This window comes from Gossypium raimondii, chromosome 3, assembly GCF_025698545.1.
Source record: "Gossypium raimondii isolate GPD5lz chromosome 3, ASM2569854v1, whole genome shotgun sequence".
Classification (NCBI taxonomy): domain Eukaryota; kingdom Viridiplantae; phylum Streptophyta; class Magnoliopsida; order Malvales; family Malvaceae; genus Gossypium; species Gossypium raimondii.
In genome coordinates, this window is record NC_068567.1 from 32,325,720 (window position 1) to 32,397,808 (window position 72,089).

Genomic DNA, 72,089 nt, shown 5'->3' on the forward strand with positions numbered 1-72,089 from the left:
ACGGCATCCACCAAGAAATGCAACCAAAACCAATGTACAACCTACTACATTAAAACAGAAACTGTGTCATTTGCTTAACCCACAATCTTTCCACAACCATATCATGAAGCAGTTTTACACTCAAAGTGTTTGCACAACTATTTAAAACCATCCACATGCTATGAATTTGTTCTTGTTAGCTCTACCCCATTCTCTTTTAGCATCATTGGAATAATATCTCATAATTGGGATAATATCAACAATGCAATAGCCGCCATATCTGGCTGAAACCTTGATAAATGAAATGAAATATTGAACTAAAATTGCATTATGCTCAATTATGACTATTTTCTATATAAGAGCGTGTTAAAAGCTATGCCTCCGAATGAGGCTCTACGGCACAAATGCAAGTTTCATTTACCACTTTTCTTTCACTTCTCACAACCAGTCAAAGATCCTCACCTTAACTCGCTTTGGGAGGAAGGCTTGAAAGATATGAAATGGCGAGAAGGTAAGATGATACTTAAAAGCAGATACTTAAAAACATGAACCACAAATTCCTATATATGTAGTGTGAAACAAATATTCAACTACTCGGAGAACAAAGGTAAAGCGGATACTTAAAAACATGAACCACAAACCACCTTACGTAATGCTAGACTTAAAGCATAACAAGAATCATTTACCGACTTTTCTTTCACTTTTCACAACCAGGTCAAAGATCCTCACCTTGGCACGCTTTGAGAGGGAAGGCTTGAAAGATATGAAATGGCTGCAGAAGGTAAAACATATACTTAAAACAGAATCACTTAAACCAAAAAAAAAAAAAAGAAAACGAAGAAGCTAATTTCTTGTTCTTCAACATCAAATGCTGTAATTCTTTGAACATATTATTATCAGATGCATATACATATATACAAATCTGAGTACGAATAACATAATATGGATACGATGAAGCATTGTACGAAATAGAACGTGCAAAACAGAATAATAAAACAAAATCAAAGTAGAAATCATTTTCTGAACGAGACTTAAATTTGCATTTCTTTTTTCATATAATTCTAGAATTTTCCTATCAACCAAACAGAGACTTAAAAAGAATCCATTATGATATAACACTCTTTAAGAATTGCATGAACAGTTAGTAAACGAGATAGTGACAAACAAACAGAAAAACACAGAATTTCGATCAAAAACCGAAAATCAAAAGAAAAATAAAAAAAACACTTTGATCAAAAACAGCAAAACAAGCTTCGATCTGCTAAAAAATACACTTAAAATCAAACAAAAAAAGCACACACAGATCAGTGAGAGCAGAGGTGACATTTATCATAAACAGGGGCCAAAATCTTTCTAACTATGGACAAGAAACCGATTCACAAAACTATGGAGAAGAAAATATACCTTTCTAAAGCAAGTCTGTAAAGAAAGTTTGCCCAAGACAAGCCAAACAGCACAGCCAAACTAGCAGAAAATCCCCAAATCAATTTATAAAAAGAAGAAGAAATCAAGGGGGGAAAACGAGCTCGAAACCAAATCAACGGAGAACGAAAGGGAGAACGAAAGGGAGAAGGGAGAACGAACGGGAGAACGAAACCAGATCGGTGTAGAGAGGAGAAGGGAGAACGAGAGTGTAGAGAAGAGAGAACACTGGAAAAATCAGAAAATGTCTTACTGATTCCAAATCGGTAAGACATTTTCCAAAATTAAAGGCTTCTTTTTCCCGTGTTTGTAATTGATTTTACGTGAGGAAAATATTTTCCTCCAATCAAACACTGGAAAATGGGGAAAACCAATTCCGGAAAATATTTTCCCTATCAACCAGACCCTTAGTTTGAGAACAGACAAAAGCATGTCCACGTCAACTCGTTTTTGCTGACACAGGGTAAAGTGCGTCCCCTGTCAGTGTGCTTTTATGAAATTTCCCTTTAAAACGTTTTCACGTAGGCGCGTTTTGGGTTTTTTAGCCCATTCCGGTAAATAAAATTTAAAGTGACCTATTTTCGTAAATAAAGTAGGAAATAGGCCCTTTTTAGTATAATGGTCCCAAATTAGTGACAACTCGACTGTAAAAGAGCTTGAGTCCACACACTCATAGCAACACATATGGTGCATTCGATGGTTCAACATCTTGAAATCTCTAATAGTTGCCTAAGCCAATATCATTGGTTAAGTTGACTTCCAATATTACATGGGTTATGAAGCCCCCAAATTTCAAATAACTATCCCATTTTCCTATTCCCCTAACTTTATAAGTGTCTCCATTCATTTTGGATCTCTTTCGTTTGCATCACTTAATTTAAGGTTATTCCTTAAACCTTAGGTTTCCCAAGGTTTGAACATTCAACCCTAACTCGAATTAGAGCCTTAAATCATATCCTTCAAACCCTAAAAATTACTATGATTGAGTAACTGAGGAACAGGAAAAAATGATAGGCTTTGATGCTTGGAAATGAACATGAGATGTAGGAGGAGAAAATGCCACAAATCATATTTATATATCTCTCAAGCCTAAAAGTCGACAACCTTGGGTGTTAATTATGTAATCTACACTAACTCAACACCTTTTAGTGTTGAGGTTATTATTGTTAGATCGCTACCTATGATTGGGAACTTTTTCAATTTTTTCACTATAAGTATCTCTCGTGGCTCATTCGTTATGCAATCATCTTAGAGGTTAGGGTTTACAGGTTTGAGTGTAAGAAAATTGTTTTGTTGCTTCAAAATGGCATCCAAGTAGGAAGAATTACATTTTTTTCAATTTATCGTTGCTTAAAAACACTGACTCACTCTTTCTAAGAGATAAGAAAAATGGATAAGACATTAACTGTTGAAAAAAATCCAATCTAAAAACAGATTTCTATCACAACAAAAAATTAAAATTTTGAAAATCGAGCTTGTTTGTGATATTTATAGCAATAATTTTTTTCTCGAAAAGTACCTATGCTTTGTGATAGACGGATCTTAAACGTTCCTGGCTTTCAACTAAATGATTCTCTACACTATTCTCGTACCCTATAAATAACATCGAGTATGGGCTTGAACAATCACGAATCAAACACAAAACCAAAAAAAACTCTTACTTTCAGTAAGAAAGTAATTATCTCTCAATAGAAACCGGTAGAATTGTTATTTTAAAAAAATAGAATTTATACTTAGAAAATAAATTTCTCACTATTTTCGGGCAAAATAACAATATCTTTAAGTTGTGTGTTTTTTTAGCTCTACTAGTGCCATATATTTATAAGGAGAGATAGAAGAATCCGGGTTGAATTAATAGAACACAAATAATATTTATTTGATACAAAAACTAGTCTCCTAGTTTAACTATGAGAAGGAGGCAGCTCACCCTAGTTAAATATACTAGGGTTGCCACCCTTCATATGTATTATGCGGGGGTTTGGGGCCTCTCATGTATTAGGTCCAATTATATGTGCTTCCTAGACTTTTAATCCTGCACTTTATAATTTAATTCAACCTAATACATGTTTTTCTATTTCCTAAAATAAATATTATTTATTAATTTAATTTAATTAGATAAAATAATTTTCCAATTAAATAATTTTCTCAACCCAATTCTAATTCACAAAGTCATAACAACTTTACAAAGAAAAGAATCTATGATAAAATATATTTAATTTCCATATTCAATGATTCAAAATGACCAATTAATTTTATTTTCTAAATTTAATTATTTGATTAAATAATAATTGAAAAACTTAAATTAATTCTCAAGTCATTTCCATACTTAGTGAGAAAAACACATTCATTTCCAAATGACCTATTTCTCTAACTTTATCATTTTCATCCAAATTTGTTCATTTGATTCTTTATGCAATTCATTTATGGTTTCAACAAGCTAGAAGAGGGACTGGTTGGACATATATAATTAGGCTCAAATGATTTATAATTAATATCCAACTTTTAGCCTATTAATTATAAACTCATTCAGTTACGAAAGTCATCCCACTATAGTATTGTGTCTAAGCTCTTCCTAATTACATGCTATTACGAAAGCTATTCAATTAATGATCGTCCAATAACCTTGTCATAAACGTGTTACACTTATAAGATATCATTAATCTCTTTGGGATAAATTCGTTCTCCCAATATGATCATGTTTTATCTCATGGTAATTTCATCTTCCTTCATGAAAAGTCAATTACTATCAAATAGTAATTAGGTCATTTATCACAAAGAGAAATGACTCATATCCATGTTTACTTTTCATCTATCATGTAATACCAATGAAATGATATCATTTACCCATTTCTTAGGTTATGAATTCCACTATTTTGAATGAAGATACATATTGCATAATTCTTATACTAAACGCACTAGCTTTCGGTTCCTTATCTATTTGAACTCGAATTTTACTTACATCAACGTATATGATAACTCTAGAATATATTTTTATCCTTGGTACTTTTAGACTAATAATTCACGTAAATTTTTAGCGATTGATAACAAATTTCATATTTTTATTAATAATTTTGTCCTATTGGATAATGTTGAGAAAATTTTGTTATCTTGATTAATTTATATGCTAAATGCATAATTTTTACAATTTTGAAGGTAGTTGGTGCACTAGAAGAAAAGACGGTCTTAAAGCTCACCTATTGATGCTCAATGCTGTAGCATTTCTATAGCAAAAGCCATGCAAGATTGGGCTAATGTAGTGCTATCCTTGGATGCCCCAAAGATGCTTATTTGACCTTGGAAACACTCTTGACCCAACCCTAAAGTTGGGTTAACAAAACTGGACAAACCATTAAGGAGGATGGAGACCAAACCATCCACTAGGGAGGAAGAGGCCCAACTGTCCATTAGAGGTGCCCAAAACCGTCCATAAGGGCTTGGTAAACACTTGAAAATCAGCACAGATTTCCTCTCCAAAATCCAAAGTGACAGTCCACCTTCCCTCCATAATTCAAACAACCTTCTTCCATAATCCAAGCAAGTTTCATTCACATTTCAAGCTCTATCTCCATCTTGTCAACTCCTCTTCCACAAAGCAAGGGTCGACCACCTACTTAGAGAAAATAAAGAGATGAATTTACGAAATATAGAGGGCTTCAACAAGTATAAATAGGGGCTAGCTATTAGGGTCATTCACTCATCATTCTTTCTCTCATTTTTCCCTTTATTCACTTCCCATTTGAGAGAGCAACACATGATTTCAAGAGAGCAATTTAGAGGTCCTTTTGAGCAGCCAATTTTGACACTTTGAAGAGTAATCTTGTATAGGAGCAAAGGTGAAAAAAGGAGGAAAAGAAACACAAGTAATACCACAGAAAATAACTGGAACCAACTTCTAGTTTCTTTCCCTTTAATCTTTTAATTTTGTCCAAAGTTGATAAACATGATTGCCAATTATTTTTATGAATTCAATTTAATTATAATGGCTTAATTATGTTGGTACTAGATTGATTACGTATCCTTAGCTTTTATTATTAATACTTTGTTAATGTTGTTATGTGCTTTGATTGTTTATTCATTCAAATAAAATCATGATCATGTTACTCATGCATAATTAATATAGGAAGCGTAAGAACTAATTATTTAATCCAAACAAGATGATAATTAGTAGACACAATATTTGAATGGTGCATGTTTGATCTCGCTAATGATTAAATTAGTAATGTTATTAAGCAATAATGTTACCTTGCATAACTCTTTTACGATGTCTTTTAATAAAATTTTAAAGTTAATTGATCATAGAGGTATGCTAAAGAAACTTAAAAGTTTAATAAGTATGAATTCATAACTTATAAGATATGGGTTAGTAAATATCCGAATTGCCATGGTTTTTTTGTAACACCATTGACATTGTTTTTAATAATTTTAAGTAAAGGAAACAATTAATCTAACAACTTCATGTCATAGTAATTTAATATTGTGAAATGTTATTGTTTATTCGTGTTACACTTTCATTTGTTCTAAGCATACTTAGTAATTTTATTTAGGGTAATTAGTTAACTCAACTTTTCATTAATTATTTTTATCACCAATTTACCATTTGATAAATTTTACAATATTTGTCTTGCTTAAACAATCCATGTGGAGACAATGCACATTACTCATTACTTGTTGACATTTGTGTACACTTGCACATTATTTGATAATTTTGCGACAGCATACGAGTCACGCATACATAGTCCATCATCCACTCAAGATTAAGGTATTCAACACTATGAACGTCACAAGTGAATAAATTCATAAATGAATTCAAAATCTATTCTACTTGGGTCTTGATGTACTATCAGTCCATTCAATCAAATCTATGTCTCTATCTTTTAGGAGTCATTCGCTCCAAGACTCAAGACAAAACATCCCCCTAATTGGACTTGATAGACGACATATTAGTCTTTCAATCACTTTGCTCTTTTTTTATTAGACTAAGGACATATTTAGGTTTATCTACTAATACAACTTGTCTTTCCATATTATGATCCAACCACATAATACCGCTTAGTATTAGTTAAACATTAGATAACTAGTAAGCCAATATTTGCTTCTATTTTGCTTTGCGTGCAAAAATCATTGAGGAAAATATACAAAAGGTATTAATGTAATTGATGGATATTTTTATTAAACCAAATTGTTCGAAAAAAATAAAAGTATACAAAATAAATATACTACACTTAGGGCACCAGATCCAACATTTGCACTAAGCAAAACCATTCGAGTGGGTTTGTTCCAATACAGGAGTACTATTATAAAAGTCGCTTTATTTTTCTAAAAAAATGAAACGTGGTAGCTTAACCAAATTAATCATGAGCCATAAGTGTTACTGAGTTTATAAGGTTGCTACCACCAACAATAGACATTGAGAAGGCATTTTCTCATACTACATTTGATGGGTTCATATAGTTTCCTGGACCAACAATTTTCACCAATCAATCATACTTTGAGAGTCAGGAAAAAGAGATAATGTTTATGCCCACCTACACTACAACCTTTTAATTGTGGCGGTATAGACAACACATTGACCAATCATAAATGGTTGCCTTAGCTGTAACAATCTGGTTTTCAATGGTGTCAAAAATGGTGATTTTGATACCCAATTTCAAAGAGTGAGTACATAAATATTATTATTTAATATTTACGAGTCAATATTACAACACGTTTGGTTTATTGTAATGGAATAGGGCTGTAATTCAATAGAGCTGTAATGGAATAGAGTTGTAATGTAATGCCCTGAATAAATTATTTCTATTTCTGTAAATATCTGACACAAGCGTGTATTTGCTTCAGTGGTTAAGTGTTCTAAGGGTGTGTATGAGGTCTTGGGTTCAAGTCTCAGATTTTTTAATTTTGTTATTTTTATCCAAGCCTTACCCTTGTTGAGTGGGCTTATATAGAATTTTCTGTTAACCTATATTAGAATGAGCTTGCTGGTTTGAGTGGTAAGGAGTTAGTGTGCCAGGGGTCCTATGTTCGAATCCATGCATTAGCAAGGGTGTTAATTTTTGCTTCTAGGGTCGGTTTGAGGTTAGAAGTAACTGGGATTCTGAGGTAGTTGTGAGTTGTGGGTTAGTGGGAGAAAAATAGGGGATATGTTAGATATCTCTTATTCTTTCTTTTTTCTCAAAATTTGAATTAGTTTCTTTTTTTACAAAAAAAAATTGACATCAGTTCTATTGCTTCTATTTTCTGTCAATTTCTCTTTTTTTTGTTTTCCTATCCAAGTCTCTTGGTTTAATTTTAGTACTTTTGGCTCTTTTTTTTTCGTGTATTTCGGTAAGTGGTGGTAAGACTTTGCTCGGGGTTTTGGGGTAAGTGATGAACACTTATTTTAAACTATTTTTGATTTCGTGGGTTCAAATAATTGTGATTTAAAACTGATTCTGGAAGGTTTGTGGTATTAATTTTAGGTGTTGGGCGGCTTAATAGTGTTTTTACGTCAAAATCGTACCAAGTGTGTATCCGAAACGTAGAAAATAAAACTTTGACAAAAGCTAAAAAACTATTCTGTCGACGTCACATGGGCGTGTGGTCGCCCGTGTGGTTGGCAGTGTACGAGACATGGCCTTGTGGTGGCGTGAGCGTAGCTGTGTGAACCACACGGGCTAGTTCAAGTTGGACGTGTTGGTTTTGGGCCAGGCTGTGTGGGCCACACGGGCATGTGGGCCTATAATTTTGAAATTTTCCCCAGGGTCGCACGAGTCGGTCCGATCAACTATGGGCCTACCGTAGGGTTGGTAAGGGCTAATCGAACCCTAAAACTATATGATTTGATAGTCTAAAATTTTGCTTTGAGTATGACACTGATATGCATAACTGATTATTCTGTGAAGTATATATATATAGGACATCCATATGTGAGCATGATATGCATGATATTACTGAATCTCTTATTTCTATATCTGTGATTGGGGTAGATTTTATATATGTGGAGGAAGTAATCTGTACGGCGATAGTTCACCTTTATTCTAGCAGTTTGGCTGCACATTATCTGTAGCATGTCGCATCGACATTATTTGGTGTGTAGGGATAGGTGAGTGTTTTTAACCCCACATGGTATGATGGGATGGTCGGAGATGGTGTATAGAGGATGGGGGTAGTATTTTGCATATCTGTACTGCTGATCTGATTTTTTTATCTGTATCTAAAATGGATGTAAGTCCGAATCTGTATCTGACTGTATATGTGTTTTATTGTATGTATTGCATGTCTATTTTTGTTGGGTTACACACTGAGTTTGCGAAAACTCACATCTATTTGTCTATTCTGTTCAGGTAATTCACAGACTTAGACGGGTCGGTACGACGAAGGCTCAGCGGTGACCACTTGACCGAGAACCATTTCATTTAGTAATTATGTTTTTATTTATAATTATGGTTTCATTCGAGAGTTTGTAATTTTTGGGACTCTCCGAATTGCTGGCTAAAATTTTGGTTGGGATCTGTTTTGACTCTTTCATTGCGATGCATAACGAGAAACACAGATTTACAAAAAATAAAGGTTTTTCTAAAAATACGAACTGGATTTCTAAAATATAACGGTTTTAAGACTTCCGCTCAAAATTATGTTTTGGTAAACAAATAAATTAAACAACTTTTCGAAAGTAGAGATAAACGAATATGAATTATGAAAGTTGGGTGTTTTGACGAAATGACTCTATTTTCAAACCTTACCTTGTGACATTTCTGGATTCAACCATAAAGTCTAGGCGGAGTTTGGGGTGTTACATTTAGTGGTATTAGAGCCAGGTTACAAAACTCGAGTTGTGAAATTTTGGGTTCCAAAATTATGTTTCAAAAAAAACTGATTTTTCAAATAATTTGGGTAACTTGAGGAAGTATGTGGTACACCGAGTCTCTGACGCCGATCCTATAAGTACTTCTGAACTTAGATAGAATATTTTGAAACACTGTATATAGTATCTTTTGAAACTGTACTGAAATAGTTAGAGACTGAAACCTCTAAAAACATTTCTGAGCTTCTGATAACTTTTACATAAAATATCTGCTAATAAATACTGGAACTGATTTATAAAATTTTATGATGTTGATAAAATTTGAAAATTTACGATGAGCTCTTGTGGAACTCGCGGACGTGGTCTTCGTGGCTATAGTAGAGGTCGTAGAGGGGCTCAAGCTGAGTCTTCCTCTCTGGGAAATATGCCAAATTTAGACACGAGCGAGACACCGGTTTTGCCTGCTCTGAGACTGGGTCTCAATGTCGTTCGGATAGGGACGATGCATTGTCCCAAGCTATGTTAAGGATATTAGAGAGGGTCGTTGGACCCAATTCTAGAGCTGGGGGCCGTGGGTTGGAAACTGAATGATTCTGGTCTAATGGTGCTGGGCTATTTAGGGGTGTCACTAGAGTCGCCCCTACTGTGACCGAGTATTGGTTGGAGGCCACCAAGAGGATCATGAATGATATAGACTGTACTCCTGAGCATAAACTTAAGGGTGCAGTCTCTTTACTTCATGATAAGACATATCAGTGGTGGTTATCGGTTGAGGAGGGTACTCAGCCTGATCGTTTGAGCTGAGATTTCTTCAAGATTACCTTTCGGGGGAAATATGTAGGCGCAAGCTACGTTGATTCCCGTAGAAGTGAGTTCATGAATCTCACGTAAGGTGATAGATCTGTGGCCGAATATGAAGCCGAGTTTCTGAAGTTGAGCTGCTACGCTCGAGGCATAGTGGGGTCTGAGTATGAAAACTATGTCCGTTTTGAGGACAATTTGAGGGACAGTTTAAGGTTACTAATTGCTCCACAAATAGAGTGAGAGTTCGCGGTTCTAGTTGATAAGGCAAAAATCACCGAAGAGGTCAAGCGCGTGGAGCGCCAGAATAGAGACCGTGAGAGAGGCAAGAATAAGAGGGATTCAGAGCCCTGTACTTCTGTTCAGAGGCCTAAAAAAGATCAGACCTAAAAGGCCAGTTAGAGTGAGGGTTCCTGTTGCTGCTACTAGGATTCAGCCTTGTGGAGATGGTGGTAGGTGCCATCCGGGCGAGTGTTGGAGGAGGATAGGGGATTGTTTGAGGTGTGCGTCTTTGGAGTACTATACTAGAAAGTGCCCACAGCAGACAGGTAAAATGCAAGCTTCAGGATCGGGTTCTGTACTACCTCAGAGGGTAGTTCAACAGCCACCTAGGGGCCGTGGACCGGCTAGGGGTGGGAACAATATGGGTCAAGGATAGAGAGCACCGGGTAGAGGTGCTAGTCAGACTAAGGTGAGGCAGCTTATGTTGGTTTATGCCACTCGACGCGAAGATAGAGACGCTCCTAACATTATTAACGGTATGTTCCTTATTTTTGATGTACATTATACTGCTCTAATAGACATAGGTTCTACACACTGTTATGTAGCTAGTTCCATTTCTGAAAACTTGGGGATTTCTGTTGAGAGCACTTCTAGTGAGGTTACTGCACTGAGTCCATTGGGACAGTCTGTTCGGGTTAGTAAACTTTATAGGGATGTTCCGTTAGAGGTGCAAGGGACTGTATTTCTGGCAAATCTGATGGAGTTACCGTTTGAGGAGTTAAACTTGATTCTTGGTATGAATTGGTTGGTTGAGCACTGAGTTAGTTTAGATTATGTGACTAAGAGAGTTGTTCTGAGAACCGATGATGAGGGAAGTGGTTGTGATCGATAAGTGTCGAGATTATCTGTCCAATGTTATCTCCGCTCTTGTGGCTGAAAAACTAGTTCGGAAAAGGTGTGAGGCATATTTAGCTTACGTCAGTGTTTCTATTTCTAGGGACTCTTCTATCGGGGGTATTAGAACCGTGAGAGATTTTTTGGATGTCTTTCTTGAGGAGTTACTAGGTTTACCCCCAAATCGAGAAGTTGAGTTTGGCATTGAGCTTCTACCAGGTACAACTCCGGTGTATATCACACCATACTGTATGGCACCGAAGGAGATTACAGAGCTTAAGGCTCAACTTCAAAGGCTTCTGAATCATGGTTTCATCCGTCCTAGTGTGTCTCTATGGAGGGTACCTATTCTGTTTGTGAAGAAGAATGATGGGACCATAAGGATATGTATTGATAATCGACAGCTGAACAAACTGACGGTGAAGAATAAATATCCACTTCCGAGGATCGACAATCTGTTTGATCAGTTCTGAGGGGATTCAGTGTTTTCAAAGATTGATCTTCATTTTGGGTATCATCATCTTAGAGTTAAGGAAGTTGATGTTCATAAGACTTCATTTAGGACTCGTTATGGAATTACGAGTTCGTAGTTATGCCTTTTGGTCTGATGAATGCTCCTGCCACATTCATGACTATGATGAACCGAGTCTTTCAGCCATATCTGGATCAGTTCGTCATAGTCATTGATGATATATTGGTTTACTCTTAGACCGAGGATGAACATGATGAACATCTTAGAGTAGTGCTTCAGATACTTCGAGAGAAACAACTCTACGCTAAGTTGAGCAAGTGTGAGTTCTAGTTGTGATAGGTGACTTTTCTGGGGTACGTAGTTTCTGCTGAGGTGATTTGAGTTTATCCTAAGACCGAGGATGAGCATGATGAACATATTAGAGTAGTGCTTCAGATATTTCGAGAGAAACAACTTTACGCTAAGTTGAGCAAGTGTGAGTTCTGGTTGCGAGAGGTGACTTTTCTAGGGCACGTGGTTTTTGTTGAGGTAATTTGAATTTATCCTAGAAAGATTAAAGCGGTGTTGGATTGGAAACAGCCCAATAACATATCTGGGATTCGTAGTTTTCTGGGTCTTGTGGGTTATTATCAGCAGTTTGTTGAGGGGTTCTCTCTGATTGCAGCTCCTTTGACTAAGCTTCTGCGCAAGGATGTTCCTTTTGTCTAGACTGATATGCAGCAATCGAGTTTTGAGAATCTCAAATCTATTCTGACTCAGGCTCCTATTCTAATACAGTCTGAATCTGGGAAAGAATTTGTGCTTTACAGTGATGCGTCGCACGTCAGTTTAGGATATGTATTGATGCAAGATGGAAAATTTTTGGCTTATGTGTTCTGTCAGCTTAGGACACACGAAGGAAATTATTTGACGCATGATCTTGAGTTGGCTGCTGTGTTTTTTTCTTTGAAGATCTGGAGGCACTATCTGTATGGTGAGAGGTGTATTATCTACACTGATCACAAGAGCCTCAAGTATCTCCTTACTCAGAATGAGTTGAATCTTAGATAGCGTTGATGGATAGAGTTGCTTAAAGACTATGATTGTGTGATAGAGTATCATCCTGATAAGGCCAATGTAGTGGCCGATGCTCTAAGTCGTAGAGAGATGACTAATTTGAGGGTGATGTTCGCTCATCTTAGTCTGTTTGAGGGTGGGAGTCTGTTAGCTGAGTTTTAAGTTAAGTCTACTTGGATTGATCAAATTCGGGATAAGCAGTTAGGAATGAGTCTTTGGGTTTGCAATTTCATCAGTTGGAGAGTGGCAATACTTCAGTTTTTAGGCTGAATAAATATGGTGTGCTATGTTTCTGAGGTCAGATTTGTGTACCGAATGATTCTGATTTGAGGTAGTCGATTCTGAGGGAGGTGCATAGTAGCCCTTATGCTATGCATCATGGAGGTAATAAGATGTACCGGGACCTCCATGAACTGTATTGGTGGTCGGGTTTGAAACGTGAGGTTACAAATTTTTATGCTCGTTGTCTAATATGCCAGCAAGTTAAGGCTGAGCACCAGTTGCCTTCGGGTTTTCTCCAGCCAGTTAAGATTCCCTTGTGGAAATGGAAATGAGTGACGATAGACTTCATTAGTGGGTTGCCCTTGACACCCACTAAGAAGGATTCTGTTCGGGTCATCGTGTATCAATTGACCAAGTCTGCTCATTTTTTTCTGGTTCGGATAGACTACTCTTTGCAAAAACTAGCGAAGCTCTACATCTCTGAGATTGTAAGACTGCATGGGGTTCCTATTTCGATAATTTCTAATGGAAATCTTCGTTTCACTTCTCGATTTTGGAAGAAATTACACGAGGCTCTGGGTTCGAGATTGGACTTCAGTACTGCGTTTCATCCTCAGACCGATGGTCAATCTGATAGAGTGATTCAGTTACTGGAAGATATGCTTTGGAGTTGTGTGATTGATCTCTGAGGTAGTTGGGAGGATTATCTGCCACTAGTTGAGTTCGTCTATAATAATAGTTTCCAGGTTATCATCCAGATGGCACCATACGAGGCTTTGTATGGTCGTAAGTTTCATACTCCGCTATATTAGACTGAGTTGGTTTCTAAGACCGAAAATAAGGTTAGACTAATTTGGGATCGTCTAAAGGTGGCTTCTGATAGACAGAAGTCCTATGTGGATCTGAAGAGAAGAGATATTGAGTACTCTATGGGTGATTTCGTGTTTCTTAAGGTTTCTCCGTGGAAAAAAGTTTTGAGATTCGGTCGTAAGGGCAAGTTGAGCCCAAGGTTTATTGGGTCGTATCAGATTCTGAAACGTATGGGACCGATCGCTTATCAGTTGGAGTTGCCTCCAAAGTTGGACCGTATCTATGATGTGTTCTACGTCTTGATGTTGAGGCGGTATCGATCTAATCCATCTCACGTTGTCTCTGTTGAAGAGATCGAGGTTAGACCAGACTTGACTTTTGAGGAGAAGCTAGTTTAAATCTTGGATCATGATGTTAAGGTTCTGATGAGGAAATCCATTTCGTTGGTGAAGGTTCTGTGGCAGAATCATGGCACCGAGAAAGCCATGTGGGAACCTGAGGGCTCGATGCGTCAGCAGTATCCTCATCTGTTCGGATCAGGTAAATTTCGAGGTCAAAATTTCTTTTAGGGGGTAGAGTTGTAACGCCCTGAATAAATTATTTCTAATTTTGTAAATATTTGATACAGACGTGTGTCTGTTTTAGTGGTTAAGTGTTCTGAGGGTGTGTATGAAATTTTGGGTTCAAGTCCCAAATTTGCTAATTTTGTTATTTTTGATCCAAGTCTTACCTTTGTTGAGTGAGCTTATATAGAATTATCTGTTAACCTATATCAGAATGAGTCTGCTGCTTCGAATGGTAAGGACTTAGTATGCTAAGGGTTCTATGTTCGAATCCATGCGTTAGCAAGGATGTTAATTTTTGCTTCTGGCGTCGGTTAGAGGTTAAAAGTAACCGAGATTCTAAGGTGGTTGTGAGTTAGTGAGTTAGTAGGAGAAAAATAGAGGATATGTTAGATATCTCTTATTCTTTCTTTTTTTTCTCAAAGTTTGAATTATTTTCTTCTTTTACCAAAAAAATTAACGACAGTTCTATTGGTTTTCTTTTCTGTCAATTTCTCTTTTTTTTGTTTTCCTATCTAAGTCTCTCGGTTAATTTCGATGCTTTTGGCTCTTTGTTTTTGTGTATTTCGGTAAGTGGTGGTAAGACTTTGCTCGAGGTTTTGGGGTAAGTGATGAATGCTTGTTTTGAACTGTTTTTGGTTTCACGGGTTTGGAAAATTGTGATTTAAAACTAATTCTGGAAGGTTTATGGTATCAATTTTAGGTACTGGGTGGCTCAGGAGTGTTGTTGCTTCAAAACCGTACCAGATGTGTACCCGAAATGTAAAAAGTCAAACGTTAGAAAAAGCCAAAAAACTATTTTGTCGACGCCACACAGGATTCAGTCATAAGGGCAAGTTGAGCCCTAGCTTTATTGGGTTGTATCGAGTTCTGAAGCATGTGGGACTGGTCGCTTATCAGTTGGAGTTACCTCCAGAGTTGGACCTTATCCACGATATGTTCCACGTCTTGATGTTGAGGTGGTATCGGTCTAATCCATCTCACGTTGTCTCTGTTGAAGTGATCGAGGTTAGACCGGACTTGACTTTTGAAGAGGAGCTGGTTCAAATCTTAGATCATAATGTTAAGGTTCTGAGGAGGAAATTCATTCCGTTGGTAAAGGTTCTGTGGCGGAATCATGGCACTGAGGAAGCCACGTGGGAATCTGAGGGATTGATGTGTCAGCAAATATCCTCATTTGTTTCGATCAGGTAAATTTCGAGGTCAAAATTTCTTTTAAGGGCTTAGAGTTGTAACGCCCTGAATAAATTATTTTTGTTTCTGTAAATATTGTTTTGTGCCACACCCGGTGCTAAGTTTGGAGTGTATGGATGGGTGTATGATAGTATCCCCACATAGAGTGTTAGGCTGGACAGAGTGGAGTGTAGAGGCTGGTTGGGTAAGATTTTTAATTGCATGTCTGAACTGTTACTGTCACTGTAATGGGTTAAAGCCCACACTGATACTGATACTGTAATGGGCTAAGCCCAACTGAACTAAATTGCTATTGAATTGGGCTTAAGCCTAGACTGTAAATGCATTGGCTATTTGCTTATATGGGGTTACACATTGAGTTTTCGTAAACTCACCCCTCTGTTTATCTTACAAGTAATCCCCAATCTTAGGGACCAGTGTTGCGAGAGACTCGGAGGTGGCCACACAATTGCACCTACTTTTATATTTGACTTTTTTCTTATAAGAAATTTAGGGTATTTGTTCTGTAATAAGGCCTATTTAAATTTTTATTTAAAACTTTTAATTTAGGGATTTTACTTATTTTAATTTATATCTGATAGAAGTAGGATGCGGATTTTCAAAAGATGTATGCTTTTCAAAACACCACGTTTTCGTAAAATACCGTGAAAGCTTCCGCATAAAACAATGTTTTAAATATGGTAACAAACTAATATGATCAACAAACTACTAAAGATAACTTGAGTTTTCAATAAACGAGAATTAATATAGAACGAGTTTTTCATTAAAACTATGTTTTCATAAAACACTTCAATATGATATTGCCAGATTCGGCCATAATGTCTAGGCCGGGTTTGGGGTGTTTCATTTAGTGGTATTAGAGCTAGGTTCAAAACTTGGCTATGGTTTTTTGGGTTTCTTCTAAAACTTAAAATTTTGAAAAAAAATTGTTCTAAACGATTTGGAAGTATTTTGAAATATTTATACTGATGTGTGGTACACCGAGTCTTCGGCGTCGATTCTGTAAGTTCTCTAAAATTGTTAGTTGTTTAAAACTGAAACTATTATAGATAGACCATACTAAAACACTTAGGTTAGTGTATACTGATACTGTATTAAAATCGATAAACACTGGAAGATACTGCATCGTACAAAAACAAACTCTGAACTACTCAAACTGTTTCCATATCATCTGCTAATAACTATTGAAATGTAAACAGATTCATAAATCTTTTAATTCAGATAAGCGCGACTATATGATGAGTGCATGAGGTACTCACGGACAGGGTACTAGAGGCTAAGGTAGAGGCCGTAAAGGGGCTCGAGCTGAGTCGTCTCACTAGGCAGTATGCTAAATCTAGACACTAGCAAGATGCCGATGTCGCCTATCACTGAGACTGGGTCACAAGACTGAGTGGCTGGGGACGACGCATTGTCTCAGGCCATGTTAAGGATTTTAGAGAGGGTTGCTAGGCACAATACTAGAGTTGGATGCCGCGGGTCGGTTACGGAGCGACTCCGGTCTAACGGAGCTGAGATTTTTAGGGGTATTGCTGGAGTTGCCCCTAATGTGGCTGAATATTGGATTGAGACCAGAGAGAGGATCATGGATGACCTCGACTACACCCCTAAACAGAAACTAAAAGGAGTTGTGTCATTGTTACGAGATGAAGCCTATCAGTGGTGGCTTACAGTTAAAGAGGGTACTCAGGCTGACCGATTGACATGAGAATTCTTCAAAATTACTTTCGAAGGGAAGTATGTGGGCGCTAGTTATGTGGATACCCAGATGAGGGAGTTTCTGAATTTGACTTAGGGGGACAAATCAGTGGCTGTGTATGAAGCTAAATTTTTACGATTAAGCTGCTATGCACGTGGGATGGTGGCAACTGATTATGAGCGGTGTGTTCAGTTCGAGGACGGCATCAGGGATAGTCCGAGAGTTTTGATAGCTCCACAGAGGGAGTGAGATTTTGCCACACTGGTGGACAAGGTAAAGAACGCCGAAAAGGTGAAGTGTACTGAGCGTCTAAACAGAGAAAAGGGTAGGAATAAGAGGGATTCGAAGCCCTCGAGTTTCGCTCAGAGGATGAAGAAAAAGGCCAGAGTGGATGGTCCAGTCAGAGTTGGGGCCCCTATTGCTGCTACTGGATCGCAGACATGTGTTGACTGTGGTAGATGCCATCAGGGCGAGTGCTGGAAAAAGATTGCGGCATGTTTGAGGGGAAAATTATTAGAGCACCGTATCAAAGACTGTCCACGGAGGCCCGAGCAGATGTAAGTTACAGGTCGGGGTACTGTTCAACTGTCGATAGTTGTTTAGCAGCCACAGAGAGGTCGTGGTTAGGCCAGAGATGGAAATGGTATGGGCCGTGGTCGTGGAGCACCGGACAGAGATGCTGGTCATACTGAAGCGAGGTAGCTATCTCTGATTTATGCTGCATGCCGCCGAGAGGACGGAAAGGCCCCAGATGTTATTACTGGTACATTATTTATCTATAATGTACCTTATACGACACTGATTGATGTTGGGTCTACGCATTTATATATAGCATGCTTGGTGTCTGAGACTTTGGGTATAATGGTTGAAACCACTACTAGTGAATTACTGTGTTGAGTCCTTTAGGGCTGTCAGTTAAGGTGAACAGATTGTTAAAGATATACCGTTGGAGGTTCAAGGAACCATCTTTTTGGCGGACTTAATGAAACTTCCTTTTGGAGAATTTGACTTAATCTGGGCATTGACTGGCTGGTTAAGCATTAGGTGAATTTGGACTATGCTACTAAATGGGTGGTACTAAAAGTTGTGGAGGGGGATGAGGTGGTGCTAATAGGAGAGCGTCAGAATTATCTGTCAAATGTGATTTCTGCTCTGAGGGCCGAGAAGTTGGTTCGTAAGGGTTGTGAGGCGTTTGTAACCTACATCAATGGTGTTGATTCTGAGGCTTCGTCTGTTAAAGATATCAGACCAGTCAAGGATTTTCTGGATGTTTTCCTCGATGAACTACTTGGACTACATCCAAACCGTGAAGTTGAATTTGGGATTGAGCTCCTACCGGGTACAGCTCCGGTGTCCATCGCTCCCTATAGAATGGCACCGAAGGAGCTAGTAGAGCTTAATGCTCAGATTCAAGAGCTACTAGATCGTGTGTTCATCCGCCTAGTGTGTCTCTTTGGGGAGCAGCGGTTCTGTTTGTGAAAAAGAAGGATGGATCCATGCGTATGTGCATTGACTACTGGCAACTGAATAAATTGACTATTAAGAATAAGTACCTCCTACCGAGGATTGATGATCTTTTCAATCAGTTTTGAGGAGCTTCGGTCTTCTCTAAGATTGATCTCTGATCGGGGTACCATCAACTGAGAGTCAAAGAGGCTAATGTACACAAGACAGAGTCAAAGATGCCGTTTGGACTGACGAATGGACCAGCGGCTTTTATGGATCTGATGAACTAAGTATTCCTACCTTATTTGGATCGGTTCGTAGTGGTTTTTATAGATGACATCTTGGTGTATTCGAGAACTACACATCTCCGTGTTGTTCTGTAGATTCTGAGGGAGAAACAATTATGTGCCAAGTTCAGCAAGCGTGAATTCTGGGTACGAGAGGTAACATTTCTAGGCCATGTGGTATCTATTGAAGGGATTAGAGTTGATCCTCGAAAAATTAAAGTTGTTTTGGATTGGAAGTCGCCTAAGACGGTATTTGATATTCGAAGTTTCTAGGCCTGGCAGGGTATTATAGACTTTTGTTGAGGGGTTTTCGTTGATTACTGCACCTCTGACTAAACTTTTGCGTAAAGGGGTACCGTTTGTCTGGACTGGTAAACAGCAAGAGATTTTTGAGAAACTTAAGAAGGTTCTGGCGGAGGCCTCTGTCCTAATACAACCAGAGTCTGAGAAAGAATTCACTGTCTACAGCGATGCATCACATGTCGGTTTGGATTGTATATTGATGCAAGAGGGCAGGGTGGTAGCGTATGCATCTCGTCAGCTTAAGACTCATGAGGTGAATTATCCGACGCATGACTTGGAGTTAGCTGCAGTGGTGTTTGCACTAACAATCTGGAGGCATTACTTATATGGTGAGAAGTGTATCATTTACATTGATCACAAGAGCCTCAAGTACATCATCACTCAGAATGAGCTGAATCTTAGGCGGCGTATATGGATTGAGCTGCTTAAGGACTACGATTGTACTATTGAATACCACCCTGGTAAGGTTAATGTTGTGGCTAACGCACTGAGCAGTAGGGCTTTGTCGGATTTGAGGGAGATGTTTGCTCGTCTCAACTTGTTTGATGATGGTAGTTTGTTGGTCGAATTACCAGTGAAACCGTCATGGATTGAAAAGATTAAGGGTAAACAGTTAGAAGATGGGTCTTTGGGTCCTCGATTCTGACAAGTTGAGAGTGGGGAAACTTTAGATTTTGAACTGAATAGCGAAGGGGTACTGTGTTTCCGTGGGAAAGTCTGTGTACCAAGGGATACTGAACCGAGGCAGTCTATACTGTGAGAGCGCATAGTAGCCCTTATGCTATGCATCTCGGTGGGAATAAAATATACGGAGACCTTCGTGAGTTATATTGGTGGCCAGGTCTTAAGCGTGATGTTACCGACTTTGTGGGTAAGTGTCTAACTTGCCAACAAGTGAAAGTTGAACATCAATTACTTTCAGGGTTGCTACAGCCAGTTAAAATTCCACTTTGGAAGTGGAAGATGATAACTATGGACTTTGTTATTGGGCTGCCCCTAACGCCTACTAAGAAGGATGCAGTATGGGTCATAGTGGATCGGTTGGCCAAGTCAGCACATTTCATACTAGTTTGTACTGGTTACTCTTTGTAAAAGCTGGCTAAACTGTATGTGGCTAAGATAGTGAGACTGCATGGGGTGCCGACTTCCATAATATCAGATAGAGATCCTCGCTTCACGTCTCGGTTCTAAAAGAAGTTACGTGAGGTTTTGGGTACAAGACTGGACTTTAGTATTGCGTTTCACCCCCAGACAGATGGTCAATCGGAAAGGGTGATTCAAATACTAGAAGATATGTTAAGGTGTTGTGTAATTGATTTCTGAGGCTCTTGAGAAGACTATTTGCCTTTGGCAGAGTTTACTTACAACAATAGCTACCAGTCTAACATACAGGTGGTACCTTACGAGGCATTAACTCAAGGAGATTGAGTAATCTGTGGGGGACTTCGTCTTTCTTAAGGTTTCGCCATGGAAGAAGGTACTAAGATTTGGACGGAAGGGGAAGTTGAGCCCTAGGTTTATTAGGCCTTATCGCATACTGAAACGTGTGGGACCGGTTGCCTACCAACTTGAGTTATCTCTAGAGTTGGATCGGATTCATGATGTGTTCCACGTCTCTATGCTGAGGCGTTATCGCTTTGATCCCACACACGTGATTCCGACTGAGGAGATTGAGGTTAGACCGAACCTGACTTTTGAGGAGGAACCAGTTTAGATTTTAAATCGTGATGTGAAAATTCTGAGGAAGAAGTCTATTCCACTGGTTAAAGTGCTTTGGCGCAATCACAGCTCAGAGGAGGCCACGTGGGAACCCGAAGAGGCGATGCGTCAACAATACCCTCATCTATTTTAATCAGGTAAATTTCGAGGTCGAAATTTTCTTTTAGGGGGTAGAGTTGTAACGCCACAAAAAAATTCAAGTAATTATTTTTGTGTGTTTGTTACACAAATATTTGTTTGCTTCAGTGGTTAAGTGTTCTGGGAGTGTTTGGGAGGTCTTATGTTCAAGCCTTAGTTTGGAAAAATTTTTGTTTTAAATGGATAAACTTCTATCTCTAATCAGTAGGCTTATAAATATATGTTGGTAAAATATGTCAGAATGGGCCTACTGGTCTAGTGGTTAAGTGGAGTGTTAATGTTGCAAGAGGACTGGAGCTTGAATCCCTGCTTGCGAAAAAAAGGGTCAAATTTTTACTATTAGGTACAGCTAGAGTTTCTGTTTTATTAAAAGTCTGAGTGGTGGGAAGGTTGGAGTGATTTTAGGAGAAGATTATGGGATTGGGGAGGTTATCCCAATTTGGTGGGATGTAGAATTCAGCTCCCTCCCCTCATTTTTTCTCAATTTCGGTTTTGATAGACTATTTTCTTTCTTTATTTTTCAATTTGTTGCCACCACACCCTCCTAGTTCTCTCTACTGATTTGGTTTGTTGTTCAAAATACCTTTCTTTTGCTGTCGATTTTCTACTTTCCATCCCTATCGATTCATTCTTATTTTTCTAATTTACTCTTCTCAGTTTCTTTCTTTTTTTTCCCGAAAGCTTTTGTCGAATATTGCTAGGTGTGCAGTTGTTATATCTTTTGTTTCTTTTTCTTCTTCTGCTTCCCTCTTTGTGCGTCTATTCCTTTTCTCATTGCTTCTATTCTTTGCATTCCTGCTCCCTTCCAAATTGTGGTCACCTTGGTCTCTTTATTTTTGGTTTTATTTATTTTAAATTGACCATCCCTTTCGCGCGATTCTACATTTTCGGTAAGTTGGTTATTCGATTTGGTTTAGACTGTTCATAGGAATAACTGTTGATAGGGTTTTCGGTTGGAATACAGGTATTAACCAAGGAGATAGTGATCTTTTTTTTCCAACGGTTTAAGGGTGTAAGGCCTCGGTTGCTCAAACAAGGTAAGTGGTTGTCGACCAAGTGGATAAGTGATTTGGATTGGGTTCGTATTAATTTCATTTGGCACGTGATTAATCGAGCGTTTGTGTTTGAATATAGGTTTTGTAGTGTTCGTGGATGGTGTGCGCATTTTTCTTAATAAGGTGTGTAAACCTTACCCAAAACGTAAACCGAAAAAAGTCGAAAATTATGGCAAATGACGCTACACGAGCGTGCGTTCGCTTGTGTGGTAAACTAAACGCATAAAACGTGGGCATTAGATTGTTGTGGTCACCATGAGCGATTTCGTGGTTTTAGGCTGTTTTGGGCCACGATGGGTTGAAATGGGCTGTGTGGGCCCAACGGGCTTGTGGACCCCACACGGGTAAACCATACGAGCGTGTGGAGGAAATTGGGTCAAACTGTGTAAATTCATGACTGAAACCAATTTTGGGCTATGTCGGCCACACGAGTGTTAAGGTTGTACGGGTCGCCCGAGATGATTGTGGACCTACTGATGGGTCGGTAAGTAGACTTAGACTCTCAAGCTGATATAAAATGACTGTTATGCCCCCACGTGGTAAAATGACTGTTATGCCCCTATGTTATAAAATGGTTGTACGCTTTATGTTATGTATGATTGTATATAAGCATGCCACGATATATTTATATATGTTGCATACATGTATGATATGTTGCATGGGAATGTGATTATTATGATTTGAGGAAGTGTATTGTACTGGCAGCTCTGCTGCAAATACTATTTAGTGTCGCAACCGGTGCTAATTTTGGAGTGTATTGGGTGGGTGATATTATCCCCACATAGAGTGTTGGGCTGGACGGAGTGGAGTGTAGTGGCTGGTTCGGTAGGATTTCTGATTGCATGTCTAAACTGTTACTGTCACTATAATGGGCTAAGGCCTACACTGATACTGATACTGATACTGATATTGTAATGGGCTAAGGCCCAACTGAACTGAACTGTTATTGAATTGGGCTTAAACCTAGACTGTAAATGCATTGGCTATTTGCTTATATGGGGTTACACACTGAGTTTTCGTAAACTCACGCCTCTGTTTATCTTACAGGTAATCCCCAATCTTAGGGACTGGTGTTGCGAGAGACTCGGAGGTGGCCACACAACTGCACCTGCTTTTATATTTGACTTTTTATTTATAAGAAATTTATTTTGGGTATTTGTTCTGTAATAAGGCCTCTTTAAATTTTTCTTTAAAACTTTTAATTTGGGGATTTTACTTATTTTAATTTATATCTGATAGAAGTAGGATGCGGATTTTCAAAAGATGTATGCTTTTCAAGACACCACGTTTTCGTAAAATACTGTGAAAGCTTTCGTATCAAACAATGTTTTAAATATAGTAACAAACTAATATGATCAACAAACTGCTAAAGATAACTTGAGTTTTCAAAAAACGAGAATTAATATAGAACGGGTTTTTCATTGAAACTATGTTTTTGTAAACCACTTCAATGTGATAGCACCATATTCGACCATAATGTCTACGCCGAGTTTGGGGTGTTTCAATATCCTTACTAAAAAAATATAATATTAATGAATTTAAACATTAGGTTTACTTTAGCCAATAATATTTTATATCATAACATCACGTCTAAAGTAAACGTTTAATCTATCAAAAATACTTTTTGATAGAAAACTAAACACTTTTAAACTAAATTGTTTAAAGTATTCGTCCTCTTTTGTAATATCATCATTTTGAATTGTGCCGTAAAAAAAACAATTTGCTCTTTGCTTTAACATAAATGTACTAATTTGTCTATTTCTTATATAGAGATCAAAATACAATCTGACTAGTAATATAGGAGCCTCCATGATAGTTCTACCTTTATGCAATCTCACCACCTATAAGAAAGCTTTCCATGGCCTAGTTTTACAAGCTGATCAAATGTTAGGCTTTTTGCCTATACAGATTACCAAGTTCTAAACCAAGTAAAAATTGTCCTCAACAAAGATATAACAACTCGTTTTCAGTGAAATCGGAATAGTGGTTTTGAGACCACAAATATGAAGTTGAAAATTTTATTTTATTATTATTTTATGGTCTAAAGCATGATAGAAATACTGTATAAGAATTTCGTTAAGAAATTTTACCGTTTACATGCTTAATTTGATAAAAAGGGCTAAATCGTGTAAAGTGCAAAAGTTGAGTTCTTATAACGAAAGGTATTAAATAGCTTTAGGAGTTTAAAGTAGAAGTCCTTATATGATAATTAGATCATTTATGAGTCAGTGGAAGATATTGGCTTGGCAATTTTGAAATTTGGTTTAGTTATTAAAGTTAATTTTGGAAATTAGTAATTAAAGATAAAATAAATAAAACAAAATCAAGTCTTCATCTTATATGTTATTTCTTCAACCGAAACTAGGGATTTAGAATTGCATTTTTGAGCTTGATATTCGGCCAAGCTTACAAACTCAATTGGTAAGTGATTTTTGTCCCGTTTTTAATAATTTATACGTTTTCAAGATCGTTGTAGCTTAATCTAGCTAGCTCGGGGATTAATTTGTAAAAATGTTAAACTGTTAGGGTTTTACCATTGATGAGCATGCTTGACTTTTGAAGGTTGATGATAGAAAATGAATGATTGTTGTTAAATAAACAACTTTTGTAAAGGAATTTTTAGCAAAATTGTCAAATAGGGACTAAATTGAAAAATAGCAAATATTTTGTCGTGAAATTGTGAATTTATGAAATATATGTTCTACTATTAATATGTATAAAAATTGGCTAGGCTTGGGTAAGGGTTAAATTGCATGAATTTCCTTTTTCGAGCCTAGGGACTAAATTGCAAAGAAATTAAAAGTACAAGGGCAAAATGTTAATTTTCTAAAATATGTTTTTGACTAATTTGAATGATAAATCTATTAAATGAAATTAAATTTATCCATACAGATCAAGACAAACCTCGTACAGAGTTAGATCGAGGCAAAGAGAAAATCTTGGATTAATCGCCTCTGTATCTACGTATACTCGTTGAGGTAAGTTCGTGTAATTAAATTGAGTATTTATATGTTTTAATTGAATTATATGTATGTGATTTGTATAATTTCCATGTATAAACACCGATTGCATATCCGATGACGTACGACGATTACCGAGCCTCGTTTGAACCTTAAGAATTCGTAGGATACAAATTACATGTTATTAGGGTTACCGATTTGGTTATAGTCCTGCATGTGTTACGGATACACCACAGCTCATATGAGCTTATCGATTTGTAGCTCGTGAAAGCTTACTGATTCTCAGTTAGTATGAACTTACCGATTTACAGCTCATAAGAGCATACCAATTCATAGCTCGTATGAGCGTACATGTACATGAATTGATGGATTACAGTTTAGCATATTATGTGTGAGCTATCCCGAGTATCCAACGATATTTTAAATGGTTCAACGGACAATGTTCTGATATGATATGACATGAGTTCGGTACGAACTATTACAGGTATAGATATGAATTACATGGAAAATGATATTATATGGTATATGGGTATATGAAATGGATGACACATGTATATGCAATTTGATTAATTGTTGAGCTCATCCATGACTTGGTTTATATATGTGTTTACATGACTAACATGGTTAAGGTATATGTGTTTAAGCATTTGGCCAATATATGTTGGGATATGCTTTCATTACTTAACTTATATGTGAATAAATGGTAAGTTAAATTTTATGTTATACAAACTTACTAAGCTTAAATGATTACTCTATGTATTTTTCGTGTTTTTAGTGAATTGGAAGCTCGTTCGAGTTGGAAGCTTGTCGGAGCTATATCACACTATCCATCAGCTCTTTTGGTACTTCAGGTTGGTTTAATTTTGGTTATAATGGCATGTACATATTATTTTGGCTAATGTTAGCCTATGTGTTTTGGTTGTGGAAATGACCATTTGGTTGGTTTGCATTTTGGTCTTGTGTTGGTGTAATGGTATACTTTGATGTGTATATAAGTTGCCTTTTATAGTTGAGGTATGGCTTGATATGGTAGAATGATGGAAGGTAAAATGGTGGTTTGAATATACATTTTGTGTAAGCCTTGAGTGGTTGTGAATTGATACTTGTTTGGATGACTTATTTGGTGTTTTTAATGCACAAGTTATATATAAATTATATGACCATTTGGAGCTAATTTTTGTATGTCATATATGGTACATTTTGGTATGTTTTTAAAGGGTAAATCAAGTGGCATAATATAGATTAGTTTTGGTTAAGCCGCTATTGGTTAAATGATCAAATTGTGTTTATATTTGTACATGTTTATAAATTGCATTTGAGGTGCCTAAGGGCATATTGGTTGTACGTGAATATACTACAGGTTTAAGGCTTGATTTTGCTTGTGTTTGGATGCATCAATATGGCTTGTTTATATGCACAATGTTGAGTGTAGGTTGATGCCAAATTGGGTGAGAAATATGGCTTTAAAATAGCCTATTTTCATCCACACGGGCAGAGACACGGGCATGTGTCTCAGCCGTGTGTGACACACAACTAGGTGACACAATCGTGTGTCCCATGTAGCTTTCAAATGGTTTCAAGTCAGGATGTTACAGGGCCTAGCACACAGCCTGGCACACGGGCGTGTGAGGTTACTTCGAATGGTACATGGCCTAGCACACGGGCATATGGCTTGGCCGTGTGACCAAGTTAGTGAGTTACACGAGCATGGACACAGGCTAGGACACAGCCGTGTGTCCCTAATTTGAATGCCCATACACCTGGCCACACGGCCGTGTAACCCCTGTAGCTTTGAAATTTTTTAATATTTTCCAAAAAATTCTTTGAGTTTCCGACTTAGTCCCGACTTGTATATGGGCCTCGAGGGCTCGTATATGGGACAATATGAATGTTTTTGATTGGTTTTTAATATGAATATTGATATGTTTTGAAATGTCAAAATTTTCGTCTGTTTGATCTGTAAACTTTGGTAATACTTCGTAACCCTATTCCAGTGTTAGATACGGGTTAGGGGTGTTACAAAAGAAAAGGTACAACCCTTATTTTCCTTTATTAGCAAATTCCATGATAAAGCAAAGAGAGCCTCTAAAAACATTATGGGGCAAATAAAAGTTACTTCACCTCAATTAAACAAGGAATGACTAAAAACAATTATCACAATTTTTTTTTCTCTTTATTCTTTTTAAAAATGAAAAACCATTGACATCAAAGGGAAGATGGCAACACCATGAAAGTCAACAACAGACTAAAACTTCAAAAATCTTTTTAAGTCTACCATACTCTTACCAAAATGAGCTTTTTTTTAAGCTCTCAAGGTTTGAGTGCCAATGCAAGCCCGACCTTGGGGCTCTTATCGATGGACTCTGTATCCACCTCTCCATAAATGGTAAAAAGGGATTTCGAGAGCCACTCGTGTTGGATGAGAGCGCTTACCATGCTGGCATTGTTCACCCATGCCTTGATTGTGGTTAACGGATCCAATGCATATTGTGTACCCACGGTGATGGTATTCACATTGGTAGTGAAGCTATAGGTGACCTCAGCACCAACAACAATGTTGGTCGATGGATTCACAATATGGTAGTAAGATGCATTAACTGAATCACCCTTTTCATTCCTGCATTGCCAAATGAGGTATTAAACTTGAGATTATATCATTTGGAATGTTTAGTCGTAGATAGGTATATAGAACATAACCACATGTAGAGCTAAAGAAGCAATGAGGTCTGCATTGGTGAAGCTCAATCCCGCGTTGCATTTGGTGAAATTCCCAAACTTCATGTTGAATGAGATATCGGTACCTAGTGCAAGAACATTTGTTCCAAACACACCCGAGAAGTTAACTATTGGGTTGGTAGTCAATCCAATGCTTGAGCTTATCCTAGCATACTCATACAAATACTGGAGTTTAATCTGGTATACACAAAAGCGAAAAAAAAAAGACATGTCCAATAGCATCTCAAAACACATTTTAAGTAACACGTTTTCGCGACAAAAGCCAAAACAAGAAGGAAGTTTCGAAGGATACAAATTAAAATCTGAGACAAAATTTTGTACCTTGCCAGACCTCTGATCAGGGACTTTGAAGCCAAAGATTGTCTTTAGCCCGGGTGCAGGTTCATCAACTGTTATTGTGGTAAATAGTTGTAACCCCTATACCCAGTTCGATCCAAGGAACCTGATATAGGAATATTACATTTAATGCCAAAGTGATTTTTTCTAATCACTAATATATTTGAACATTTAAAAAATAATTAAGTTTCCAGAAATTATATTTTTGTCCCTACTACTTGGAACATACTTGACCTTCCTAAGTACATGCCTTTCTATTCAAAATTTTGAAACATACCCTCTTGGCACTTGGAGATGTGATAAGATGGATGCTCACAACCTCAATTACAACTCTTCAAAATTATTGTACCTAATCTGCACACGGAAAACAAAACCGTACGCTGAGTAAAACTCAATGGTATTTCTATAATCTGAATATTTAAAGACATGATAATATAATAAACACAATTAAATTATAAGGACATATTAATGTCTAGTATCATGACTATCATTTTTTTATTAAACAATATCATATTCGCACAATTGTTATATAAATGGTTATTCACATATCAAACCATATTTATTCGTACAATGGCATTAGCCATGCAATACTCAATTCATGAATACATCATTATATACCATACTCAATTTTCATTACTTGCTATATAATAGCTTCCATAATTTGTTCACATATCATTTAAATAATGACACTATTTATTCCATATTTAATTCATGAGTATTTAACTCATGTATTCTATGTATTTACAACATATTTCACATTTTATTTTCAATTCACTATATCAATTTCATTTCTCATTCCATGCCATTTAAATATCAATTATAAAAATTTATTATATGTTTACCCCTATTAACATGACTTGGACTCAGACGGATACACGGATCCAACCAAAACACACCAGTTTGGTACCCAGTGCCTCATCGGATAATTCAAAGTAATAATTTGACACCCAGTGTCTCATCGGCTAAACCGAAGTAAATTGGCACCCAATGCCTCATCGAATTAATCTAAAGTAATAAATTGACACCCAGTGTCTCATCGACTCAAACTTGACGAAATCTCTGAACTCTTCTAATCCTATGGCATGCCATCTATATCCGACTCATCCCGATACAGTTAATAGGGTTCCAATTTACTTTTCAAATACAACCAATATTCATTTCAATTCAAATAATCAATATATTTAATATATATATACCAATTCAATCAATATAATTTCAATAAATTCTTCACATATTAAATCAATCCATTTCAATTGCAAAACACAATAATTCTCACCTCAACACTTATCATATACATTAAATTAAAAATACAACAATTAATAACTAGTTTCAGATTATAGAAATACAAACAGGAAGTTCCGAGCTATTCGACGTTGACTTTATCTTTTCCTTTTTTAGTCAATGATTCTAGTACGACGTTAGCTACGAAATTAAAACAATTAAAATCCATCAATACAACACAATTCAATTTCATATTTAATATTTTAATTTTTACTCAAATATTGCCTAAATTTCAATTTAGTCCCTAAATCGAGACTAACTTTTATTCTTCACATTCAGTTCTTTATTTTCATGCAAATTCCACTTTAGACTAAATGTAACTCCCTATTTTCACGTAAATCTCTAAATTTCAAAAATTTCATAATTTAGTCCCTATTACTCAAAACTTATAATTTATTCCACAATTTAATCCCTTTCTCAATTCTAACTTAAAATCTATCAATTTAATCCCTAATACTCAAATTATTCAACATAGACAACATTTAAAATCCAATAATTTCTAAAATTTCAGCATAGGTTAAGTAGTATTTAATACCGAGATTTCAAAATATAAAAGTTACAAGAAAAGGGACTAAATTGACTAACCAATTGAGCTTTGAACCCTTAAAACCCTAACTTTTCTCCTTCATTCTTTCTCTTTTTCTTTCTTTCTTTTTCACCCTGTTTCGTTTTATTCTCTATTTTTTTTCAATTCATTTTCTTTTCTTTTATTTGTTTTGTTTTAATTATAATAATATATATTTACTTAATTAATAAGTAATATATATTTTATTATTAAATACATACATTTATTATTATTACACATGTATTTACCAACACCATCCACTTGTCAATTTATGACTTAAATGCTTATTTAGTCTCTTCATTTTTCCTCTAATCTATAATTCAACTTTCTCCCTATATGTAATCTAGTCCTTACACCCAATTACTCTTAATTTAAACAAATTCACCTAATCAAAACGGAGACCCGAAAGTGCACTTTCCAATACTTGTGACTATCGGGTCATTACAATAGCTAATAAACATATGTACTTTTGTACAACAAACGATTTTCAAAATGGCTTACAAAAGATGTCAAACATATATATCAACAAAAAATGAATATAATAAGGTAAAAAAGGGACTATGAACTCAACCAAAGAGATCCTTCTATTGAAAAGCATTTTCGCCAAATAGGTCAGGTCCCGAGCAGTATGATGTTCGAAACAATGTTATCAAGCAGATATTCTCCTAGTTAAAGCTTGAGTTTCAAACATAGAGCGGACAAGACATGATTACTAATTTTATTATAACAGAAGTCGGATGAAGGCTGAAGAATATATAATGGAGGGAAGAGCATCATATCTAACTTGCAAAAGAAAATTTTTTACCAAGAATTCAAACTTATACATAAAACTAAAAGCTAACAGAAAAAGCAGATGAAGTACTTACATTGGAGCTGGTGTCTACTTTGATATCAGTTGTAACATTCCTAAACTTCAGTTGGGTATTAACATCAGCCAAGAAAAGATCACATTTCTTCATTCCGGCAAAGGTAATTGCCTGAAAATAAAGGGAAAACAAGAAAATAAAACCAAATTAATTCAAGTTCTCATAGTATATTAAGAAATCGAACATCTTCCATGATACATTACAGTTAAAAGATTGAGATAACCATGATGAAATTCAAGAAAAATAGCTGTTATTATACTTCAAAAATTAAACACACACACACACACATGTTTGAAGCCTTACCTTTAATTTCAGCTTAAATTAAACATTCTTTTTTTGTAATTAACATAATTTTACAATAAGACATGTATTTTATAAAATTAAATATGAAAAAAATCACAACTTGGGTTTCACAGAACAAAGCATCTCAAACTTATTCTTTAATAGTAATTAAAGAAAACATAATCTAGTGAAAGAAAAAACTTAAACAAACCCATAAAATAAGAACCAAACTTACAACATCAGTGGGAGAGTAAACAATCAAACAACAACCGTTTTCCCCTGTATTTACAGAAAATAAAAAATACTTGGAGAGGGAGAAGAAACATTGAGAGAAGGAAGAGAAGAAGACCCATTAGTCTTGAGTGAGAAAGAATGGTTTTCGGGGATGGGTTTGCAAGAAAGAGAGGGAAAGAGGCATTTAGAGGGGGTGGAGAAGTGTTTAGGAGAAAGGACATGAGGTAGTAGAGGGGAAGGGAAGAAGTGTTTGGAGGTTATGAAAATGGTAGTTTTGGAGGAAAAAGAGTAAATATTGTGAAGGAGGAGATGGAAGCATTGATTGTGGGAAGGAATACGCAGCATCACTCAAACATTCGTATGCTTGCTTGGCTGCGTGCCTGTTTTTCCCTCTGCTGGAGTTGAAAGAAGGAAGGGAGTGGCTATCGTTCGGGCTGAGTCTAAGCATTTTTTAGGTGGGAAATTGGGGAAGGTAAAATTATTTTTTAAAACAATGAATGAGCCATTCGGTGGGGAAGAGAGGGAATAGAAATGCTCCCTATTCCATGCATAAGGCTGTAATGGAATACACCTGTAATAGGGTATTCCACTCAACCAAACGACTGTTTGTGGTGGGCCCATTGAATAGAATTGTTATGGCATAGCCATCACATTGAACTAAACATGGCCTTAGTGTTATGTTGAATTTTGATCTGATAAATTTTGCTAATTAGACAATTGGTCAAAGTATAAGTGATTTGACCTTAAAGTCAGTGGTTTTGGAAAATAAGGTATCGAGACCTCTTTTTTACTGAGTTATTTTATAGGGAAATTGATTTTTAGATTTATAATTTTGTCGAATTAGTGATTAATTAAGGTACAAAGACTAAATTGTAAAAATTATAATAATTACCTTTATAGAGTTTTGTTAGTTGTAATGCTTAAATAATATTTGTATAAGGCTTTAAATGGCTATAAGCCACTTTTTAAGGCTAGTGGACGGTTTGGTTGAAGTTTAATTTAAGTAATATAAAACTTTTAATATTTTATAATAATAAACTAAATAATATGTTATATAAAAGAAAGTTAATGCATATCATCATCTTTTACATTTCTTTTGTTTCTTCATAGTCGAAACCTAGAAAAGGAAGAAGGCTTAAGTTTCAAATTTTCATTCCTTGCATAGTATGTTATTTGAAGCCATTTCTCGTAAATTTTATGTTTTTGATATCGTTACACCAAGATTTAGCTAACCCGTACCTTTGTTTCGAAATTGCTAAAGATTTAAAATGTTACCATTGATGATTTTTAAAGCTTTTGGTGCTTTTATATTAGTTTTTTTAGCTTGGAAATGAAATAGGGATTAAATTGTAAAGTTAAATGTTAGTTTCTGAGTATAGAGACAAAACGAAAATATTGAAAATTTGTCATGAGATTTTGATTAGTAGAGGATTGTAGAATGGTATAAATTGAAATTGGATTGAAAAACGAAGTTCAAATGTGAAAGTTATTATTGTTTCGATTTTAATGGCTAAATTGAATAAAATGCAAAAAATTAGAAAAATTGTGTAAAATGAAATTAAGTTGTCGTATGCTTTGAGTAAGAGGTTATAAGGTACATGGAAATTATAATTTGAAATGAATTATTGTATAGATCAAATTTGAACCAACCGGTAAATAATCGAGAAAAAGGGAAAAATTGTAAATTAGTCTCGACACTTCAATTGTTGTTGTTTATACCGGTAAGTTCATACGGTATGGTTTAATACAAATATGTAATTTTGTAGTTGAATTGTGAAAACTATAATATTTGAATGTATTTTAAATTGTTTACAAATTGGTACAAAAGGTGAAAAAGAACTACATTGGAAAATGTGAGATTTGTGATAAATACAAATAGATATGCAATTTTGAATGAGTGTAAAATTTATTATACGAGTGTATGATATAAACATGGTGATTTTATATATATCATTTTGACATCTAGTGGACTAAATTGATGATATGTGATTATATTTTGAATTGTGGTTGGAATAGTACAAAATGTGAGAATGGAATGGATTGTAATAAATGATACTGATGTGTAAGTTGTGCTCGGATGAATGATAGGATAGGATACAATTGACATGCCAATAGGGTTAGTTGCGTAATTGTATAGGATTAGCATTATGGTGCCTACTGATTTGCACTATAGTGCCTACTAATTAGCACTACGGTGCGTACTGATTTGCACTACAGTGCCTACTACTCAGCACTTCGGTACCTACTGATTTGCACTACGGTGCCTACTAATCAGCACTTCGGTGCCTACTATTTAAGCACTTCGGTGCCTACTAGTGTGGTGTAGTTACTTGCGTATCCCTATTTGTCTAGTATAGTTCATCGAGCTAAATGGTTAAAGTTGAAAGGAACAGATTGTTTGATTTTGTATATTTTGAATGGAAATGGTTAAATGAAATTGGAATGATGTAAATGTTGCTTATTATGCTCAATGCTCAATCCTCAATGACTAAAATGATGACATGTATTCTGAAATTGATATGTTTTATGATGATTGAATGATTTACTGAAGTATATAAATATTTAATGACATTAATTAAACGACATTGAATTGAGTTGAATGGTATTGTCTAAATGGATTTGCTTTGAGACTGTATCTGATGATCTCACCTAATTGTTGTTAAATGTGGAAGTAGAAAAGTCGTATAGTAGCTAAATTGTTATAATAATTGTGATTGAGGTGAGTTTACTATTTTAATTCCTATGAACTTACTAAGCATTTGTAATGCTTACTCGGTTTCATTTTCTATTTCTATAGTTGGCATTTTACGAATCATGTCTGTCGAATCACTCTAGAGCTCAAACTATCCAACTTCAAACTCAGTAAAACTTTTCAATCATTCTTGAATCGATTATATGGCATGTGTCTAGGTTATTATTTAAATGTGTGTTTATTTTGGGATGGTAGTTAAATGATACACATATATATAATGTTTGTCTTGATTATGCATATGATATGTAAACAAGCTTGAATGGTATGAGTGCTCATTTAAAGTGGAAAGGGTCTCGATCTTTATGATTTACTTGTTTATGAAGTATTTGTAAGACATGTGTGTAAATGAGGTTGATGGTGATATGGTAAATTATGAAATGGATATATAAAAGGTTTAATTGAATGTTATGTATATGGGTAAATAAGGGATGTATACTAATGTTGACCATATTGTGAATGGCTAACAAAATTGAATTGTTCAAGCCTTATAACTCAATATAGGTGTGTAAGAAATTTGAAATGACAATGCTTTGTATGCCTTGGTAAATGGATAATTGCATAAATGGATAGAATAAAGATGAATGTGTATGGAAGATGAGCATGATTTCAATGGATTGAAATGTATAAATAAGATTGTGTGTTGGCAGCTATTGAATCATATAGTAGACTAATGGTGTATGTTTAATTTATAAATTATTGAATGGATGAAATATGGTATTCTTGGTATGTTTTTATTGAATTTATGCAGGATATAGGTGTGTTTAGCCACCTTTTAAAAGAGGCTTTGATTTGAGCATGAAAAGAATTTTCAAACTTGTGATTTTTGGCCATCTGGGTAAAAGTATCGATACCAAGGACCAAGATATCGTACATTACCAAATGGACAGTATTTTGAAAATGGCAGAATGCCAAAATGGTATCAATATTGATTTTAGTATCAGTACTTGTCCTTTTAGTATCGATACCTAGTTCCAAAGTTTTAAAAATTTTCAAATTGGTACTTATTCATGCTTGAATCTATTAAACTATGATTGTATGCTCGATTTAGCCTTTGCTTTGTTCATAACTTCTATTATGAATATATTTGGAATAATTTGGTGTTTTAAATTGAATTCAATGTTATAATTTGTGTATGAGTTTTTCGATGATTGTTGTAGCATCCCGCAACTCGGGTCCGGCAACTAAGTTGGGTAAGGGGTGTTACATTAGTCTCTCGAATCAATTGAGAGGTGGATTATTTCTATGGAATTAGGGAAATGGTTTATGCCATTTTCCTTGAATAAATAATTATTTTTATATTAAGTAATTACATACAGTATAAATGAATGAAACACTGAAACTTAAATGAAATGGATGTAAATGAATTGTGACAGATTTGTATGTTTATTTAATCTAAATCCATAAATATCTTCAATAGTCAAGAAATGGGATAATATGATGAAATAAAAAAAATATCATGGCCAATTTACTTGGAGCATAATATCTTTATATATCATCTAGGCATATCAAAGATTGACTCTAAATTTGTAAAGTCAAGTTCGTCACCAAGACCGAAAGGTACGAGAGCTAGGGAATCTTCAACAAGAGCACATTTGCCTCGTCCTGCACTTTGACCTTTCCCTAAAGCCCAACCTTTACCTTAATCATGATAATTTTTTACAACCTCAACACCTTTCTTGATAGGTACACCTATGCCGTGACGTGATTGTACATTCTTTCTTCCTCTAACTTGGCATTTAGTAGTAGGTTAGACTTTCCATGTTTCTCCTTTGGCTTTTGGAAACTAGACAATTTATATGAGGTAATAGATTTTGTCCCTAAACCATTCCATATATATATCTGTAAAATTGTCATCATTTATTAATGCAGCCAATGGACAACATTGGAAATAACTACTCTTATGTGTTATGTGTTGTACAAACATGATGGCTCAATTACACTCTCACCTCGAACATGAATTTAGAAGATATTAGTCATCAATGTTCTCTAGATCTGTTGGAATTCCTTATACCATCTTGAAATGTCATAATATCCGATCTGGTTGATGCCACTCAATGTAAGAAAAACATAAAAGAGCATGCAAACAATAAAAACATGAATGTGTGCATGTGCATTCGACAGTAGTATGGATGCAATCTCTTTTGTTTGATATGACATCCATATAAACTAAAAAATAAAAAAAAATTAAACTTAAATTCCATTATGAAGTGATATTAATTAAAGTATATGAACTTGACCACATAAAATACAAATCACTTAATTACTGAATTTCCTATTAATTTTCTATCAATTGCTCCATGATGCTTAGACCAACTAATGAATTACAAAGAATTAATACATATATAAAACATTTAGAAAGTAATAGATTTTAGGGTTAAAGGTTCTAGTTTTACCTTTTATCTAGAGGGAAACTGAGAGGCTTAAAGTGTACAGGCACAATTAGCAGACGTTGATACCACCCTTAGACTAGAAAATCAGAAGGTAGTCATTCACTTCTCCATGCCCGGCTTTACACCCCTTGCACAATGCCCTGTATAGGCAAGCTAAAATGGTAGAGCCTAAATTGTATGTAACATTTGTTCAAAGTTTTGATAATAGCTGGAGGTACATGGTATAAACTAAGTTGCCAGACTTTTTTGGCATCAGCACACCTCTGATCAAGTGAAGAATGTACACTCAAGCATGAAAATAAATATCAACGAGTGTTGACTTCTATAAGAAATACTCGGATTACCTTTACAACTAGTCTAACTTTACCCAAAGTCTTTTGAATTAGATGTAAGGTCATGGTACATGTTTTGAAAAATCCATAAAGGATCTGCCTTATGGTGTGCTCTAATTTTTCCTATTATAAGAAATTTGTCCATTGGAAGACTCATCAACAATGCCACATCTTTCAATGCTATTGTCTCTTCGCCGCTTGAGAGAAATGTATGAGTCTTCGGTCTCCATCATTCAATTAAAGTGGATAGGAAGGATAAAATGTAATTAGCTCTCTTAATTTGGCTTGCATGATAGAAATTAACACATGTTAATTGATTAATGACTCTCTTGTTATATGAACATATATTCATATTGCTGTAAAGCCAACCCACAAAAGAATACTCCAATGTTGTTGCATTCTTGACAACATGTCATTGTTCAAATCTCAGTAACTAGACAACCATTACTATATGTTTGGAAATTGTAATTTGGAGGTATTTAGCTATGTAGGGTTTAGGGTAGAACGTAGAAGACATTTTAATTTAGTTTCCTGTGAGAACCTAACAAGTTTGATTGGTTAAAATTTAGTTTTAAATTCAAGGTTTTGCCAAGGGCTTTAAGAGAAACTTGACACGAACAAGTATCAACTCTAATTTATATTTTCATTAAAATTTAATCAGATTATGTTATCTTTTTTTTAATTCAATTTGCAACTTGACACTTGTGGATGTCAAATGTAAGGTTTAGGTTTATCCACAACCGTTTTAAAATTAAATTAAATTTTTTACTTTTTAATTTTCAAAATTTTCACCATGAAATCAACACCTATGAGTGTTGAAGTACAATAATCATATCATAAAAACTACTCCGATTCCAAAGACACAGAAAACTTTGCAACAATAACAAGCACCTTGAACTTGGCACCCGTGGTTATCGAAGTCCTTGTAAAAAAGAAACTGTATTATGAGAATTAACTTCCTCTCTTACATATTAATAAATAATAAAATTTGTAATAACAAAGTAAACAAAGCCCTTTTAATTGGATGAATTAGCAAAATATGTCGAAAAAAAAGTTATTCGACTAAATAGGTCGTTTTTTTAATTTAAAGAAATAGGTCGTTTTTGGAGAAACTGTGTGAAAGTTCTTCTAGTTGGGTGTGCTTTCTGCTCAATTGACAAGAAACCACGCCCAGCTAGACGCTCTTTCCCTTTAAGCCGCATTTTCTGATTTCTTTAATATAATAAGTTTCTTTTGTCAGATGGTTAAATGTTAGTGGTTTTGTCCTAAGTCTCAGGTTTGATTCTTTTTCAACTCACATTTGTATTTTTTTTATTTCATGTTGTTTGAATTCTTTTATTTTTAATTAATATTTTTAACATATCAACTCCTTGGTTAAATGGTTAAATAATAATGATTTCATCCTCAAGTTCCAAGTCCAATTCCTCTCTTAAACATATTTGTAATTTTTATTTCAATCTTTTTATTTTAATTAATAAATATATTGTTTTCAATTTTTTATTTTTAATTAATAACTCTTTTATTTATAAAATCAAATAATTATTATAAATATCATTATTTTTAGTAAATATAATTTTTGTGTATATTTTCAATCCATATCATGAGTGTAGTAAATTTTAGTATTATATATTTTTGTATGTGTATTTAAAATATTTTATATATAAACATAATGATATTTGAAATAATTAATTGAAATATTTCATATATAAAATATTTGAAATATCATACCCACAATGTAGATGAAAAAATGATATTTGAAATATTTTACATATAATAATAATTATATTTGAAATAATTATTTCATTTTATAATATTAAAATCATCATACCCACAATATACGTGGAGAAAATTAATATTTGACATATAAATTTATATATAAATAAAATTATATAAAAAATAGTTGATGTTGATATTATATATAAAGGATTTATTAATTTGTTTTTAACATAATGGTATATGTAAAATATATATTTTATTACATAATTACATATTTATTATTTAATTTTATGAATAAAAGAGTTATAATTAAAAATAAATAATACATAAAAAATTGGAAATAATATATATTTAATTAAAAATAAAAATGCTTGAAACACTATGAATAAAAATTAAAAATGTGTTTAGAAGAAGAATTGAAACTAGAACTTCAGGATAAAATCTTTATTATTTAACCATTTAACCAAAGGAGTTGATATGGTAAAAACATTAATTAAAAATAATAAAAAGCTTGAAACAAAAAATATGAATGTGAGTGGGAGAGAAATTGAATTCAAGATTCAAAGACAAAACCACTAATATTTGATCATCTGACGAAAGAAACTAATTATATTAAAAGAGTTAGAAAATGCGACTTAAAGGGAATGTGTGTCCAGTTGCCAATTGTGCAGAAAGTGCACCCAGTTAGACGCGCTTTCACACTCTCTCTTGAAAAACAACATATTTCTCTAAATTAAAAAAAATGATCTATTTAACTAATTAACTTTTTTTTTTACATATGTAGCTAATTTAACCCTTTTAATTTATGTTATGTTATGTAATAATTTTGGATATTACATAAAGTATGAAAAATAAATAAGAAACGAGAGAATATAAAATATAAAGCAAACATGAATATAAAAAAATTATATATAATTTATAAGAATATATTTACTTTAAATACAATTGTAATACAAAAATAAATAAAAATATGTTTAAAAAACAAAAAAAAGTAAATAAAAATCCAACACATATATGGTGGAGGTGTTCATGGGTCAAGCAATGCACTTATCCTAGTCGATCTAGTTCTTTTTGTATCGAGCCTAGATTTATATATTTTAACCTCGGGTTGGTTCCAATTGATTTATTTTATTGTTTATAAATAATACAAATAAAAAATAATATTATATTAATATTTATATATTTTATAATTAAATTTAATAAAAAATTATTATTTTTAAACAAATAAAATAATTTTTTGACAAGCCAAATTTAAGCTTGAAATATTTTAAAATCAAATCTTAACTCGACCCATGAAAACTTCTAATACAATCGAAATTATAAATAAATCATACATTTGAATAAGAGAATGAATCAAACAAAATTCAAATATATCAATATTTACAAAAAAAAAAAAAAGAAAGAAAAAACAGAAGTCATACATAATTTACATAAAATAATACCTAAACTTGAAATTTTAAAATGTTGAACACTACATAATATAAAAATAACTTCAATAAATATAGTTTGGGAGTGGGGACTACTTTATGTTATTCCGTTGCTCCATCTGTCGCTAGGCTCAACCATTTGTTCAGTAGGAGCTCAATTGATATTCAATACATTTTGGCAGGATTTGATTAGATTGAAATATTAAATTCAAATAATAAATTGTGATCCATATTAAAAGTAGATTGACCGTTGAGTAGAATAGTTTTTTTTTTTTATTAGTAAAATTAGCGAGGGTAAATTATTAATCAGTAACTTTTTATTTAATGTTATTTAATTTAAAAGTTATAATTTAGTTATTAAACTATTCGAAGATTTTTATTTAAATTATTAGACTATTAAAATTGATGTTATATGGCTTTCTCTGTTTATACTGTCTGCACCAATCGAAGCTCTCTCTCTTTCCTTTCTCTTTTATAGTTATGTTTTCTTTTTATGAAACAACTTTGGACATCACAAATCTACGAACTAAAATTCAAACACATGTTTTCTTCAATCTTCAATATTGACCATTAAATCGATTTGGATCTAAGGTATGTTCATCTACTCATTGACATGTACTATATCACTATACCGATCATCGAATCGTCGCTTGGAACTCGCTGGTGGAACTTTAAAGAAACATAAACACCTAGCAACTTTGAAAATAAAAACTTTTGAATAGTTCAATGACCAAATTGTAATTTTTTAGTTAAGTGGCCAAAACGAAAACTTATCCACAGATTAGTGATTAATAGTGTAGTTTACCAAATTAACAATTAGATTGGAGTGTACTTGCTTATAATTATGTGTGTTATATTTGGATAATTACTATAATTAATGGATATTATTGAATTGAGTCTAATCATATTCCAATTCTTAAGGGAGAGTGAGAATTTAAGTAATTACATGAATAAATAAATACAATTACACTTAAATATAATTACGCTATCACTTTCTAAATATGCTTGCAAATAATTTAAATTTTAAAATTTTATTTTATACCATAATAATATTTGAATCATGGGACATTTTATTTAAAATTTTATTTTATTTTTCTCATTCAAATAATCCGAAAATTTTATTGATGAGAGATAATTTTCATACATTTTGACTCACTAAATAATTAACTAAATTACATAGTACTTATTATGAGTTATTTATACTTGACTAAAGACCAATCGATGATGACAGGAGCATACGTTTAATGTTAAAGAGAGAATAACCTAACAAAATGAAATGCCGAGTAATTAGATAAAATTGCATAGGATATTTATTATTCTTGTTAATTTTATTAGTGATCTTATTTGCATTTAGTTACAAAGATAATAACATGAGAAAAAAGCTTATTTATTACATCGTATTACAATAGTTAGATATAAAATGAAGAATAATTAGTACAAATTTAAAATTAAAATTAGAAAGATGAGTAAAACTCTAGTAAAACATAAGTCCTCTTCAAAATAAGTGAAAATTTTTCTTTCTCTTTGCTAAAAATAAGTCATGGAAGTGACTAAATATTACTAATTGAATTAGTTTTATTGCTAACATATATATTAAAACATGCATAAAAATAATATTCCAACCAAATGTAGCATCATTATTGAATACTTTCTTGGACTAACATATTATATACGATGATTTGATTTTAAGTTTTGTTGATATAGAGAATTTTTTCCTAAAGTATTATTGATAATTTTAATAATAATTAATGTTATTTTTTTAGAATTTAAAATTTTTAGTTGTGTAATTATAATTTATACTACTAAATATGACATAAAGAATTACGATGTAATTATATTTTGTAAGCCAAACATATCTAAGGAAGTAAAATTCCTTATGAGATAATAATTACTCATTCATATAATTTCTTTATGATGTTTAAATACACCCTTTAATAAAATTTTAAGAGAGAATTTAAAAAAAGTACCTACGATTAAGTTTTCTCTATTTTTTATGTCTGTCGATTCGTAGGGTTGGGGATTTTCCCAATAAGTATCTAGTTTTTAGGGTTTCAATTAAGGATTAAAATTGTGAGCGTGAAGAGTTCTCTCAAGGCATGGAGGATGATTTAGCAAATCTGAACCTAGATGATCAGGAGGACGATCCTGTTGCAGGGCAAGAGGAGGAGGATGAAGGGGAATATGAGTTTCGATTCTACCTGATAGGTAGGTTTTAAAAGAGAGTTTAGTCCACTTTAGCTCTTTAAGGAATGTACTTTCAGAATGGTGGCATCCTATTGAAGGGACCATATCGAAGATTCAGGAGAAGCGAATCTTGTTTCGTTTCTACAGTGAGATTGACCTAAAGAGTATGTTGGATAATATTCATTGGGTCTTTAATCAGCAACTGATCATATTCCATAAATTAAAGAGAGGGGAGGATCCATTACAAGTTCCCCTTCATTATATGAATTTTTGGGTGCAAATTCATGATTTACCATTGGATCAATGTTGGAAGGTATGGCACGACAAATGGGAAATTTTATAGGGGAATTATTGGATTATGATGCAAAAATATTAGCAAAGGGATTTCGAAAGATTATGCGCATTAGAGTTCGTTTGGATGTTCAAAGCGAGTCACGTATGGAAAAGACAAGTCAAATTATGCAATATTTCAATATAAAATATTATCCTTATTTTGCTTCTTGTATGGGCAATTAGGACACGGTGAAAGTTTTGCCCTATTCGGCTATTGTTGGGCTTTCAAAAAGTTTAGTTTGGATGGGATATCTCTCTAAGAGCGACACTAAGGAGGGAGGCGATAGCTGTGAGTAGATAGCATCGGGAGGAGCCAAAAGGGCTGATCAAAAATGACATGGACATGGAGGAAGCTCGTTGAAGGAATCAGATGTGGTTCCAAGATATGGAGGCTAATAGTAGTTTGAGAGGGAAAGGTGTGGTGAGGGATTTAGATACCATAAAATCAATCAAGTAAGCGAGGTTGGCAATCAGAGGCGCGAAAACGAGTTTGTGCATAATATGTTAACAAAGTCTAACGAGGTGCTCGAAGAAAGACTAGTAGGTCTAGTGGATAGGAAGAAAACGCAACAGGTTCAACAGCTAGAGGAAACTTACCATAACAATCATTCAATTTCTACAATGGACAATGAATTATCAGCCACCATTAGTAAGCAGGTCGGCAGGTCATAATGAAAATTTTAAGCTGGAATGTTCGCAACCTGGGGCAACTGCAAACAGTTAGGCGTCTTAAGAACAGCTTGAGATAAATACAACCTCAACTTTTTTCTAATAGAGATAAAAGTTAACTCGAGAAGAATGGAGGCAATAAGGAAAACATGTAGTTTTACAAACGGGATTGATATTAATATAGATGGGCTGAAAAATGGACTTTTTCTTGGATGGAAGGAAGGAATAACGATTAAGCTGAGAAGTTATTCTAATTCCCATATACACATTGAAGTTGTGAAGCATAGTAGGGATGAGTATTGGCATTTTAGTGGTTTTTATGGGTCGCCAATAGAGCATCAAAGGAGGGAATCGTGGAACCTGCTTAAACACTTAAAAGGAAGCAATCAGTTACCGTGGCTTGTAATAGGGGATTTTAATGATGTGTTATTTTTGTTTGAAAAAAGAGGGGGAAGGTTAAGGGAGAAGAGGAAATGGTGGCATTTAGGGAGGTCTTGGAGGATTGTGAGCTGAACGATTTGGGCTTTACAGGTCACTAGTTTACTTGGGAGATAGGTAGACTACTAAGCAAAAATATTCATGAAAGACTTGATATAGGGGTAGCAAATTCATTATGGTGGGATAGGTTCTGAAATTATTCAATTCATCACCAAAGCCATAGTATTTCTGACCATTGTCCAATTATTCTAAATACAATGACGAATGGTAGGGGATGATTAGTGAGTGGTGAAATCTTGTTACGATTTAATGCTGATTGGATTTTGGAAAAAGATTTTTAAGATCAAATAATTCAAAGTTGGAATATGGGGGAGAAAGACCTTCTAGAGAAGTTAGAAGAGTTGAAATCAAAATTGAAAGTTTGGGAAAAAACCAATAGGAGATCTCGTATAAAAACTAAAGAGGAGTTAAAGCTACGCTTAAATAAATTGAATAAAGAAGTTTTAGATGAAGTCAACTTGGCGGAGATAATGGAGGTTCAACTCACTCTAAACATGGAAGCCAGGAAGGAAGAAATTTTTTGGGAGCAAGAGCAAATTAGTTACGGATGGGTGATCAAAACATGGCTTTCTTCCAGAATTTTGCAACCCATCATAAAAGGATAAATACTATAAAAGAAATATGGAGGATGGAAGGGGTGGATAGGTAGAAAGTGACAATGCGATTATGGATCTGGCAACTAATTTTTTTTCAAAACCTATTTTCTTCAAACCTGGTGCAAGAATGTGATGGTCTAGGAAGAAAAATCCAACCTTATATCACAACATCTTTAAATGACGAGCTATGCAAGGAGTTTAGTTAAGAAGAGGTGGTGGAAGCTTTAAAAAGTATGGCACCTCCCAAAGTATCCGATAAGGGCAGATACAACACTTTTTTCTTTCAAAATTTATGGCATATAGTTGGGAAGGATGTTGTTAAGTACTGTCTTCAAGTGCTGAAAAATTGTAAGAATTTTGAAGAAATAAACAAAACCAACATTGTGCTTATACCTAAAGTACAAGCTCCTACAAATTTGGGACAGTTCAGACCCATAAGTTTTTGCAATGTCATTTATAAAATAATTTTGAAAGTGGTGGTTAATAGATTTCGAAAAGTGCTACATTTATGTATTGAAGAAACACAAAGAGCTTTTGTCCCATGCAGACAAATAACAGATGACATTCTGATCGCTTATGAAATTCTACATTCTTCAAAAAGAAGAAGAGATGAGGTACAGGTTCTTTTGCACTGAAATTAGACATGAGTAAAGCCTATGATAGAGTGGATGGAATTATCTTGAAGATATGATGAAGATGTTAGGCTTTTGTAACAGATGAATATATCCCGTGATGAGGTGTGTAAGGATTGTTTCCTATTCAGTGGTGCTTAATGGGGTTCAAAGGGCAGAATTCAAACCAACGAGAAGAAAAAGACAAGGAGACCCCTTAAGCCCAAATTTATTTATTATATGTGCAGAAGGTTTTTCTAAGCTACTGCATAAGGCTAAAAGAGAAGGAAAATTTGAAGGAGCTAGAGTGGGTAGAGGAGATTTATCTATCACCCACCTTTTCTTTGCTGATGATAGTATATTATTTAGGGAAGCAATGATGGAATGTGCAATGGAAATAAAAATAGTGGTCAATGAGTACAAAAAGATATACGGTTAGCTTGTAAATTTTGAAAAGTCATTGATTCATTTTAGCAAAAATGTGCATGATAATTTAAAGGAGCATTTAGGAGGGGTGTTGGGGGTTCGAATATCAAATAATCCAGAGCATTTAGGAAAAGAGGTGCGTTCGTGGAGTTAAAAGAAAGATATATTTAAAAAATGAAGTATTGGAGTGTTCGTAACTTACCTATTGGTGGTAAAGAGGTTTTTATAAAATCAGTTTTACAAGCACTTCCAATTTACGCTATGCAATGTTTTAAGTTACCAATGTCGCTTTGCAGAGAGTTAGAAAGTTTGATTTGTAAATTTTGGTGGTGCACTTTAAAAACTAATAAGGGTATTCATTGGAGCGGTTGGTTTACTATGTGCAGTCCAAAGGCATTTGGGGTTTAGGGATCTTAAAAAGTTCAATACTACCCTGTTGGCTAAATAGGGATGGAGACTAATCACCAACCCTAATAGTTTGTTTGCACATGTTATGAAATTAAAATATTATCCTCATGATAAAATTTTAAATACAGGTTTAGGAGCTTACGCTTTCTTTTACTTGACAAGGCATTTGGACTGCACCTAGTTTACTGGATAAAGGATCGGGCTAGAGGATAGGAAACAATGAATCAACAAATATCTAGAATGATGCTTGGCTGCCTACCCCTGGCGATGGAAGAATAAAGGGTCAGAGCATAAACATCAACTATTCTAAAGTACCAGACCTAATCGATAAAAACTCTTTTACATGGAATTATGAAGCAGACAAGGACTTACTGGATAGGGAACAAGCAGATGCAGTCCTATCTACTTCGTTGGTAAGTAGGAGACAACCAAACGTATTGATATAGCGATGAGATGAGTCGGGTGAGTACACAGTTCAAAGTGGGTATAAATGGCTAATTACAAATGAGCTACTACTACAAAATAATTATGATATAGAACAAACAAATACAAAAGCTTACTTTACAAAACTTTGGAATCTCCCAATAAGATAAGAATAAACTTATGGAGATTAACTAATAACTATCTCCAAATGCTTAGTAACCTAAAGACTCGTAAACTCAGGAATGATGTTGCCTGTCCAATCTGCTTGGAGGAAGATGAAAATATGGAGCACCTATTCCGCGATTGCGTGTTCACAAAGAGGGTCTTTCATGGGGTTGGGGTAGACACCTCGCAAGCAAACACAGAGCAAACATGAAAAAAATTGTTAGTTCTTTTCATTAGCAACAATAACATACATTTGTGTTCAGTCATGGCAATCTCACTTTAGGCAGTGTGGTACAATAGAAATAAATACTATCATGAGGGGGAAAAGGGAAGAGTACAGGCGGTTGTGGGTTTAATTAGTGTAACACCCCAAAACCCAACCCTAAAGTTTCATCCGGGTTCCGGAGGTCACATTTGCCATCGAAATGGCTCAAAACAAAACACTAATTTAAACACAAAAATTCTTTTTGAAAATCTTTTTCTCTTGCGACTTACTTAAAACGAAAACAAATTTTACCACAATGCTTTGTAAACATTGAACTTATTTTCGCTTAAAACTTTGCTTGGAACCAATTCACATTTAAAGGTAAATTTGCAACCAAAATAGATTTGAAAGTTTTGATAACCGAACTTAAAATCAGAAGATTACATTGGGAAAAATAATTTGTTATCTTGTTAGAAAATCATAGTCAGATACTAAAACTCACGCATAGCATCACAAATTTAATTCAAAAACCATAAACTCAAACTTAACGATAGTCTGAAGGCCAAATTCAAACCACAATCCTTATGAAATTTAATTACAGTTCCAATGAAAACATATTATCAATCTTTATAAAATTTATTTTAAAACTCAAATCGAAACCTAAAATTTTGAGACCTCCGCTTTGTTGATTCTAAAACCTAACTTTACGGGTTACCTAAAAAGGAGAAACTAAGGGGATGAGCTACACGAGCTCAGTGTGAGTCTGAAACATAAGCAAATAGTAAAAGATGAAATAACAAAAGTATTTTAGAAAAATATATATACAAATAACATATGAAAAACACAAACCGATAATCCGATATACGAAATGTTTCCATTAACAAAGAGAACACAATTATATTATTTCAAACACTCATGTTGCCTAATCGCAATAAACTATTCAAAGTATTTCATAAATGACCTAACATTCATAAAACAAACATAATTCAGATGGGTAAAATATGCAACAAGTAGAAATCCCACCCCACCAGCCAAAACACTACTCCGACCACCCTGTACACCACAATTGGGCTATGGTAGGCCCATCCCCCTACACACCACGATAATGGATCTAAGCCACTCAAATAGAAATATGCAGCTGAGCTGACATATATAATAGTGCAGTAAAACCACTGTAACATAATATTGCAGTTAAATTGCCAAATCAGATTCTCAAATGCAGACATAAATAGTTTACAGAAACGCATATCTAATTAACAAACACCACATTTAAGCATTTTTGTAATTAACATAATTAAATCAAACAATCACACATACAAAACTAAAATCATATAGTAATACACCCTCACTAGACCTCCCTCAATTAGTAATGGTATCCCAAACACATTTACAGAAGCTTAAACGAATGTTGGATTACATAGGAACCAAAATGGGTCAATTATAAAAAAATTAAAATATGCAAAAACAGGGTCACACGACTGTGTGGTCAGGCCGTGTGGAAGGGTCCAAACTGCATGACAAAGGTACACGACCGTGTAACTAATACACACGCCCGTATGAGTGAAACACTCGGTTGTGTGACTAAGACACACGTTTGTGTGACTGAGTTACATGGTCGTGTGGCCAAGTTATGTAACTCACTATGACGTGTGATAAAATTAGCACATTTAGGAAGCAAAGTAGACACAGCCGTGTGGCTAAATCACACGCCTGTGTGGCTAAATCACACGCCCATGTAGCTGAGATACACGATCGTGTGGTTGAAACACACACCTATGTGACAAAAATTCCATATTAAAGAAGTGGGAAAGACACGACTATGTGATTGAAGCACACGTCCATGTGGCTAGGAAACATGGTCGTATGGCTGAGACACACGCCCGTGTGAAAAATGAAAAATTCCCCAAACAAAGGTCACAAAACCGAGTGGCCAGTCTGTGTGACCCATTCCAAAGCTCGTAACACAAAAGTAAACTAATTCCTATAGCGGTACAAGGCCATGTGGACCGCCCGTGTGCAACACAGGCCTATATGGCTACCCATCTGGCCCTGAAACCACACCAAAATTGATTGAGAATCATGAAATTCATCAATGATTCTATCCCTAACTACACCAGTTTCGAAAACACACCTTAAATTGAGATCTCAAGCACCACGAACTGACCGATTTGCCTCCACAAAACTATTACGCTTCAGCGTTTAAACAAATGAACACACAATTCCTTTATTGAAACGACTGAAACTAAGGCATTAATGCACGACCAAAAAGAAACAATTTACAAAATATTGATATTCTAATAGAGATGAACGGTTAATCAAGAACAAAATGGATAAAGGCACAAAGAAAACACGATGGCAAAAAAAGAACAAAAATTGAAACTGAAAAAAGAAGAAAATGAGACCAACGTGCGAGAGAATGAGAGAAAAAAATAGAATAACATGAGCAAAACATTTGGGTACTTCCCTTGTTTTTAAATCTAAAAAAATAAATCAAATAAAAAATATAATTTAATTAATCATTAACAACCAAACAGATTTATTTATTATTACTATTAAAATAAATTTCAAAACAAAACTAAAAAAACAATATCAAATTTGTCAAAACCCCTAAAATTTTAACTAAAAATATTTTAAAGAATTAAAACAAAAAATAATTAAAAAAGACAATTACAACATGGACTCGAACCCAAGACCAAAGGTAAGCTACCAAAGAGTTAGCCACTAAACCAACAACCTCATTTTGCTCTTAATGTGCGAAAACTAACATAACAGTCCCATCGAACCACTGATCTAACCAACTAACTTGAATAATTTTAACCCCAATTTCACGGCATTACAACTCAAACCACGTTAAAAAGAAATTTCTTCCTCGAAATTTCCAACTATCCGAACAGTCGCCTAACACAACTCACCACTATGCTATTGCTGCGCACTCTAATCCTGACGCACTACCATACCATACTTATCTTACAATTTCATATGCACAGTCTTAAAGGATCTACCTCACTATCACACGTACAGCCCATTAACCAAACAACTAGAAAGCACATTATGTCCAAAAAACCAAACAACATACCAATCACATATCCTACAGTCTTACCTGTCTCAATGTCGTCGAGGGCACTCCCTAATTCGATGCTTCGTAGACCCACATCTGAAACACACTCCCGACTTTTTTCGACATGCACTCGTGATACGATCACGCCCAGGAGTGCCCTAGCTCGAGCAAGGATTCTTTAGTGTTGTCCCAAGGCCTGATTACACAAGCTCGAGCCAAGCCATTGAAGGGAGCTAATTCGGCCTTAGACCATCAAATATGGAACAAACATTGGCTGGAGACGTTGGGGAAGTTTTGGCCAGTTCTACGGGTTCACCATGCAGCTTTTCGCAAGCTGAACTCAGCTCAACTCTAGCTCTATGAGCTCAAATCAGCTCAAATTCAGTTTAATTATGTTTAAGCATTTATTTTGCTAATAGAATAAATTAATTAAGTTATTTAAATTAGTTAGTTCAGCTCAAATAATTACTAAGTATTTATTTTGTTTAAATCTGGACATCTTAATTATGCGTGTTAAATGTGTCTTATTTTATGTTTAATGTGTGTTAGTTAGTACATATTATAAATCTGTCCAGCTTGTTACATCCATTTAATTTGTCATAGCTTTAGCCGATTTTATGAGCTGAATTAAATGTGTTTTGCTGCTGTTGATTTTTAATATGTCTCAAATTGATTTAATTTGTTGTTTTTAATTTGTTCCAGGTACATACAATGGATGGCACTCGTGCATGGATGATGATTTACACAAGTTTGCTGATGATTGAGGTTCTCTAAGTGACCATTCAGCCAAGACTTAGTTGCTTTCATGACTTCCCAAGCTAAACATTAAAATTCCAAGTTTATTCAGCTGATCAAAACAGCTCTTTAATGCATCTAAATACATTGGTTTAATCTAGCATCCCCATTCAGCTCCTTCAATTACATGCATGCTCCATTCAGCTCCCTAAATTCATACTGCTCCATTCAGCTCCCTAAATACATGCATGGCCCCATTCAGCTCCCTAAACACATGCATGCTTTAATTCACCTCCATAAACACATTGGCCGAACCTAGCAAACTTCATTCAGCTTATTCAACATTTTAGTTATTTTCAGCTGAATCCAAGGCCTCTAGAAGCTGACCATTCACGTCCTACATGCACAAGGATGCTACCTGGAAATTTTAAGGAAGTTTCAGCTCATTAAAGCTGAATACATTTGACTATTCATGTGATTAATTGTCTATTCAGCTGGCAATGTATTTGAGCTATAAATATGAAGCTCATAAGATGTATTTCGGACTTTTGACAATTTAAATAATATTGAGTTATTTTGTGAGATTACTTCTCTCAAATTTTGTTCAAGGACTTAGCTTGGCTTATATGTTGTCAGTGGCGTCAAACTTAGTCTATTTTCGAACTTATCACTCAAATTGAGTGTGGCGTTCACCCAAAACTATACCTTTGGTTCTTACCTTCCTAGGTAACGGGTCAAGGTCCTAATCCATCACAAATTCCACCTTAAGTGTCTTATAAACCTCGGGTCAACATTCATTGTAGTGTTGGTTCAGTTTTGACCTTAAGCCATTTCACTCTATTCTATCCCGAACCATTTTTTTATTTCTTTATTTCTTTTGATCACCAAGCCTTATCATCTTGAACTTTGCCATTCAATCCTATTATTGTTATCCTATTCCAAACTTAGCCAACTTCCCAAATCAAGCAACATAAACGAACGATACTTCTTGTTTAACGATCATACATATAAACCACTCGGACCACTCTACGGAGCCAGAATCGTATCAACCCGGATGACACTTCTTATAATGCCCACAAACCGACACGTTCGTGCCACTACCTAAACCTTCCATATTACCTTTACTGATGTCCTACTAATATCTGACACGTTTCATAGATCGAGCCTCCGAACTCAAAGGACTACGATACCTCTTCTTCCCACACTCCACACACTTACCCTAAACCATTTCCTTGGTTCTTTCTAAACTAGCTTTGAAGATTTTCTCTAAGACTTCTCTCACTAACAGAGTCAATGCCTCAGCATCAACCGCTAAATTATCACCACCCGTATCTGGCGTAACCACAGCAACCTTCGACTCATGAGCAGACACACGTCCCAAAGAAGCAGATAACTCCTTACGAACTTACTTATCACCAGAATCCATATCAAACCTCGAAACTAAATTCTTAAGGAATCTACAATTCTAGTCTTACAGATCTAAACTTATAAACTCGGAGTTTCACACAAATCAGCACCAGAGTCTCAGACATTTTGTTTTCACAAAACACTTTCAAAACAATGATGTGTTTTGTCAAAAATATTTTTAACACACACAAGCATGCAAACACGTTAAAAAACAGACTGAGCTTTTACAAACCTGGGTCTGATACCACTAAATGTAACACCCCAAAACCTGACCTAGAACTTTCGTCCAGGTTCCGAAGGGCACATTGGTCACTAAAATGGCTCAAAACAAAACACTGATTTAAACACAGAAATTATTTTCGAAAATCTTTTTCTCTTGTGACTTACTTAAAACAAAAATGAATTTTACCAAAATGCTTTGTAAATGTTGAACTTATTCTCGCCTAAAACTTTTCTTGGAACCAATTCACATTTAATGATAAATTTGCAACCAAAATAGATTTGAAAGTTTTGATAACTAAACTTAAAATTAGAATATTACATTGGGAAAAAAGTTTTGTTATCTTGTTAGAAAATTGTTTTCAAATACTAAAACTCATGCATAGCATCACAAATTTAATTCAAAAACCATAAACTCAAACTTAATGATAGTCCGAAGGAAAAATTCAAACCACAGTCCTTATGAAATTTAATTACAGTTCCAATGAAAACATATTATCAATCTTTATAAAATTTATTTTAAAACTCAAACCGAAGCCTGAAATTCTGATACCTCCACTTTGCTGATTCCGACACCTAACTTCATAGGTTACCTGAAAAGGAGAAATTAAGGGAATAAGCTACACTAGCTTAGTGTGAGTCTGAAACATAAGCAAATAGAAAAAGACGAAATAACACAAGTATTTTAGAAATATATATATACAGATAACATATGAAAAATACAAGCCGGTAATCTGATATATGAAATGTTTCTATTAACAAATAGAACACAATTTTATTATTTCAAACACTCATGTTGTCTAATCGTGACAGACTATTCAAAGTATTTCATAAACAACCTAACCTTCATACGAACAGACATAAATTCAGATGCGTAAAATATGCAACAAGCAGAAACCCTACCCGACTAGCCAAAACACCACTCCAACCATCTTGTACACCACAATTGGGCTATGGTAGGCCCATCCCCCTACACACCACGATATTGGATCTAAACCATTCAAATATAAATATGCATATCAGATGACATATATAATAGTGTGGTAAAATCGCTGCAACAGAATATCGCAGTTAAACTGCCAAATCAGACTTTTTTTCTCATCAAACATAACCCAATCCCAAATGCAGATGCAACTAGTTTATAGAAAACACATATCTAATTAACAAACACCACATTTAAGCATTTGTGTAATTAACATAATTAAATCAAACGAGCTCACATACAAAACTAAAATCATACAGTAATACACCCTTACTAGACCTCCCTCGATCAATAATGGTATCCCAAACACATTTACAAAAGCTTAAACAAACGTTGGATTACACAGGAACTAAAACGGGTCAATTACAAACAAAAATTAAAATATACAAAAATAGGGCCACACGACCGTGTAAATGATACACATGCCCGTGTGAGTGAAGCACACGGCCGTGTGACTGAGACACACATCTGTGTGACTGAGTTACATGGTTGTGTGGCCAGACCGTGTAACTCACTGTGTCGTGTGATAAAATTAACATATTTAGGAAGCGGAGTAGACACGGTCGTGTGGCTAAATCACACACTCGTGTGGCTGAAATACACAACCATGTCGTTGACACACCCGTCTGAAAAATGACAAATTCTCAAAACAGAAGTCACACGGCCGTGTGGCCAGGCCATGTGACCCACTCCAAAGCATGCAACACGAAAGTAACCTAATTCCTATAGTGACACAAGGCTTTGTAAACCGCCCGTGTACAGCACACGCCTATGTGGTTGCTCGTGTAGCCCCAAAATCACATCAAAATTGATTGAGAATCATGAAATTCAGTAACAATTTGATCCCTAACTACAATAGTTTTGAAAACACACCTTACATCGAGATCTCAAGCTCCAAGAATTGACCGATTTGCCTCCACAAAATTGTTACGTTTCAGCGTTTTAGCAAATGAACACACAATTCCTCTAATGAAACGACCGAAACCAATGCTTTAATGCACGACCAAAAAGACACAATTTACCAAATATTGATATTCTAATAGAGATGAACTGTTAATCAAGAACAAAATGGATAAAAGCACAAAGAAAACACAATGGCCAAAAAAAAAGAATAAAAACTGAAGCTAAAAGAGGAAGCAAAGGAAACCAATGTGCGAGAGAAGGAGAGAAAAAAATAGACTAACATGAGAAAAACATTTGGGGATTTCCCTTTTTTTAATCTAATAAAATAAATCAAAATATTCAAATAAAAATTATAATTTAATTAATCATTAACAACCAAACAGGTTTATTTATTATGACTATTAAAATAAATTTCAAAACAAAACAAAATAAATAATATCAAATTTGTCAAAACTCCTCAAATTTTAATTAACAATATTTTAAAGAATTAAAACCAAAAATACTTTAAAAAATAATTCCCACATTACATACACGTGGACTCAAACCCAAGACCAAAGGTAAGCTACCAAAGAGTTAGCCACTAAATCAACAGACTCATTTTGCTTTTAAAGCAAGAAAACTAACTTAAAAGTCCCACCGAACCACAAATCCAACCAACTAGCCTGAATAATTCTAACCCCAATTTCGGGGCATTACAATTAAACATCAAATGAAATCCATTACAGAATCCAATATTAAACCAAAAGAGGATTTTTGGAGACTCGCAGAATAAGGCAAGATTAATTTTGATGTAGCATTCTATCAATAGAAAATGAAAGCGACAACTTGAATCATTATAAGAGATCAGGATGGTTTTGTTATGGGATCTTGTACTTACCCACTAGGAAGAACTAAGGATTCGATCACAGTAGAAGCGAAGGCTTGTCTTGAAGCTATCGTTTTCGGGGAAGAAATGGGCTTTCTAGATCTGGTTGTGGAAGGCTATTAAAAAAATCAAGTATGATTTAGAGGATAAATCGATTATAGGCAACTTAATTGATGAAATAAAGAGGAAAAGATCCAGCTTTGTTCACTTATCTTTTGAATATAACCCTCGGAATACAAATGAAGCAGCACACGCCCTAGCAGTATGAGGACACGATCTGTCTGACCCGATCTACTAGATGGAAGAGGTACCATCGGAAGTAGAGCCCATCGTTGTCAACGATCAAAGAAGGGTTTTGGAATGTTGAAGGAGTTGTGTTACCATTCTTAGTCTGGAGATGGTGTTTTTAAAGAAAAATGGTACGTATTTTCTCCGATGAACTCAGGCTTTGGAGAGGTCTGGTAGGCTTTTCAAGGGACAATACAGTGATGGAAGAAACCAGAGGGCTCTGATGATAGTTGTAGATGTAAAAAAGAGGAAATGTGTTTAGGAACCCAAAAGGGTTAGAGGTTTTTATTATTAGGTTTTATTTCTCCTTAGGCATTAAGTTTTTTTCATTTCTTTCTTTAGTGATTTAGGAAAACTTGAGGCACCGCCTTGGTCGCTAGTAATATTGTGATAGCTGTTGGGCCAATTGTTGTTTAGTCGTTTAATTTGTGTATTTCAAGTTATCTGTTTAATACATATTGGTTTTTTATTTTGATAATTAAATAAATAAAATTTTAAGAGAAAGCAATATTTTTTATTGCTTTCCTCAAATTGTTGAACGATTTTGGTTTTATATTCGGATATATGATTTTTGACATGTTGTATATAAAATATTTGTGTTAGACTATACAATATTGAGTTTAGGTTGGATCAATTTTTGGCTTTCTCATACTGTAATTTTGAGTGTTCGGACATTATTTTAACAAAATACGCTTTATTTTATAACTTTAGAAATATTATTTGATTAAATTTTTAAAAAATTCATAAATATTTATACAAAAATTAAAAGTAAATAAAAATAATATTGTAATTTTTAAAAATATTTTAAATCTAAAAGATTTACTTCTACATCATATAAAATAGAAATAGATTTTGTCTTAACTTCATTTGTTAACAACAGAATATATATATTCAAAGATAAGCCTCATCTTTTGAATACTCTAAGATAGTACAAGAAGTTTTAACTATCTAAAGCACAACAAAAATCAAAGAGAAGAAACATTAATGGAAGGATGTTTTCTCTTGATATTCTTTTATGGTAAACTGCTTTCATGCATTTTAATAAAGCTAAAAACTCATTTTAGACCTTCAGATTACACTCATCAACATTTTTTCTTTTTGAGATTATTTTAAAATGATTTATCAAAAATATAAACCCAAACTAATTAAGTTTAAAAAGAACAATCTAATTAGAAAAGGTTAGATATTTTGTGACAAAATAGTATTAAAATGGGTTTTGGGATCTTGAGGAAAGGGTGGGTATGAAATGAGCCAATGAGTAGTCCAGATCTGGATCGTTGGCCATCATTGCCCGGCTAGATTCGGTCTTCAATAAATTTATAACTAGTTACTTAGTGCAGATATTATATTTTATTTGAGACTTTAATATTCTTTCACGACTTTTTATTCATAAAGAAGAGCTTAAAACAAAACAAAGGCAGTGATACCTTTTCTTGTACCAGTGTCTGTCCTATTTTTTTATTGCACTGTCTGCGACGTGGTATTTGTCATTTTATAGCCCTATCTATTGCCTCTTAAAATATTATCTATTGGATCTTAAAAAACTATTAACAATTTCAGTATGAGATCATGAATGCAGCACCGATATATTTTTATATTTTTTATTTGGTATAATCTCTAACTTAACCCTTAATACTTACATTTTTGTCAATTTGGTCCTTATTCTTTTTTAGCAAAATTTGACACTCAACCTTTTAAAATAAATTCAAATTTGGCCATCAACTTTTGAAAAGAGTCGAAATAATTTTTTAATTATTAATATTAACTAAATTGATAATTTTTTAAACACGACAATATACTCCATGCTTATTCTTTTTTTGAATTTTTATGAAATTTTTATATATTTTTTATTTTGATTTTAATATTTTTTGATTGACTTGACATATAAAACAAATGGTGTTATGTTAACATGACGTGCAAATGGACTGCCATGCGAGTTGTCAAGCCAACAATGTTAAAAATTAATGTTTTAGTCATCATTTCTGTTAAAAAAATGTTGTTTGACTCTTTTTTAAAAGGTTAAGGGCCAAATTTAGCTCAAAAAATAAATAAGGACCAAAGTGACAAAAAGTAGAAACATTGAGGGATAAATTTATTATCATGACTTTTTTATTTGTATAAACTAAGAGGAATTCTTATTATTTTTCATTATAAAATACATACTTATAATCTATTTCATTGTTTAAATGAAATAATGTCACATTGATATTTGTACTTTCATAAAATGTCTAATGTGGTATTATATTTTAAAATGTCCAATATAGTACTTAAAATCTTAATCTGGGTACTATTATTTATGGTACTTGAAATAACTTGGTTAGTAAATACTAAATCGTAATGAAAGTTCGAGAAGTATTTTTCTTCAAATCATCAATTTCACATGGATAATATAATATTATAACAAAACCTAAATAAAAATTAAATGAAATTACAAAACAAATAACTAAACCTAATCGCATACGTTTAATAGGTGTTATGGACGACGACAACAATGGAGAAAGGAAAAAAATTGAAGAGAAAAGAGGAGAGGGAGGGAGGAGGGAGGGAGGGAGGGAGGAACGACTGGGGTTAGTAAAAATAAAATAAAGGCTTATTATTTTGTGTAAAATTTATCATTTATACCTAGGGTTACAAGGGTATGAACGGCACACATATTAAAAACAATGGATTTTTGTAAAAATTAATTATTTTACATGAGAAAAAATTCAAACTTGGAACCTCAATTTAACTTTCATGCTTCCACCCTTATCAATTAAACATTGGGCTATTATCTTATTTTTGAATTAATTATGCAATATTTATTTAAAAATAAGGTGTGTCACATATTAGGGTTTGAGGCAAAATTTGCAAAATAATAAAAATGATGCGATAGAAGGGATTTGAACTTGGGTTTCAAGGAATGTTTCACTAAACAATTATCCAACAAACCAATACCTGTTTATTTCTTAAAAATGCATAGATAATCTCAAATTTTAGGGCATGACCACTCTCTCTATTCACAATCTCGGTTCTACTAACCCTTAATTTTTGAGATGTTACATGTTCGACACGAGAGGATTCGAATCTAACCTGAAAAGAAGAAACCAAGCTGATTGAGAAAACAAAGATAAAAAAACAAAATGTAACACTCCAAACCCGACCCTTAAGGAGGATTAGGGAATGTCATGTCACTAACATAAAATCAATATCTTTAAAACCATATTTGACGTAAACCAACTTAAACTATAGTTTAATTTAATAAAAAAATATAAACAGTTTGTCATTCAAGGTTAGATAAAATGGTACACTTTAAGAATCATATACACTTCAATGGAATTTCATGAAAATCATAGTTTCATGAACACAAGTTTAACTACAAAATTCATTCTTCAAAATGTAAGTCTCTTGACACCACCCCCATGCCATGTATAGTACGCAATACTAGAAGTCTCACGGCAACGATTGTCCTCTAGCGTAGTCTTCAAAATTCCGTTACTTCTTCAATAGGCCTAAGAAAGAAAGGAAACTAAGTAAGTTCAAAGAACTTAGTGAGCTCCAGAAGTAGACATTATGTCGGTTATACATGATTAAAAAAAACCTTTCCAACTTAACGCAAATACCCAGTTCGCCAGTTGGTAGGTACCAATCACAGATAGACAATACACCGAACACTATTCCCGTTGGCATGTGCGTCACGCCCATGTGACCATACAAACAACCTTCTTCATGTTAGTCAAGACCTAGGATGTGTCGAAGACCTAATTCGGGCTACCAACACTTTATAAATAAGACCTTAGGGGCTTGATTAACTAAGTCATTTAGACGACTTCAAAAACCCTCATAGTTTAGGAGTAGGATTAAACTTTGTAACAGCCTGAATTTTCAGTGGTAAAGAAAACGGTGATTTGAAGTCACCAGTTCCAATTAGTAAGCTCGTAAATTTTATTATTTAGTATTTACAAGTTAAATGTGATTTTAGAAAGATTTGTGAAATAGTGATTTAAGTTTAGAAGGAATTATTAGGTTAATTGGTTTTGAAAATGGGGTATCGAGACCTCGATTTTATAAACCAAGCCGTAAATATTTTTATAAATATTTACAGAGTGTCATTAAGGTAGTATTAAAGTTTCGTTAGAAATTTTATCGTTTCGATAGTTAATTAATCAAAAAAGACGAAATTGGAAAATATGCAAAACTTGCTAAACTGATTAAATAGCATAAATGGTAAATAAGGGAGGACTAAAAGGGCAATTAGACACCCAAAGAATGGCTGAGGTGGCATAAGCAGAAAAAATCTTGGAAATAGGTGATTTAAGGGTAAAATTATAAATTTTGTGAAATTAAGCTTAAATAAAAAGAAATCTAAAGATTTCTAGGAATTCTTCTTCAATTCTCAGCAAAAAACAGCCATTAGAGAGCTTTTTAAGCTGGTTTTTATATTTTTACTTCATGTAAGTTTAATTCTTGCTTTTCTCTTGAAATTTTTATGTTTTTGAGACTTTTACAATTAGGTCTAACTATCTATTTCATTAGTTTTTAATATTATGGGTAATTTTGAAAGTTACCATTGATGAGTGCTAGATGTTTATCATGAATTAACATGGATTTGAAGCTTTAATTTTGTTATATGATGATTTTATCAAGAAATTTCAATATAAGTTGATTTTAGGACCTAATTGTGACGAAGATTAAATCTTAGGGTTTGGCATTAAATTCTGCTTATCAAAGGCGTGTAATAGCTTATAATATTTATATAAAGTGTTAATTGATAAAAATTAGCTCATTTGATGAGACAATTGGTAAGGACTAAATTGTAAAAATTATAAAAGTTAGGGTAATTGTATAATTTTAAAATTTGAAGGGTATAAATTGTGAAGTGGACTGAAATTTAAATATATGCTAATGAATGAAAAATTTTACATTCTAGATCAAGAGCTCGAAGATCAACGAGAAAATGGGAAATTAGCCAAGTAGTTTCTCAACTATTACCAATTTTACAATCCAACCCAGGTAAGTTCATATGGTTAAAATTTTATGATTATTTGTTAATTTAGGAATGATATAATATATTTATTCATATTTTGTTGTTGAAATTAAGATTATTGTAAAAGTATGAAAATTGAATTGAATGTTTAAAATGAGTAGAATGCAGGATTGAGTACGATCGTTCCGTGGCAAAGAATGAATTGACGGATAAGACCATGTTGGACCATGGTAGTGTTTCAATGTAAGACCATAGCTAGGTTATGGCATTTTAATGAAAAGACCATAACTGGGTTATGAGACCTTGAACGTAAGACCATGGTTGGACCATGGCAGAATATATACATGTGTAAGACCATAGTTGGGGCATGACATTATGATGATAAGATCATAATTAGGTTATGGCACTACAAATGTAAGACCATGGCAGGGCCATGACAATGCATGTGTAAGACCATAGTTGGACTATGTCACAAAAAGAACGATGTACTCATATCCGTAAGTCGTTCTTCGATTCAATAAGAAATGATAAGAGACTTATGTGATTGAATTGAAAGATTTATAGATTATTATTGATATTGATCTAAAGGAAGCGTGTTTATTGATTATATTGTATTTGATAGGGAAAAATGTATAATTTATTTACAATTTAATTTATTATATTATATTAAGTTCGGTAAGATCAATGTTTAACCTATTGAACTTACTAAGCCTCATTAAGCTTACTCGTGTTGATTAATGTTCTTGTAGATTAACGGGTAGTTGGAAGATCGGATCAACACATCAAGCTACACTATCCAGTTTAATCTGATAGTTTTTGCAATGTAAATTTTGGTTTATATGGCATGTATAGGGTTGAATTGGCAATGATATAATTTGAAATATGGTTGTGAATGATATATATATTGTATGTATGTTTATGTAATTAGTAGTAGAATTTGATAAATCAATGAAATGAGTTAAATAGGTAGGTATAAGTAAATGAAATGTTTGTGATGTTATGTCATGTTGAGAACATGTTTTAGTTTGTATTGATTGCTTGGTTAGGATATATTGGTGTATGTGACTGTTGAGTGCAGGTTAATGTCAAATTGGGTGAGAAAAGTGACCTTAAAATGGCCTATTTTTGTCCACACGGGCAGAGACACGAGTGTGTGTCTTAGCCGTGTGTGACACATGGCCTGGCACATGGGCGTGTAGTTTGGCCGTGTGACCCCTGCACCTTAATTTCATACATTAGTTACCCACACGGCCTGGCACACGGGCGTGTGACTTGGCCCTGTGACCCAAGTCAGAGAGTTACACAGGTAAGGACACGAGCTAGGATACGACTGTGTGCCTCATATCAAATTCCCACGCGGCCTAAGACACGGGCGTGTCTCCTAGTGTAACACCCCAAATTTTGGGCTTAGAAGAAATAGGTTTTGAACAAGGGAACAGTTAGGAGACTGCACATAAATATTTAGTTGTGCGAGGAAGTGACATAAATGAATGTTTGCTTCAGTGGTTAAGTGATTTAGGAGTGTTTGGAAGTGTCTGAGAAGTCAGGGGTTCAAGCCTTGGCTTATGCAAAATTTTTATTTTAAGTGAATAAAATCCTTGGATCTAGATAGTAGTTTCTTAAATTATTGTGGTTAAAATATGATACAAAAGAGTTGTTGGTCTAGTGGTAGGGGGGTGTGAAGTGTACATGGGGTCTAAGTTCGAGTGGTGGCGCATCAAAAAGGGAGTATTTATTTTGCTGCCTAATTCATGTGGCTGGTAGAGTTGGACTGAAATACTACTAAATAGAGTTTGAACTGGTCATATAGAGAATTGAGGAGGGATATTTGGAGAGATTTGAGGAGAGAATATTGGGATTTGGGGAGGTTGTTGTTGTGGAGATATATATATATCATCTCATTTGTTCCTTATTCTCGATTGGAGATCAGCAAGGTTTTCAAGGTTTTCATCGCTCTCTCCAACCTGCATTGATTTCATTCCTAACTAGTGGTGGTCGAGGTTGATTGGCACATTGCCTAGGAACCAAGGGTTCGATGATCATTGATTTTCGGAATAAGAGAGTTCAAAACGAAGGGAATCTACAAATCGCATCAGGTGTGTAACCACCCCACTGTAATTGTAGAACGGCAAAAGCTGAAAAGTCGAAATACAACGTTGAGACCACACGAGTGTGTGATCGCTCTTGTGGAAAGCCAAACCTGTGAATCATGGGCGATAAACTGTAGAGGCCTCCATGAGCATTTCCATGGGCTTAGGCCGTAATGGGCCACGTTGGGCCGAAATGGGTCGTGTGGGCTCAATGGGCTCGTGGGCCCTACACAGATGAAATCCACGAATTATGGAAAATACTGGACTGGGCTATGTAGATCTCATAGCCATGGCAGAATCTGGGCTAAACGGGCCGGACGAGAGTGCGGGCCCACTTGGGGCAAGTAATGGGCCTTGGGCCCATTTAGATTACTTGAGTCGCTCGAGGCAACTGTAGACCTTTCGAGAGGTCGATAAATAATCGAATTACCCCCATAGGATAAAATGATCGAATTACCCCCCCACAGGGTAAAATGATCGAATTACCCCCACAAGGAAAATTACTGAATTACCCTCACAGGGTAAAATGACCGAATTAGCCTCACAGGGGAAATTATTAAATTACCCCCACAAGGTAAAATGATCGAATTACCTTCACAGGGTAAAATGACCGAATTACCCCCACAGGGTAAAATAACTGAATTACCCCCACAGGGTAAAATAACCGAAATACCCCTATAGGGTAAAATGACTGAAATACCCCCATAGGGTAAAATGATCGAAATATCCTCATAGGGTAACATGACTGAAATACCCCTATAGGGTAAAATGACCGGAATACCCCCATAGGGTAAAATGACTGTTATACCCCTAGGAGATAAAATGACCGTTATGGCCTTATGCTATGTATGACTGATTTGCTCTATGATATGTATGACTATGATTGAGCATGACATGTTTCATACACGTATGATATTATGTCACGACATGTTGCATGGGGTTGGGTTGTTATATTTGGAGGAAGTGTATTGTACTGTTAAGGTCGCACGGGTCGCCCAAGACGACTGTAGACCTACTAGTGGCTTTGCCACATATACTATTACTGGCAGCTTTGCTACAATACTGATACTAGCAGCTCTGCTGCGATGCTATTACTGGCAGCTTTGCTGCGATATTGGTGTGTTGGTTGGGTGGGTCGATTTTATCCACACATGGTGTGTTGGTGGTACGGAGTGGTGCGTTGGTTGGATTGGGATGGGTTGCATTATTGCACTGGACTGTTTCTGTATTGGGCTAAGGCCCACACTGTTACTGTATTGGGCTAAGGCTCACAGTATTACTGTATTGGGCTAAGGCCCACACTGTACTGCTACTAAATAGGGCTCAGCCTGCATTCTTCGCATGTTGTATCTTGTTGCTTGGTAGAGGATTACACACTGAGTTTTTGTAAACTCACCCTCTCCTTTTAATTGTGCAGGTAATCCTCAGCCATAGACGATTCGGTGCTGCGAGGGACTCGGAGGTGGCCACATTACTACTGCTGTTACATTTGCTTTTATTTTAACTTAGTTTATATATTTGGGTTTTGTTTTTACAATAAGGCCTTTAATTTGGGTTTTAAATTTTAATTGGGCTTTGGTTTACATATTTTATACTGCTAGTTAGGTGAAAACGATTTTTCAAAATAAATACTGTTTTCAAAGACACAAACTTTAAACATTAGAGTTTTCAAATGCTTCCGCATTTTTAGATTAACCTTTTATATCAAAAGCAGACAACAAGGTAAATGTTTTGGCTAGATGATTTGTTAAATAATAATCACGGGGTTTTTAAGCCTAGAAACAAACTTTTACCAACGAGTCTAATTTTTCGCTAAACACATCAATGTGACATTGCCAGATTTGGCCATAACTCTTAGGTCGGGTTTGGGTTGTTACACCTGGTCGTGTGAGCCACACTGGTGTATGTCCCCTACTTTTAAGAAAATTTTTGAGATTTTAGGTGAATATTGGGTCTCGAGGGTTCATCTAAGGGACAATATGAGTGTTATATGATTGATTCTTAGTATGTGTAAAAAGGTTGGGAAATGTTTGTATTTAATTTGTAAAGTTTGGTAATCTTAGGTTTCCTTTCGGTGACGGATAAAGGTTAGGGGTGTTACAAACTTAGGTTTCCTTCAGTTTTCATAAACAAATTATTTCTTATCCATTGGAATCATTTTCGATCCAAGAGCTCTTTTATAATATTGAATAATTTCAATTATTTTCCTCTGCATGCGACGTCATTTTTTATTCCTATCGAGAGATTTACTACTCTGTTATTCAATCGACATCAAATATAGGATTATTCTAATATCTTTTATTTTTTGATTCAATCATTGTCTTTTCATGTTTTATTCAATTGAGATTAAAATTATGAATAACATAAGTGACTAAATCCCTTAGAGGAGATTAATGAGTGGAAGGGGACATGATTAACGTAGGATCTAGGATTTTTCAAGAGGATTAGTTGGTATAGATTACGCCTTCATAAACCCAAGGATTGACAACCGTAGAAAGTAATCATAGTTTAGACGAGACTGGGCAATAAGTCTAACTGAGTAAGTCGAAGTTTACCTTTTTTAGAAAGTGAGGTCGAGAGATAAGTGAATATCAACCGATCAATTAATTAGTCAGGGGTCGAGAGGTAATAATTGGTTAATAGATAGATAATCTACCCTAAAACCCTAATCTGAAGTTAATTACAAATCCTAAAATGAGTTAATCTTCCTGATTAGTTTAATTGGTTTAGTCGTTTGTTTATTTTCTTATTTATTTATTTTAGTTATTTAATTTCTCTTATGAATATATTTTATGATATGTCGTAATATTCGTAATATAAGATATAATTATTACTATTTAGACTTATTATTGTAAAGGATTTTTTATAGGTTTATTACGATCCTCGGAATACTTCTTGTGTTCCGTTGTACACATATACTATATTACCCGTATGCTTGTGGACACCTCTGATTTAATTTCTTATATTTTTGGTGTGATAATTTTACTATTTAGTATGGCTCATATTTTAGTCAAATTTGGGGATAATCTCCCAGTTAAACTCTGTTTATTTGTTTCAGTCTACCTTTGATTAGTCCATATTATTTTATTATAATTTGACCTATGAATTTAGCCTATAAATAGGCTCTTTTACAACATTAGAAAATACACTCATTAAAAGATTAGAACTCATAAAACTCTCGGAGAATTTTGCGTTTACGTTTTGAGGGTTCTTTGTTTTTCGGGTTCGAGGGTTATCTCCATCTATTGTACTCTTCATTTTTTTGCCACTATAGTAAAATTATCTTTGCCTGTGGTTTTTATCCTCTTCGGAGGGGTTTTTGCACATTAAATTTATGTGTTCAATTTTTCAATTTTTTTGCTATTTTTAATTATTCGTTGCTTATTCGGGTCGATCCCCAACAAGTGTTATCAGAGCTAGTTCAATTTTTATAGTTCAACCTGTTCAAAGATCGAAGCAACAAGGTTTGACATTGAGAAGTTAAATGGTGTCACAAATTTCAATCTATGGCAAGTTCAGATGATGACAATTTTAGTTCAGACTTACCTAAAAAATGTCTTTACCTGGAAAAAGCTTGAGAATCTAGATCAGACAATATGGGAAGAGCTTGATGAAAAGGCCATGTCTGCAATCCAATTATGCCTCGAATAGGGTATTCTAGGAGGTATTGATGGAGAAAACCTCATCCGCCTTGTGGAAAATGTTAAAATCTCTATATGGGACTAAGTCTCTAGCTAACCGTTTAGTGTTGAAACAACGTCTATTTACGTTTCGCATGAACGAATGTGAGCTTCTTAGAGATCACATTAGCCAATTTATTACTCTTTTGAATGATTTAAAGAATGTTGAGGTTAAGATTGACGATGAAGATCAGGCTATTCTATTATAGTGCTCTTTACCCTTTTCATACAAGTCTTTCAAAGAGACCTTGATTTATGATAGAGATAAACTCTCGTTCGAGGATGTGAAGGGTCATTTGTTGAGTAAAGACAAATTCGACAATGATTTTGGTTTGGATAACAAGGCAAATAGGCAAGCTTTCGTTTTGGTAGCATCAAAGAAGCGTCACAAAAAGTGTCGTTATTATAAGAAGTTAGGTCACGTCAAAGAAGATTATTATAAACTGCGAAATAAAAGGGCTACTAAGAGTCATGAGGAAGATGTAGTTGGTGCTAATTTGGTTGACGAAAGCGGTGATGATTTCTTGTTAATGTCAAGGAGCGATAGCTCTGAGCTTATGTCCGAGTGGATCCTAAATTCAGAATATTCTTTCCATATGTGTCCCAATAGAGAATTGTTTTCTACATATAGTTCGGTTGAAAGTGGAGTTGTGTCCCAATAGAGAATGGTTTTCTACATATAGTTCGGTTGAAAGTGGAGTTGTGTGCATGAGAAATGATTCATCTAGTAAGGTAATCGGTATTGGTCCTGTTAAAATTAGGATACTCAATGGGACGACTAGGACACTCTCAGATGTCAGGTATGTACCTGATTTACGAAATAATCTCATCTTCTTAAGTATTCTAGACTCAAAAGCCTGTAGAACCAACATCGAGTCGAGCGATATTAAGGTGTCTCATGGGGCTCTTTTTTGTTAAAAGGTAAAAGGACCAACAGTCTTTATATTCTAGAAGGTTCTACAGTGGCAGGTGAAATCAGACGTCCCTCGTTTGTTATAGATTCGAAGTCAACTCGTTTGGAACAGAGACAACTAGGTCATAGGAGGGAAAAATGTATGACCGTTTGGAGAAGATTCAAGTTTTGAAAAGTTAGGGAATTGTGTTCGTGAAAATGAAACTCGGGTTAGTTTTGATTTGGCAATGCACAAGCTGAAGGCTAGAAGTCTTCAAGCTTCTAAGCATAAATTCGACTCAGTTAATTCCCTGCATAATTCAAGGTACGCCCTTTACGGCTTTGGCAATGATGGCATTGTGGAAATACGAGTCAATAGGGAGACTTGTTGAGTATACCTCATATTTCAGTCAAATTTGAGAGATTATCTCCTAATTAAACTCTATTTATTTGTTTCAGTCAAACTCTGATTAGTCTACAAATTTAGCCAATAAATAGGCTCGTTTACAACCTTAGAAAATACACCCATTGAAATATTAGAACTCATAACACTTTTGGAGAATTATGAGTTTACGTTTTGAAGGTTCTTTATTTTTCTGGTTCTTTATTTTTCTGGTTTCAGGGTTTAGTTTTTATCTCCATCTTTTATACTCTTCGTTCTTTTGCCATTATAGTAAAATTTTTGTTTATTTATTTATTTTTATTTTTATTTGTTCAATTTCTTTTTAATTTTTTTAGGTTGTTTATGACTCAGAGCTCTAACACCCCAATCGAACCATACCCAGATCCGGAGCAACTACTCAGGCGCACTCATCAACTAATGGATACTAACCCACTCACAGTAATTAATTTACCCTGGGAAAATTTGTTATTTGAAGATCCACGAGAGTGACAAGGAAATATTTGGGAAGAAGTCCCAATGGATCAGCAGATGTTGCGTGAGTATGCCTTACCAACACTCGATATGGTATGAGGTAGCTTAGAACGGCCAATGATTAATGCCAATAATTTCAAGATAAAGATGGACACTATTCAAATGATCCAAAACACACTACAATTCAAGGGAAATATGGTGAAAGATCCTAATCAACACTTGAAGCGATTTCTTCAACTTTGCGACACCTTCAAGTACAACGAGGTATCCGACGATGCTGTGCATCTTCCATTATTTTCGTCCTCATTGTACGTCAATGTGGCTGATTGGCTCGATTCATTAGGACCAAGTTCCATTACAACGTGGAATGATCTAGCAGAAAAATTTCTCCATAATTTTTTTCTGATAAGTTGAATCAGTCAGCTCAAGTGAGAAATCGCCAATTTCAAACAATACGATGGTGAGTTCCTGTATGAGGTGTGGAAGCATATCATGATGATGCTAAGAAAGTCCCCACAACATGGAATGCAAGCATGACTCCAAATTCAAATATTTTATAATGGTGTTGATGGTAACATTAGATCCAGCCTAGATAGAGCGGTCGAAGGATCTCTTTTGTTCAACACTTATGAACAAGCCTATAAAATCATTGATGATATGATTATGAATTCGTACATGTGTCCCAATGAGAGATTTATATATAAATCCAAGCCTCCAACAGAAAAAAGATGAATAAAGACAGCAAAGATGATTGATACCAAAAAGTCTTAGAGAAGATTAACCGTTTGGAGACGACCGTAGAACCAATGAGAGTGGAGCCATATTTTGATAATCAACTGGAGGAGGTGAGCTACATAGTAATAGGGGTGGAAATCCCTATTCAAATACCTACAATCCCGATTAGAGGGATCATCCAAACATCAAATAGAGAGGTAATTAAGGAGGTGCAAATCAAGCGCAAACCTACAAAACCTTCCTTATCAACCACCACCATTACAACAAAAAATCGTGGGGAATGACCATGCTGCACGTGGTCAAAGATTCAAACGATTAGACTAGGAGATGCAAAAAATAAAGACGAGCATTCGACAAGTCCAAGCTATATGTGGATGACTCGAATCCCGAATGGCTAGCCTCTATGACCAAATGACACAATTAATAACAATGTTTCAAAAAAATGGCCAGAGTCTCCCCAGTAACACAGAGAACAATCCTCGAAAAAATGAGAAAGAGCACGTAAAAGCAATCGCTTTGCGATCGGGAAAAGAACTTGATGCATGCACTGCAGCATCATGTGATTATCCATCTAAAAGGGCTTTAGATTGGTCTAAGATCCAATCACATAATGCAAATGGGTCACACTGTATTGGGCCTAATTGAGTTTCTCCCCACATTATAGAGTTTATTGGGCTTCTACTAAATGTTGTTGGATCTAAAAAGACCAACCATGATAATTGGCCCAAGTGTGAGGGGGCCAAGTGCAAGATGAGGGGCGCCATTGCTATTGTATCAATTGGACCTTTGTTTAGAGTTGAAAACATTGGAAATAAAAGATATTAACCTTGGGCTAAGTCCAGATATTTGGCTCTAACATGCGACGTCCAAATGCAAAATGAAACGACCCAATTTTAGTCTTTATTTTATGGATTCTTTAACGTTTCTATGTTTCATTTCTTCTGTGTTTATAATTTATGTTTTTGCACCATATTTATTTTGTGTCCATAGCTTTTTTGTTTTCATATCATTTATGATTATGTCGTTTCCACATGTTTATTTCTTTATGTGTGTTTTATAAAAATATATTTTGTCATATGTCTAAGTTACGTTTTTTAACCATTCTAAACTATCATATTTTCATGTTTACAAGTCTCATGTGTTTAAATGTTTGAATTATGTTGATGGATTTCTATTTATATTTTTCGCAAGTTACAAGGAACAAGCCTTTATGTTTAGACGATTAAAAAATCTTCTGGTTTGGATAGTTGCATTTTTCAGGTATGAACAGTTACAAGGAAAATATAGACAGTTTCAAAGCTTGGACGGTTTCCTTATTCAATTTGGATGTTTCTTTTCATTTAATTACATGTTTATGACCATTTGTAATATTCCTTTAACTTTTATGCACCTATAAATATGAATCACTTGTAAGCTTGAAATACATCAGATCAATATACAGTGTTGTGAGTTTTATTCTTTTTGTTCTTTGAGAGCGCATTCTAAACTTCTCAAGATTCTGGTCTTGTTGCATTCATCCAAATTTCGATGTTACCACTCCCCTTTCTCATCCATGTCTGTGAGTGTGGCGATCACTATACTTTTGGTTCCTATCTCATAGATAGCTTCAAAGCTTGGACGGGATAAAGAGAAGTTAATCGGGGATAAAAATGGACGACCGGAGGACTTCGACATATATTGAAGGGCTAGGAGCAACATCATGCCGTGTCATGCATAGGCCATGGTGCGACACAAGAACTTCAAAGCCACAATACCTGGTGTTAAGGTGTCATGTCGTGCCATACACAAGCTATGGCATGACACGAGCACTTTGAAACTATAGCGCCATGCACAATCAAAATCGGATGGTAATTAGTGGACACAATATCTGAATGGTAATTAGGTCAAATTAGTAATAATATCATAAGGTATTTATTACCTTGCATAAATTTAGTAAACAAACGACACAACTTCAATTTATTAATTTATTCTTCGCAACAACAACACAAATACAATTTAGTAAACAAACAAGGGATTGAGCAAGAATAATTTAGTAAAAAAATTAGGGGCTTAATTTCGTAATTTTTCATCCGAGAATTAGCTAAAACGAAGCTCTAATATCACTAATTGTAACACCATTAAAGCCTGAGCAGACAACTGGCAAACTGAGGTGAAAACTCGAATAATCGACTATATTAATGCCTAAAGTTTACGAATTTTTTTATACAGATGCAATGCCAAGATTATAGACAAATACTTCTACTTAGCACATTTATATTTTCTTCATAATACAATCCACCAACTTAATTACAACCCAGTCGGATTTACCAGTGTTCAATAAAATAAAGTAAATACAACTCGAACATATAAACTGCCTCGATATATGCATGCTACAAGCAAAATGAAGATAGGCTCACAAAAGGCCTAAAGATTCTGGCTACGTCCCTCTTGGAAGTCGAAGAAATAATTTTTTTTCGATACCTAAAGGGCAAGAAAAGAAAGCAGCTAAGTTCGGGTAAAACTTAGCGAGTTCCTAGTTTAACCACTGAATTAGGATTTCACGATGCATAAAAAAATCAATATAATATCACTACAGTTCACAATTTAGTACAACTCGCATAATGATACAACTCACACCGTCTACGGCTCGCATAATCATGCAACTCGCCTAGATACAGTTCGTTGAACCATACAACTTATATAGATACAATTCGCAAAATTGTACAGCTCGCATAAAGGTAGTTTGCATAATCGTATAGTTCGCATAATTAGACTCTTCGTAGAGTTTCTCATAATGACACTTCGCAGGGTTTTAGTGTTGCAATTTACTCACTGTGCTACAACATATACATAAAGTGGGTGATGAATTGTAAGTAGATGAAAATGTGCAAGTGTACACAATCGTTATCAAGTAATAAAGTGACAAGTAAATATCGATTTATCGTAGCTACAGGGACTGTGAAAAAAATTATTTATGAATGCAATTAAAAACACTTTGGTGAAGAAAATTATTTTGATTTTTAGAAAGTGATTAAAAACTAAAATTTAACTAAGTAAAATAAAATAGAATAAAAATAACTGCTTCAATGCACGATTTCTAAAAACAAGTTTAATCAAAATGCATAATTGTGTTAGATTAATTACATTTTATAACTTAATATTACTAAAACAATGTTCATATTGTTACGAATAAATTCACGGCAACTTGGTAATTTGTTAACTATAACACATACAGACTTACTAAATTAACTAATCTCTTGAACATATCACTATGCCAATTCAAACAATTAATCAATTTAAATAAGCAAGTAAAAGATTAAGTGAGGTAACAATATATTCCTACATTGAAACAGTTTAATCACAACAATCTTGCAAGTTATGCAAGGCTAACGCACTATTTAATGCCGTCACTAATTTAACCCTCAACTACCTTAGAATATTAAACATACACTGATTAAGTATTGTGTCAATTAATTAAAATTTCAACACGATGAATAATTTATTCATTAGTTACCTTACAATTGTAATGCAAGAATAACATAATCATGATTTTACTTAATCAAACAATTTACCAAGACCTATAACAACATAAACAAAATTTTAATAACTTAAGTGGACGAAATACAATCAACCTGACACGATTTAAATTTAAGTCATGTTAATTAAATTTATAATAACAAAAAACAAATATTCATAAACATGTTCATAACAATAGCAATAAAAATTAGAGGATAGGAAACTAGAATCAAATATCGTGTTTCTCTGAAGTCTGACTAGTTTGCTCCGCTCCACTTTCTTCGCTCGTTCTTTTTGAACCGAGGCTTCTACAAACACTTAAATGCTGCTACCAATGGTGGTTGAAGGGATCTTTTCGAAGAGGGAAAATTGGCAAGGGAATGAAAGGGGAAAATGGAAAGCAAATGAGAGAAAAACAAGTGAAAGGGAGAGAGATGTGTAGAATG

General features: G+C 34.5%; 1 protein-coding gene and 1 non-coding gene across 2 annotated transcripts; both read right to left on the reverse strand.

Annotated features, from left to right (window-relative positions):
• Window positions 1–27,332: 27,332 nt before the first annotated feature.
• LOC105794083 (mitochondrial outer membrane protein porin of 34 kDa) lies at window positions 27,333–31,441 on the reverse strand. Its single transcript, XM_052628874.1, has 5 exons — window positions 31,394–31,441; window positions 30,807–30,917; window positions 28,080–28,175; window positions 27,715–27,935; window positions 27,333–27,639 (listed from the first exon to the last, which is right to left on the reverse strand). Exons 1-5 carry the CDS (start codon window positions 31,439–31,441, stop codon window positions 27,333–27,335), a joined length of 783 nt encoding a protein of 260 aa, XP_052484834.1.
• A 36,393-nt stretch (window positions 31,442–67,834) lies between these two features.
• Window positions 67,835–67,940, reverse strand: LOC128040257 (small nucleolar RNA R71). The gene has a single exon (XR_008194914.1). It is a non-coding gene; the product is annotated as a small nucleolar RNA R71 (small nucleolar RNA).
• Window positions 67,941–72,089: the final 4,149 nt, after the last annotated feature.

Coding starts and splice junctions, on each gene's coding strand:
- LOC105794083 (XM_052628874.1), bottom strand. CDS start 31,441: ATGGGTCTTCTTCTCTTCCTTCTCTCAATGTTTCTTCTCCCTCTCCAA. Junction 30,918..31,393: donor TGTTTCTTCTCCCTCTCCAA/GTATTTTTTATT, acceptor CTTTATTTTCAG/GCAATTACCTTTGCCGGAAT. Junction 28,176..30,806: donor AAGTAGACACCAGCTCCAAT/GTAAGTACTTCA, acceptor AACTGGGTATAG/GGGTTACAACTATTTACCAC.